Source organism: Lactuca serriola, chromosome 5 (genome assembly GCF_051521515.1).
Source record: "Lactuca serriola cultivar US96UC23 chromosome 5, Lser_US96UC23_V15, whole genome shotgun sequence".
Taxonomy (NCBI): domain Eukaryota; kingdom Viridiplantae; phylum Streptophyta; class Magnoliopsida; order Asterales; family Asteraceae; genus Lactuca; species Lactuca serriola.
In genome coordinates this window covers 226,471,542-226,543,630 of record NC_136412.1, presented here as the reverse complement: position 1 = coordinate 226,543,630, position 72,089 = coordinate 226,471,542, and positions in this window count along the sequence as shown.

Genomic DNA, 72,089 nt, shown 5'->3' with positions numbered 1-72,089 from the left:
TCATTCTGTTGAGCCATATTAAAAGATTAAGCTCGTATCCCTCAGATCTAAGCCCCATACTTCATCTACATACCAAAATTGTCCTTTTAAGAGTAAAGTTTCTAACTTTACCCATTAATAACCCTTCTTAATGGGTTTAGCTCAAACCCTAACTCTTTTAGACCTAAATCTTGACCAAAAAGCCATAATACTTGCCACTAAAGTATAAAAACTGAGATCTAGGCCCTAGACACAATTTGAATACGTAAAGTCCCTGACTTTCCCTCCATGCATCGCCTTTTGGAGCTTAAAAGGCCAAAATGACACCTTAAAGATTGCATGGGGCTTCCATGGCCATAAAGTTTGCACCTTATGCCATGAAACCCCTTCTAGAACCCAGATTTGAAAGACTAATCACTTGGGATGTCGAAGTCTCAAAAGCTAGCAATCTTGGACCAAAACATGGAGAAATCACTCCAAAACTAGATCTAAACATTGAATAGACAAGATAGGAGCTTTATGCCTCTAATCAACCAAAAATGGAACTCAACTTCAGGATCTACTCTTCTCCTTCACTTGCTCCTTCTTCAAGTCTCTTCTTCTTCAAAACCTCAAGAAAGCACCAAGAATGGCTAAAAATTCTCAAAAACATAGTAGGGTTTCATGGATAGGGTTTGGGATGATGGAGGCTGCAAATGAGGCCAGTATTTGGAGGTTAAGGTGCTTAAATTGGGTGCTAAACCTTGAAAATTAGGGTTTCATTATGGCCGCCCTACTCGTCGAGTTGAGTACGTCAACTCGTCGAGTAGACTTTAAGTTCCGCATCCAACATCCATTCCTACTCGATGAGTTTGGGGGCTCCAACTCATCGAGTTCCTGTACAAAAATGAATAAATCTTATTTAAAATACATACCAAGAACCGAGCGTTACATAAGGAGCTTCATATGTTTTATGAATACGCCTTGACAAATGTAGTCGGATCAAGAACATCATTTGAAGTTTTAATCGAACGGTAGTAGTTCTCACTAGGTAACACGATGGGTTATAAATCTCTCTCACCAACTTATGCTTATATACTTTATAATCCTATGAATGTATACGTATGCATGTTTAGGTATAAATGGTATTGTGTTAAATACCCATACTATAACAGATAAAGATAGAGTATAAATGCAATATTATATGTAAAGAAGATTATGTTAAATACCCATAAGATATTAGATGAAGATAGAATGTGACTATATGAGCTATCATATTGTAAATGATTATGTACGTATGATTAGGTGTAAATGGTATTAAATTAAATACTTCTAAGTTATTAGATGAAGATAGGGTATGATTATAAGAATTATAATCTTATGAATATGTATGCACGTGTGGTTAGATGTTCTTAATATTATGTAACATATGGATCCCGACGTAAATCATTATCCAAAAATCTTTCTGCCTGATAGGTTTGGCACGACATGGGATAGGTTCCACGACATGGCGCTTCAAGAGATTGTGGGTTCATTTAAATTTCATCACAATGTGGCAGTAAATGGCCATGTTGTGGCCGCTGGAAAATGGCAAGACCTTATTTCCTAGTTTTCCTCCCTATTTAAAGGAATGAGGAGGCTAGGATTTGCTCACCCTCAGCCTCCATTAGCCCTTTTGAGATTTGAAAACACTAATCCGTTCCTCCATTGTTTGAACCTTGTTTTGGGTATTCCTTTGAAGCAGTTGAATAAGAAGAATAAGAAGTGAGCTAAGTTTCAGCAAGAAACTCTTTCCATCTACCTTAATCACATTCCTAGACTCCTGTAAGTCCTCAAAATAGAATCTGTATGCTTTATATACCTAGATCTAACTATTTTGTCCCTTCATCTTCATGTTCTTGATTATTGGCTGGTGAGATCCCATAAATTTTGTAACTTTATGAATCTATATGCCATTTAGGGCATGTAGTGTTTTGGATCTGAAGTATTTATGAGTTTTGATGCCATGCATGGATCTTTGGGCAAAAAACCCTTCTTTTAACCTAATAAGGGTCAAGAGATGCATTGGACATGCATGTTTAGAAAGTAAGGATTTTTATGTTGTTATAAGATGCTAGAAATGTTTACGGAAATGGGATCTGGTAGTCTTCAAGAGAATGTTCTAATTAGGTTAAGTCAAGTTATGTTTTTGCCTTAATTAGACCTCGAAGTGAGATATTTATCTCTTGGACCAGGTCTGAGCTATGGAGCCAATGGATCAAAGAAATATGACTTAATCTATTAAGCTGTCATGAGCTGAGTGCCCACACCGTGGCCTATGCTGCCATGACGTGGTGACTAGGCTAAGCCTTGTCTACCTTGTCATTTAGTGACCACGGCGTGGCCAAGGATGGCCAAGGCATGGCGACCAAATGAAGTTGACTTTGACGTTAAACATTGACCGTTCACTTTGAACAAGTTTGACTTCGGGTAATTTTGGGTATTCTGAGTAGTAGATTGAAGTTTGAGTCCCGGTTATTGTATAGGTGGTCAGTAGTGTCAGTATTCAGAGTATTGATTTGTTGGGCTATCAATTCAGACTGTGAGGTGAGTCTTCTTACTATACTCATGGGTTGAAGTCCCCAATGCCGGCCCATTGGATTGTGGTAATTATCTTTTTATTTGTATCAATGGGTTGAAATAGACCCCATGGTTGGGCCCATAAGTATATGATATGGTTGGAAGAAACCTAGGGCTAAGCCCATATTTGCATATTGGTTTGGAATATACCCTAGGGCTAGGCCTAGTTTTATGTTTGGTATGTGGTACTTTGGGGAACTTACTAAGCTTTATGTTTATAGTTTATTTTTATGATTTTAGGTACTTTCAGAATGAAAGGGAAGCGCCCAATGTGATGACACGACATCCTCTCTTCACGATTTCTGTACCTTTTTTGTTATTTTTAGTATGATATTGTGATATTACATTTGGTGCTTGACTTGGAGATATTTAGTGAATGAAACTATTGGTTTTAAAAAATGAAAAACATTTATCGTTGTTTTTGGGATGTTACAAGTTGGTATTAGAGCCTTGGTTTGAGGAATTCAGGCACACTTTTAGGATAGTCAAAACTATAACCGAGGAAATGATAATCATTTCAAAAGACAATTTAATTTCTAAAAAGATTTTCACCAATTAAAGGGGGTGTGATGTGTGTAATCACTCGAGCTCAAGTAAGTGGTTCGCAAAATAGCCATGGCCATATGTTATCATTAGTATGCCTGATATCCGAATTACGTACTAGAAAAGGGCTATGGATACCTTCAGGAATCATATGATAGAATTTCCTTATTTGTGTGATACCTTATAACATATGTGGATTGGGTGCTATGTGTTAGTTGGGATTGATGTCGACTAAGTTATTTGCTAAGTGTATTCTTAAAAAGTTGTATATAATTAGGTTTATATACCCCTAGGAAGATAGGTTTAGACTCATTTCTTATTCCCTTTTTAGTTGTGGATTTAGGGTAGAATCATTATCAGAAGTCTATGTGATCCTATTTTGTATACTACTTGCATGCATAAGGCAACCAACGGTGTTGATTGAGGTCATCGGTATTACAGGGTGGTTAGGTTGAGAATTCCTAGGAGAGTCTAGGACATGTCATAGTGGGATATGTATGTTTTTTTAGCAAAGGGTTGGTGCATATGGAATTTGTGTGGTGACTTAGAGGGTTCAGGATAGTTCTTGAGGAAAGTCCAGATAAATGTGGATGGTAATATTGGGTCCGTACTACTAAAAGCACATAATGTGTACTTGAGACAAGAACGGTCTTGGAACTTCTAAGGGTCTTGTAGAGTGGATGTTTCCTTGATTTTTCAGATCATTTGTATGTTCTATTTCAGTTAGCATTGATCATGGTTTCCACTTGAGGAGGAGCTTCTAGATCTGGTTCGGGCACTAGGACCGAATCCATTAATGAGTTGTTATGCGACTTTATCACTTATGACATTACTCACGGAATCAGGGAGGCCACTGCAATGATTTTTGATACCATTAAGGAGGTGATTATCGAGCTTCTAGATGAGAAAATTAGGTCCCTTAAGGAATAGATCGCTTCAAGGTAGTTAGGTTCTCGAACTCCCTCGTTCCGGGAGTTGATGGCATGTATAGCACCAGAGTTCTTTTGGGCCAAGGACCCCATTGCCAGCCACCGATGGATCACTAAGTTAGAAAATGTACAATCAACAAGCATGTGTACCGAGGGGTGATGGTGGGATTTTCCTCCTGCCTTCTAAGACACCATGCTTATGACTGGTAGAAGGAGGTCGGTAATGATGTGGGGGCTGAGGCGGTGGCAACCATGTATTGGGGGAGTTGGAGTCGAGATTTCATGAAAAGTTTACACCAACAATTGAGGGGCATTAGCTACTGATGGAGGCTCAAGTCCTTCATCATACTATTGAGACCGTGGAGGAGATCATCACCAAATTCTGTGGAAGGTCCTTATTGGTTCCATAGTACATTGTGGATGAGGAGATGAAGAAGACTAGATATCATGACATGCTTAAGCATGAGATCAGAGATTTTGTGATCTATTTTGGGTGCAAGACCCTGAAGGATATGATTATCAGGGCCCGAGAATGAGAGATCGAGCTGGAGCTTCAGAAGAAGCACAAGTCGAAGTAGGTGCAAACAAAAATGGGTTACGCTAAGAAGCCCAAGACTTCTGATTCACATACCAGAGGCCAGTGAGGCCGGAACCATTTCAGCAAGTGCGACAACCTGCATGGTGGGGCATGTTGATCAGTGGGTTCATTTTGTTTCAGATGTGGCCAGACGGGTCATATGAGTAAGGATTTCCCCCTGGGTGGACTGATTTGCTTTCATTTCCATCATATCGACCATAAAAGGCTGATTGTCCGAGATTGAAAGGAAGGGAAGTGGCGGCTTCTGCACCTGTCACCTTAAGGATTACGGATGGCTGCCAAGGGAAGGCAGAGACACCTATGGTGAAGTGAAAAACATTCCATCTGACTAACTATGAGTTTTATGCGGCACCGAATGTGGGTACTGGGACTTTCTTAGTCAAAGGTATGACTGCTCATGTTTTGATTAATTTGGGTGCTACCCGATCCTTTGTATCTATTGCGTTTAACAAGAAGTTTAGTGATGCTCCCCAGATTCTAGATTATCCATTAGAAGTAGAGGTTGCTGATGATTGTTCTATGAATGCCTCGAGGGATTATTATGGGTGCGTTGTGAATCTGTTCAACGAGATATATTCTAATGACTTGGTACCAATTCCTCTGCGAGGATCGAAGGTTATCACCAGGATGGATTAGTTGGATCCCAATGGAGCCATGATTGACTATGAACACTACCTAATGAGAGTTCAAACCCAAAGTGGGGAAGGACTAGTTATTCCCGATGAGGTTACTTTGCATGGGCTGAATCTTTGTTCAGCTGCGAGGGCCAGGAAATATATTCAGCAGGATTGTTCTGGGTATTTGGCCTATGTGGTGGATTCTCGGGTTGGGAGAAAGGTGACGCTGAGTGAGGTGCCAATTGTTTAGGATTTATACAATGTGTTTCCTGAGGATTTGCCAAGAGTGCCTCCCAAGAGGCTGGTTGAGTATTGGATTGATTTAGCATCTGATGTGACCCAATAGCCAAGGCACCATATTGCTTGGCACCATGGGAGATGCAGGAGTTGTATACACAACTTTAGAAGTTGTTATACAAAGGATTTATTTGACCGAGTAGTTCACCTTGGGGAGCACCGATCCTATTTGTCAAAAAGTAGGATGGCTCACACAAGATGTGCATTGACTATTGGGAGTTGACTAAGCTAACACGAAAGAATCGTTACCCATTTGTATGAATTACCGGCTTATTTTACCAGCTTCAAGGTGCATCTTGTTTTTCCAAGATTGATTTGCGATTGGGCTACCATTAATGACGGTCACGGACGATGATGCATAAAAGACAAACTTTAGGACTCGTTATGGTCATTATTAGTTCGTGGTGATGTCATTCGGGATCACTAATGCACCCAAAACATTAATGGATCTCATGAACTGGGTTTGCATACCGATGCTGGATCGCTCGATGACAGTGTTTATAGATGATATTCTGGTCTACTCCATGACCAATGAGCATCACAAGGAAAATTTGCGAGAGGAATTGGAGACCATGAGGAAAGAGAGAGGATGTATGCGAAATTTTCCAAATGTGAATTTTGGTTGCACGAGGTGCAGTTCTTGTGGCACATCATCAACCAAAAGGGTATATTGGTTGATTCAGTCAAGATTGAGGTCTTGATGCAATGGGAGATTCTGATAACCCCATTTGAGATTCGAAGGTTCCTAGGTCTCGCATGGTATTATCGGAGATTTATCCATAATTTCTCCAAGGTTGTTGTGCAATTGACCTAATTGACAAAGAAGAATGTTAATCTTTAGTGGGGGGCAGGTCATCAGTTGGCTTCTGAAACTATGAGAGCGAGGTTATGTGAGGCCCCAATTCTCACATCTCTCGAGGGCATGGATGATTTTATGGTTTATTGTGATTGCTTTTGCTTCGAGGACATGTGATTGGCTTTTGGGAGTTGTCCTCATGTAGAGAGGACATATGCTTGCTTTTGCTTCGAGGCAGCTGAATCCTGATGAGGTAAATTATCTTACATACAATTTGATTTTGGGGGCCATAGTTTTATCCCTCAAGATATGGAGGTATTACCTGTATGGGGTTAAGTGTACTATATACACTGACCATAAGAGCTTGAGCTATCTGACGGATCAGCCAAACTTCAATATGAAGCAGCGGAGGTTGTTGGATGTGGTAAAGGATTGTGATTATGAAGATTTGTACCACCCTAGAAAGGCCAATATTGTGGCAGAAGCCTTGAGCCGTAAGATAGTGAGTGCTCCTATCGGGGATTTATGTCTGAGGATGGTTATTATTTCTCCTCTGTTGGATATAATCAAGAAGGCTTAATTAGAAGGTTTGAAAAAGGTAAGTTAAAAGGCAGAGTGGATCATGGGACATATTCCTTTATTTGTTAGAGATGGTCGGGGCTTGTTGACATAGTCTGGCAGAGTTTGGTTTACGATTACCGGTGGGGTGAGGCAAACAGTGTTAGATAAGGCTCATAAGTTAAAGTTTTCGATCCACCTAGGGGCCATGAAGGTGTATAAGGATCTGACGTTATGTTATTGGTGTCCCTTTATGAAAATGGAGATATCATGGTTTGTAGAGCGGTGTCATGTGGAAATTGTTGGATTAGTGTCTAAGACTGTAACTATATTTGGTATGTACTTCACCCGGTTGTGCATGGTCCTTTAAGGAGAGAGAGAGGGAATATTATGGCTTATTAATATATTATAAGAATAATATATTAAAGGAGAGATCATATTTATTTAATTAGTATTGGTCATAAATTAATTAGGAATTAATTTGGTGACTAAAAGAGATTAATTAAATAAAGGGGCATAAACTGTCAAATGTATGATAGTTGAGTTTTGGGCTGCGAAACCTATTGTACTAAAGGGGGAACGAAATTATGATGGGGATCCATCATATTTTCGTCAAAGGCCATATTCCAGAAGGTTCCTTGGGCTGCTTGGTGGCTAAGTTGTCCATTAGGTTTTAGATTGAAACCCTAGTAGCCTATAATATAAATACGACCCTTAGGCTATGAAAATCGGCTACACTTGATTCCAAGAGAACCCTAGGGCCGATTTTAGAATCTCTCACCCTCTCTCATATTGCCTTCTGTCTTGTGGGGTTTGTGAACCATTAGAGGAGTTACAATTGTGACTCTAAGCTAAAGATCAAGAAGATTCCAAGGCTTTCAACAAATTTGAAAGAGGTAAACACTTAGATCTGTTCTTATGATGCTGATTTTGAATTACATATGTTAGATCTAGGGTTGCAAGTCTTGGATTCAAAGCATGTACAATAGAGAAACCTAGATCCAAGCATTAGGGTTTGTATGAGCACATAGGATTGTTCTTATTCATAAAACCCATCAGAAATAGGGGGAGCTCGTTGTGGATTTTATCACTAAACTACCAAAGACGGTGCGTGGAGATGATTCGATCTGGGTCATTGTTGATAGATTTACCAAGAATGCACACTTCATACTGACTTCCAGGAATATATCTATTGACAATATACATGAGATTTACATTCGGGTGGTGGCGGTTCAGTATGTGGTTCCAATTTTAGTGGTTTCAGACCAAGATGTTCGCTTCACCTCCAGGGTTGGGAGAAAGTTTCATGAGGAGTTGTGTACTTAGTTGCATTTTAGTAAACCATACCACCCTAGACAGATGGACAAAGTGAGTGGATGATTCAGACGCTTGAAGATATGCTCTAGGCATGTGTGTTAGATTTTGCAAGGAGTTGCGATACTTATCTTCCAGTGGTCGAGTTCTCCTACATCAACATTTATCATGCTAGTATTGATTGACCACCCTTCGATATGTTGTATGTAAGGAGGTGTAGGACCCCGGTTTGTTAGGGAGAGGTCGAGCATCGGGTCATGGAGAGTACTGAGGTGGTGCTCATGACCACTGAGTTGATTCAACAAGTCCACGACAGGTTGTGAGTTGCACAGACCCAACAAAAGAGTTATGCAGACCATCGACGTTCAGAACAAAAGTTTCAGGTGGGGTACTCTATACTTCTGGAGGTGTCACCTTGGAAAGGTGACATCCGGTTTCTGAAGTAGGGAAAGCTGCCCCCTAGTTTATTGGTCCTTTCAGGATTACCGCCCGGGTGGGCAATGTTGCATACCAACTGGATTAGCATGATGAGCTTAGTCAAATCCACAACACCCCGAAGTGCTTGGCCAAGAGTGGATTGATTTGATTTGTTCAATTAGTCGGTCGTCATAAATCGGAAATCGGGAAATAAAAAATGGACAGATAGAATGATTATAATTCATGTCTCAGACCATATGATATCTAGAATGGAGGAATATATGATCCCTTATCTAATGGACGCGTCATTGATTTGTTCCGAGTACGACAGTGACTTTCAGAGCTAAAATTGCCAGTAGGATTTTGGAGTCATACACAATGATAGTTTTAGACTTATCCAAGTGTGAGACTGTTGGATTAGATGTCTAAGCCTTTAACTATTATTGGTATGTATTCGACCCGACTTGGCATGGTCCATTTGAGTTGCACTTCACCGGAACAATTGGATAGACAAAATGAGAAAAATGATACTAGTGATTTATATTAATATATTATAAGTCCTAATATATTAATATGAAATCATATTATTTAACTAGTATTGATCAAGAATTAATTTAGAGATATCTAGTGATAAAAAAGGAACTAATTAAATATGGACTATTATATATATATATATATATATATATATATATATATATATATATATATATATATATATATATATGTGGTGGACCAAGTTCATTTTGGTTGGGCTAAGCTTTCATGGATAGTCTATGGAGTGTTTAACCCATGGATCCTATGGAAATGAAAGGTCGTGGGTATTAGGGTTTACATGAATGTAACCGTAATCCTCCACACTATATAAAGAGGTCCTTGGTTCATGAAATTGGCACTAGTGCATAGAAATGAGAGCAAGGCCGATTTCATAAGAGGAACCTAAGTATCCTTATTCTCTAGTTATTCCAAGTTGGTTTTGGCGATTTGTGATTCCACTTGAGGCTTCCACACTATTGGGGATAAGCTCTTAAAGTTGAAGATTTCAAGCTTCATCAAAAGGTATGTTATCTAACTGGTTTCTTGTAGTATAGTTGCTTCACAGTATGCCAGTTTGGGTGAAACCTTGGAATATCAATTATTTGCATATATAATAGAGAAAACATAGATCCAAGGTTCATAGGGTTGCATGTACACCATAGGACTATTAGAATGCTCAAAACCCTTCAACTAGAACTAAAATCCCATGACCAAACAGTGTAGGGTACCCATACCCCAAACCAGATCGAAAACTATGACACCCTTGACAAAGATTGTCGCATCCAAAGCACATTCCCTTTACAAATAAACCAATTATCGAAATACATAGATGTGTAATATATCGATCCACTCGCTACTGGGACCAGCTCATGCGAACATATATCAACCACACCCAGAAGTTGATAGATCAAACCAACGCTTACACTACTAGTGATATCAATAAATCCAATTAGCTAATGAACACAACATCTGACATTCACCTTAAGAAAGAAAAAACTCCTTCAATTCGTCTTTGTTGTCGCCAAGGGAACAATTGGCTACAACGAGATCCTTCCCTAGAGCCTCTCGATATGAGAACCACATGTGTATCCCTTGAAGAATGAATCTGACAACTCACCCTACAATCATGATCTGACCAATCTGTTATACCCCTCAACCATAAAAGATCTCAACTATCTTGAACTCCAAAACCCCCAAGAACTTACACTAAAACTTCCTTCGACCCATTGCGATGAATCCATCAAAATCACTCTGGCTGCTGATTCTCCAAGTACAAACTCAGCTCACTCCCACTTAGGGCTAACGCTATCACTGACCGACGCCTCTCGAACCGACACCTATAACCGGATCATCCATATACTCTTCCACACGATTCCTGGTATGAAGAATGACATATGAAAAACCCTTCAATAAAAATAATAACTAAGCAACCACAAAGAAACTACGATCCTTAGGCGAGGACTTAACCAAACCGAACATAGCGTCTCATACACACATGGATATGATCCTGGGCATAAATAATAAGAGCATTAAGGAAATGAATATCATAAATACCCACAACGACCTATGGCGGAGGTCGGGCCTCCTCGGCCTGCAATTGAAACGCTCGGCTCCCCACCACTGGAGCCTCCATTCTGCCAACACGACCATTAATAATTCTTAGTGCAACTGGAACAGGTGGCCATGTCGCTCCACATCTCAATCTCAGACAGTCTACCTTCTTATGGTCCACCTAGTTGAAGTGAAAACAAATCAACTTTAATCCCTTTGGACACTCCCAACCAAAGTCATCAATCTAGTGGCAACTGAAGCAACTCATTCCCTTCTCATGATAGTTCCCTTTATCGGAACTCCTACACCCATCACAATGGCCCCGACCCTGCTAGCCAGTAGCTTGTGAATCGAAGTTCTTGGGCTTCTTAGCAGAGTTCTTTGTTGACATGTATGACAAAACCAACGAAGATCTCTATCTGAAATGGGTGATGAAATCATCCAATGACATAGCCTCCAACTTGGAAATCATACTAGATTACATAATCAAATCCCAACAAATCTTTTATGCATGACGTAAAAGGTCTAAATCAAACTGAAACTTGATTTTTATGGGATAGGGCATGGTCTGAAAGATACCCTCCATCTCCTTAATCCAACATTGACTAAGAACCATGCATTCCTCTCACAAACCATAGAAAGCTGATATATAGCTAAACTCATACATACCGTCATCTAACAGCTCAACACCGAAGCCTAAACATGAACCATAACCAAAACCTCCTCCACGCGTGTTGATCACGATACTAAGAAACAACCATACCAGAATCAGAAAATTCCCAATTAATCCTCATTTTCAGGCTTCCAAGATTCTTCGTGACTTCCATTGATTTGAGGACGAATCCTATGTTTTCAATAGTACGTGCACAATACTACCTTCCACACCTATCCATACTTTCCTAAAGAATTATCCTGAATCCTCTAAGTCATACTTTCAAACTGGTATTCTAAGTACCAGCTATACAACACATCCATACCCACTAAAATACTTTGTAGGCGCTCATAGATTCCTCACCTCACCCTGCTATCAGCCACTAAAGAACTCCCACTTATGTTAGTTAACTACTTCATGAATATAATTACATGCAACAAAGCTTAGATATATAATCCTTTGACTAAAAGACTTAACTGTATAACAGTGAAACACAGTCGAGAGCTGCAAAATAGCGCCAAATCAATTACTCTGAGGTTATTTAACCTTTGCAACATGTAACTTAACGTCTTCACTAAATGGTTAACTCACATCACCAATAGTCCTACAAAGCACAAAACAAGAAGCATTCGTGCAGTAACACTTAAAAGACAAAAAACATAAAAAGGCATCCACTAAATCACTTGCTACTATAATGCTAGGAACTTCCACTCTCACTATAGGTTGCCTTATGCATGAAAATTATACACAATATTGTATGAAATATACTATCTAATAAATGATTCTACCCTATGACTACAACTAGACATGGAACATGAAATGAGGCTAAATCAATCATTTTAGGGCTATATGATCGTAACCGTATATGATTTTTTAAAGCATACACTAAGAAATCACTTCTAAATCTAACATAGCATCAAATTCCTCCTAGACTACAAGGCATCATAAATCAGGCTATTTATAATGCAATTCCTTAAGGTATCCTTAGCCTTATCCTAGCATGGAAACATTCCATATCATTTAACGTATTAACATGTATGGGTATTTTGGGAATGAGTTACTTGAGCTTGTCTGCTTGCAAGCGTCACACCCCCTTTCTTTAAGAAAAGATTTTACAAAACTTATTCTCTTTTAAAAAAGATTACCAATTCCTCAGTTTATGTTGAGACACACCCGAGAGTGTGCCCGAATCCATCAAACCAAGGTTCTGATACCAACTTGTAACATCCCAAAAGTTCATAGTAAAATTTTCATTTTTAAAAGTAATAACCATATAAACGAATTATTCCAAAACCAGTCCACGGGAATATATCATTAAAACATTAGAATAAAACTTACCAATAACCAATGCAGAACACGAACCATAAGCACAAAGCTTAGTGAGTCCCCAAAAAATGACATAACCATATGGGCCTCACCCAAACATAACAAGTCTCACCCAACAAGCCTCACCCTCACATATAATGTGTCTTACCCAACTGGCCTCACCCTCACACAAAATGGGTCTCACCCAACGAATCTTGACCATAATACAAGTAGGCCACGCCCAACACACAATGCAAGCGTCAAAAAGAAAGCTATCATCCTAAATAGTATAGTGAGAAGACTCACTTGACTAAGAAAGTCAAATAAAGCTCAGGTTAATGTTGCGCTGACTACAACTAATAACTCTCACTACCAAATTGTAACATAAGTTGTCTTGGTTGAATCGAATTAGGATTTGGTAGGCTCAAAGGTTGGATTTTGGAAGAAAAAGGTTTCCTCACGATGTGAGGCATGGAGGATCACGACGTCAGGAGGGCCGCATGAAGATTCTATCTGGGATTGAGCTCATGAAGTGAGGCTCGTTGCATCCTAAGCCATGAATTTTTAGGGTTTCCTACGTATTTAGGTCCCTTTATCTCGGTTTTAGGGTTCATTTATAAGCCTCCACCTTCACCTGACTCGGAAAACCCTAACCCTAAATCATCTTGATGATATTGAATCCAGTTTAGTGTTTTGGTATCTAGAAGATGAAGAGAAGAAGAAGAAGAAGAAGAAGAAGAAGAAGAAGAAGAAGAAGAGGTTCTAGAGTGTTGGTTCAACAAGGAGGCTTCATCATTATCATCTTGTGCACATTTTGGACCATTGTAAGTCTCTAAGATTCAATCTTTATGAGCTAAAATTGATAGATCTAAATTCTAATCTCCTCTTTGCATGTTTATATGGGACTGCATGGAAGGGATCCATAAATTTGACAACTTTATAGATCAATGAGTCGTTTCTTATGACTTAGTCTTATGAATCTGAAGTGTGGTTAAATTTATGAATATTTTTTGAGTATAGGGCCATTTATTGTCATTTTGACCTAAGATGGGTTTAGGACAAGGTTGGGGCATGCATAGCCATCAACTAATCATTTTTATTGGCCTTTGGATTCCTTGTTAGATCCTGGAAGCAATAGGATTGAAGGCTTAATGGATTAAGGACTTAAAAATTGTGTTTGTAGCCTCAGACTGTTCTCACGACATGATACGGAAGGTCTCACGATGTGAGAAGCGTTTGGTCCCATTTTTGGTCATTTTCTTCGGGATCACGACGTGAGAAAGGCTTCTCATGACGTTAGGGCAGCCCTGTTGACTTTCCCTTAGCTGATTTTTCTATGTTGAGTCATGATGATTAGGGATCTGATTGAGTGAGCTCTCATGACATGAATAACACTTGTTACAATGTGAGATTTGGTTTTTGGGTTTTGGGCCTATTTGGGCCCAAGTTTTAGTTTGTACGCCTTTTTGGTGCTTGGTCCCATTTGAAAGTTTGGGTATCTTTTAGGAACTTCGGCTATAATGGGCTTTTGATGCTATTGGTGGGCCTCAAATTTTGGACCAAGTGAGGGAAAGGAAAAATGGACTTTTACCCCGAGTGTTGAACAATCGGACTTGGATCCTAGATATGGGTTGTGGACAAATTATTAATTTTGTATTATTTGTTGGTGCTAACGCATATGGATTTTCCAAATCGGCAATCTGAGCTTTTATCTAAGATATTCGACATCTTGATGTAATTTTCCGCACTGTGCTTTAGCGGGTTTGAAGGCACCAATGCCGGCTCATGGTTTACTATGTTAGGATGCTTGATGTATGCGTGACTCTTGCATGTGATATGTGCTTGTATGCTTACCGGGGAAGCCCCGATATTGGGCGGGGCCCAATGACCATACTATATGCTATGTATCATTGTGATTATTACGCGTGTTATGCATTATGTGTTTATTTGTTTTATCTATATTGGGCGGGTCCCAATGAAGGGCAGGGCCCACTATATGTTTGATGTGTATGGTAATGCGAGAGGGTGAAATAGACATGGTATTTGATTGAAATAGACCGTAGGAGATTGCAAGCACCCAGATATGCTTGGTTATATTTATGGCATTTGGTATTTTGGGGAACTCACTAAGCATTGTGGTTATGGTTTTTATGGTTATGTTTTCAGGTACTTCGTTACAAAAGGGAAGGCCCCGACTTGATCGCAATGCATCCACCAATGTTTCCGCTTTACGACGATTCTGGGATTGTACTCCAATAACATTTTTCTTAGAAAGTACTTTTAAAATATTAAAAAAAGGGTATTGAATGTTGACTTAAAGATAATTAATGTTTTGATTGAATTAAAAATGAAATTTTTACCTCATAAATTTTGGTTCATTAAAACTTGGTATCAGAGCCTTTGTTTGAGTGATTTGGACATACTCTCAGTTGTGTCTGAACTCAAACTGAAGGTTTGGTGAAATTTTCATAAAATAAATATTTTATCAAAGGATTCTCTAACATAAGAAAGGGGTGGTGTGCGTGTAATCGTTTGAGCTCAAATAAGTGATTCCTAGAATACCCATACATGTTGATATGTTATATGGTTTGAATGTTTGCATGCTAGGATAAAGCTATGGATACTTATAGGAGTTGAATGATAGATTGGCCTGTTATTTGATGCCTTGTATCCTAGGAAGCATGGGATGCTAGATTAGGAATATGTATTGGTATAAGGGATTGCTAAGTGTATGCTTTAAAAATTGTATACGGTTAGGATAATATAGCCCCAAAATGATTGTTTTGGCCTTATTTCCTGTTCGTCGTTGGGCTGTGGTCCTAGGGTAGAGTCTTTTATTCGAAAGTCTATTTTATCATGTATTGTCTATAATTTGCATGCATAAGGCAACCGACAGTGAGACTGAAAGTTCCTAGCATTGTTGCAGTATGTGAGTGTTAATGTCCTTTGGTTATTATATTGATTGGAGTGATACAACACAATTGTTTCTTGCTTTGTGCTTTTTGGAACTCTTAAGTGATGTGAGTTAGCTATTAAGTGAATACATCAAGTCACATGTGATAAAGATTGGATAATATTAAAGTGATGGGTTTGACCCTATTGCACAACTCTCGTTTGAGTCTAATTATTGCAGGGAAGAGTATTATACTCGAAGGATTATCTAAGATTTGTTGCATGTGATTATATTCATGAGGTGGGTAACTGAAATTATGGGGAGTTCTTCAGTAGCTGATGGCAGGGTGAGGTCAGAAACCTAGGCAAGCCTAGGAAATGCTTCAGTGGTTCTGGTAACGCTATTTAGCGAGTACTTGGTGTATCAGTATGAGAAAGTGACTTAGAGGTTTCAGGATGATTCATAAGGAAAATATGGATATGTATGGAAGGTAGTATTGGGCCCGTACTACTTAACGCACATGATCCATACTCGAATCGAGGAGAGTTTCCAGGAATCTAGGAAGTATATGGGATGAGGATTCTTGGATATGTTCTAATCATTCGAATGTTGTTTTTCAGTATGGTGATGAGCACTCAGGAAGGAGGTTCGGGTTCAGGTTCAGGCTCAGGTGCAGGTACTAAGCCAATTGATAAGCAGATACGGGAGTTCATCTCATCAGAGATTACCTACGATATCTTGGAGCAGACTCATCTGATCTTTAGTACAGTCAAGGAGGGGAATTTGGATGAGCGTCTGGGCGCATTCCGTACTGAGGTTAGTGGATATGGCTAACGCTTTCCAGATGAGTTTCTACCCTGAGGGGTCAAAGGTTAGATTTACCTCCAGTCCTCTGAATGACAGAGCCCAAGATTGGTGGGAGGAGGTAGACTTTACATTGGGAGGCGAAGCCCTAAAGACGATGACATGGGACGAGTTTGTGACCCGGTTTAGAATCGAGTTTGCACCAGCTATCGAGGTGCAACAATTGGTGAGAGAGTTTCAAGACCTTTTCCAGACGGCTGAGACTATGACAGAGATCACTGCCAAGTTCCAGGAGAGAGCTTTGTTGGTTCCACATTATGTTGCGGACGAGGAGATGAAGAAAGTGAGATATAATGATATGTGGAGAGATAACATCAGCAAGTTTGTGAGTTTATCAGGGTGTGAGACCCTGAATGATATGATTGCTAGAGCCTGAGAGCATGGGATTGATTTGGAGCATCTCAGGAAGAGGAAGCTAGAGCAGACTCAGTTTTCAGTGGGCCAGGCAAAGAGGTCCAGGACTCAGGATTAACATTCAGGAGGCCATTAGGGTCAGGGTCGTTATGCTAAGTGCGGGAGGAGCCATGAGGGAGGATGTTGGGAGATAGGTCAAGGATGTTTCAGTTGTGATATGATGGGTCATTTTACTAGGGAATTCCCTAATGCGTAAACTCCAATGTGTTTTCACCACAACTAGGTGGGCCACAAGAAGGCAACCTGTCAGATATTGAGGGGTGGAGTAGTGAGTGCACCTACTCTAGTTACTTTGAGGATCATCGATGGTCAAAAGAATAGGGGAAGAGCCCCAACAGTGAGGAGGCAAGAATTACAGTGACAGTTGGGGGATGCCAGGGTTTCATCAGATGCTATTACGGGTATGTTATCTTTTTCTTTTTCTTTATTATTATTAGTATTTATATTGCTTTGGAATATTGTTTGGGTATGGGTAACCATTGTATTTAATCTAGATCTTTGTTAATGCCTGGTTTATACCATCAAGAATTGTTATATGCCATTTTTGCATGCCGAGAGTCATTAGTGTATCATATCTTGCTGAACGGAATTCCTTTTGTTCAATTGTTGTTCCGGTTCTTTGATGGGGTCAAGTGAGGGGTATCGTTTTGAAGGTCTATGGTCGACTCAATTGAATAGTTCTGCAACGATGTCAAAGTTCTGTTATGAAAGCATTTATTCAGGAAGGATCAACAGTCATCTATGGCAGGACGTTTGGGTCCGATCACTACCGGTGCTAGGGAAGAAGCGGTAGCGTGGAGATCATTTTGGGAACCGCATGATTTTGTTCAGTCATTGGAGGTGTCAGGGGAATTTTATTATCACAAGGGTTGAAGATGGTTGGAATTGAGAGATCAGTCTGAGGATGGGAAGTTGGAGTGAAGATTTGGAAATTCATAGCATGGGTTATGGTATTTGTCACCAACAAAAAAGACCAAAGTATTTGGTGTTGTATCATGGGAATCTATCAGGGTTATCGGGCTTGTTGAGATTTCAAGGAGTGCTCATTTGTATTTTAAGAGTTGGGCGATCACTAAGATGTTCTAGTTATTTAATGCTAGTATTTTTAAGTGCAACTTGTCAGCGGTTCTAGTTATTAGAAGGTAATATGGGCTGGAAATCCATCAAAATTTTATGGGTTCGAAGAGCTTCGACAAATCCAAGTGGCCAAGAATCATTCAGAATTTCGGGAATTGAATCAGGTGTGGAACTAGGGTAAGTTTCAAATCCCAGTCAGGAAGGAAGAGGGATCAAGTGGCCATCTAGATTGAAGTTGTGTATGTTGGGAGTGTTGTATTAGGTGTCTAAGCCCATAACTACTTTGGTATGTACTTGACCCGATTATGAGCATGGTCCTTTTGGGTTGCATTCACTCATGCAACTTGACAGGATGAAAATAGGAGAGAGAATAGGATTTATTATATGAATAATAAATTAGTACTCAAAATGGTTTTATTAATATATTAAAAGATTAATATATTATTTGGAAACCATATTATGTAATTACTTTTGATTAGAAATTTATTTGGAATTAATTTTGTGATCCAAAGAGACTGATTAAATAATTGGGGGACTGTTATGCAAATATTTGATAGTTGCATAATTGGGCTGATGGACTCCATAGAGTGGAGTGGACGAAATGTATGGGGAAGCCCATAAGATTTTGTTCATGGGCTCTAAGGAAGGAGTTTATGGGTTGCTTAATGCTTATGCAGTCCTATTAGGGTTTCCACCTAAAACCCTAGCAGCCACAGGTATAAATAAACCCCTATACTAAGGATTTTCGGCCACCAAGTCTTCTAAGAGAACCCTAGATGAAATACTTCCCTCTCCAAGTATTCTTCTTGCATTGGGTGTTTGTGACTCCATTAGAGGTGCAACACTAGGGGCACTAGGCTTTCAGAAGTCAAGATCAAGAAAGATTTTGATTGTTATTGCTACCTAACAATCTAGGTAATGTTTCTAACCTTAATCAAAGGTCAATTTCAAATTATATGCTAGTTCATTGGGTTTATTGCTTTGGTATTAAATGTTGTATGTTTAATTAGAAAAACCTAGATTAAAGCAATAAGCGTTACATGAACACCATATGAATGATGTTATGGTCATAACCCAACAATAGTATCAAGGCCTAAGTCATTTTTCTAGTTGAATAGATGCAAAAGTGAACTACCAAAGGATCAAAAAGTCGAATTTTTGCTATCTGCGATGCCGACTTGGCGAGTCCAGGGTGCAGTTGCCGGGATTTTTTATTTTTTGAGCAGATTTTGTTAAGAATAATTTAAAAACTCGTTTTTATTGCCTAAAATTGATTTTTTTATGTTTGGAATGATTATCCTTATCAAAATTAATGAATTTGGTTAAATATGGATAATATAGGATTATTATGAGTCAAATATTTATCCTAGTAAGTTTCAAAAGTTTCAATTTACACCCTTTAGGTTTTATACTTTAAATTTGAACTTAAAAGTTTTAGTTTTTGAAATTTAAATAGTTAAACCCTAATGTTTTGAAAGGTTTCAAAAATTTTCCCCAAGTTTTGGAATTTAAAATTTAATTAAAAATTTTTAATTTTGAAAAATTAAACTCTAAAACCCTATTAGTTTGAAAAGTTCAAATTACACCCTTATGGTTTAGTTAAATTAATTAAGTGATTAATTAAAAGAGATGATTAATAAATCCATAATTATATGGTTTAAGTTAATCAAATTAAAAGTCTAATTTATTAATAGATTAAATCACATAGTAATTTAAAAGTGTAAAATATATCCTTATACTATATATAAAATTAAAAGTCTAATATTATATGTGTATGAGTAAAGAGTCAGTATTATCGATAGTAGGCCTCATTCATGAAGCTGGTCTATAAGGGGTGTTTAAGGAAATTGCCTATAAAATGGCGATTGAATGGGTATCAACTCTTACCCACCAAACCCTTGACTAGTGGAGGGTAGTTACTCGAATGGGCAGGATATGAAAAAACCTTCCATTATAAGTATAATGAAATACGAAGTAACTACACACTTTTATAAATTCCCAAATCTTAGTTACTTTAAGAAAAATGTGGAGTTGGTGCTAATCCATGAAATTGCACATTGCTCCTTGTTGGTCGTTAGTGGAGCGTGTGTGGTTAACCGACACACTAATATAGGACCAATGAAGGATGGCAATGGGTACCTTGTATATTATCATAGATCAATGGAGCGTCTGTGGTCAACCGACACATTGACTAGGTGATATACATCTTCGAGAGTACCAAGCTAACTTGCATGGTTATCCACACCTTGGTTGTGATCCTTGACATCCCAGTCGCAAACATGATGGGAAAAATCGAGATTTAAACATGCCATTCAAAAAGTTCAATGAATCTCAAAGGATTTAGGAGTTTCAATACATTTAAAACCTAATTTTCAATTTTCGTTTTTCATGGTGGAAATTGGTAAATTGTCATTTACCTACCTTCAAATATTCTGCAACCGGATTTCGTCATCCCTCTTCCGAGTTGTAGAATATTGTGTTGGATCCTAGCCTTGATATATCATTTGGGTGTTATGTTAAGGATTTTTATAAACTAACTTGAATTTCTCCCGTTTTGTAGATGTCAAAATCTAACAACTATGGTCTTCCTGAATCCTTTGGAAATGGTTTTCCACATGAAGATGATGTTTCACGATTGGATTGTGGAAATGGAACCATGCATCACTACCTCAACATCCTCCAATAATTCTCCCTGACCCACATGTTCAAATACTTGAGAAGTTCAAAGTCACTCAAGCCCTATTGGAAAAAAGACACGAATATGGAAAGTCTGTGTGTGCACACGTCTTAGTGATGAAGTCACACATTGGCAGGTTGATGATGTTGGGTGTCAATGTCTCAAGGAAGTTGGTTGTTGACTGGGTTCTTCAATCACTTGCTGACTCATATAGTTAGTTCATTAGAGTGTACTATATGATGGACAAACACATGACCCTCATTGATCTTACCTATTTGTTTATTGCTGCTGAATCAGCAATGATTTGGCGGATTGGTCAAGCAAATTTGTCTGGTAAATCAACGTCCCAACGTTCTATGGACAATGGCAACATTGGAAGTCTAGAAAGGTTTTCTCTAAGCAAGAGAAAGGCTAAGTCTGAGATTGTTCGGTGTACCATTCCAAAAGAGTCCATTTTTTCAATTGCCAAGAGAAGGGGCATTGAATGTGAAGTTGCTAGATTTACCTATGAGACCGCGAAGATATGATAGTGAAGATGTATGGCTTTGCTTCAGGTAAAATCGACTATCTAACTCTATTAAGTTTTCTATTTTAGATTCTTAATACATGATGTGTTAAGATTTCATTTTGATGTGTTGTAGGAGCGAAGAAAAGAAAGGAATCTTAAAGGAAGAAGTGAGCTGAGTCTGATCGCGAAGAAATGGATTTCGATCGCATGATTCCATGATTGAATTTTTTGAGCTACTACTTGGTGTTATGATAGATTGCTTAGGAATATGTAATAGCATAGTTTTCATTTGAATTTCATTGTAAGGAATAGTCTTTTCAGCGTTTTTATAAATAAAATAAATTTTTATTTTTGTCTTATTTATAATTCCTTGCAATGACATTTGTGAAAATTGATGTTTGTTTCTATGCAATATTGAAATGAATGTGATTCTTAGTTATGTTGTTTGTGGTAGTGTCAGAAATTTACCAATAAGGAATATTCTCATCACCCAAGTTTCAATTGGACAGAAACTTTGGAATCATACAACTTCTATTGTGTGATGAATGAGAACCTTCATATTTAGGAAACTAAGACTAATTCCTTGTTCACATAAGTATTTGAGTCAAGTGAAGGAATAAAGGATCTAGTATCCATTGTTGTGCACTAGGTCAAGTCCGTCACAAAGAATGATAAGAGTATTCGTGATGATTTGTTAAAAGTTTAGTAAGTATGGTTATACTTACAAGATTAAGTGTAGATCTGAATCATTGAAAAGTTTCAATGAATAGTAGAATGAATAATAAAAGTCAATTAGGCAGAAAGATAAAAGTTTCTTCAAATCTAAAAAGAAGGGAGAGTACTTTTGTATCATGTTTTATGATCATCTTAGTGATTATGAAACCATGTCACAATTGATCCTCTAAGGACAATTTAGTGCACTAGTATGGCTAAGAAGAGGAATCATGAATTGTTGAAGTGGTTAAATCAAAAGGTGAATCATACTTCGTTCCAAAATCAAGTTTTAGAATCGTACTCCAAGATTGTGATATTGAGTGACACGTCTTTAGTAAGTTTAAAACACTCATCAAGTGTGGAGTAGGAAAGGTTTTCTTATTCCTGCACATTTGAAATTGGTAAGTTGTGATGTCTTGGATAAGACAAAGACCGACTAAGACCAATTGTATGAAGCGTTGTATTGATAAGAATCCACACTCTTGAGTATTTTTTTGTCAAGAAATGTTTCTTGATAAGGGAATCTTATATGTCAAGAGGTTAGTGGGAGTCTTAATTATCTTGAAAAGCTTCAAGATTTGATTAATTACTAGTTGACATATTCTTATTTTCTGTGCCATTCCAGTTAAGTTAGCTATTCATGTGAGTTCTATGAGTTCTCATTTGAATGCATAGAGGTGAAGCACCTTGATTAATGAAAGATCATTGATATGTATAGGTGAATTGCTTAAGAACTTGGAAGCAATGGTGGGAGCTCGTGTGTGACAACCCGAAGTTTGCTCCATCGCCGTAACCCGTTTCCGTCCATAAAATTCATCTTTTTCGAATTGTTTCCGTTTAAAATTTTAAATTAAGTCATTATTTTTGAGACTTCCGTTATGACTTAATTGGTATCCAAACACGTTAGAAACCCAAGAAAACATTCCAAGTTATTATTTAGAAAAATTTTAGTTTCGACCATATCGGGTTACGACAACTTAATCGGGTGCAACCAAAAGCCTCGTCTATCGTCAGTATCGGGTAGAATTCCACCGTGTCCCAAACTCGAACCATAAATAAAGCTCAAATGACTTCATTTTAAAGCTTTTGCTCCCTCTCTCATTACTCTCTCTCTACAATTCAATCGTTGGTCCAAAATCATCCAATTCAAGCTCCAAATCATCAAGGTAACTATCCTAACTCATTGTATAACCTCTTCAACCTTCAAATTCGTGTTTAAATTATGAATTAGGACCATTAGCATGAGTTTACGGCCCTAGAATAGTCCTAGGCCGTAAACTCACATATAAGGGGTTTTTGAGCCCCAAAACCCCCTTCAAAACACTCTTGGAGCTTGGAATCGCCTTAAGGACTTATAGGAATGGACTTAGAACACCTTGAACTCAAAATTTAGGGAGCAAACATGAGTTTATGGCCCAAGAACATGCTTGGGCCGTAAACACCATTTTTTGTGCAGTAAACTCATTTTAGGGTGTTAAGATGCCACTTAAACACCTCATAAGACTTGGAATAAAGTCTAGAAGCAACCACAAACGAGTTAGGGACCTTAAAATTGATAGAAACCACTCCATAAGGAGTTCACGGCCATAAACCCCCCAAGAATAGGTTCCTGGGCCGTAAACTCCTATATCTTTGTCATAGTGTGCCCTAAATTCAGCCCATGACTTGTAAAATGAGTTTAAATCACATGTGATTAATCTAGGACCACCAAAACACATTAAGACACGACACATAAGAGTTTACGACCGTAAACTCATAGTTTACTACCGTAAACTCCTCAAATGGTCCCTATCATGTTCAAATCTCATTCCAATGCCTCAAAACCAAGCCTAGCATCACCCCTCATGAGTTATAAGACCATTAGGCAACCAAAAACACCCCCACCATGAGTTTACGGCTGTAAACTCATGGGAGTTGGTCATTCGTCCTAAAAATCCATTGGGGGTTTACTCTTGAAGAGTAAACTCCATATCCAAGCCATACACACCCTTAGATGCTACCAGGGTCACTCCAAACACTTGAATTGAAGTGTTTTCGCGTCTAGAAGTGTTTATCCTTATATAATAATTAGATCAAGGTCAATTAGATACAATTTATGTATCTCTCATATTACATAGGAACCTCGCGTGTTTTCAATCCCCGAACTGACAATTAGCATTCAACCGACACACTTCTCGACTGGTGAGTTCATACCCCTACCCTTTTTCCGTGTTTTTCAATGTTTTCAGGGGGGAATACAAGCAAAAGTACATGGATATCTTGTACTCAAACTTATTATTTCATTTGAAATGTTTCATATTCGACATGCTTTTAACAATCGAAACCGTATTAACCAACAGTTTGACTTGCAGAGTTAGTTTCCAAATCTTATTATATATTGTTATATTATATATTTCTCAGATGATTTTCCACTTTATTACTGTTAAAAGCATTAGATTAGTACATTTGTTTTGTCATCGGTAACACTCCACAGAGATACGCGAGTGGAGGACCGCCCTTTGTAATTAGAATTTAAAACATGATTTTCCGCATTATTACTTGTAAATTCGTTAATCTTAATAATTGCAGGCACATCTTCTGTAACACTCCACAGAGATACGCGAGTGGAGGACTGCCCCCGTAACCAGAATCTTCTGGAGGGAGATCGTGACTTGAGTGTATAGATCTATACGGGGCTGACTACCCCGCACCTGGCTGCTAGCTACAACCGAACCGAAAGGTTCAAGGGTGACGAAAGTCATAAATTGATGATGGACTACTTATTGCCATTTTTAGTCTGTCGTATGGTTATGGAACTCACAATTTAGATAACGGAGATTTACTTGTTGGTAATAATGAATTTTAGTAAGCTGATAACCTTAAGAATTAGTTTACTTGCCACACAATAGTTTTATATACGTGTTAAAACTAACATACATTTCAAGGATAACCAGGCTTTCATGAAACTTCACACAAACATTTTAAGTATGGTAGATACTTGTACATTACATTTGGATTCGCTAACCAAACACTAACTTTTAGGAAAATAAGGGTTTTTCCTGGGATAACTGAATTGTTCTTAACTAGACCGTGTAACTAATGGATAACTAAACTTTACTTTTAAGAAAATATGGGATTTTCTTGGATTCATAACTTTTACAGAAAACCAAAGGAAACTTGTTCATTTTTTAGAAAAACAAACCGCTTATGAACTCGCCAGCTTTATGTTGATTTTTAAAACTGCTTGTACTCTCAGGTTTTCCTTAGACAGGTATCCCGAGTTCTTTTGCAAAAGACGAAACATATGGAAGTCACGTCTTACTTTTGTTTAGACTAATGTATCTATAAAATTTGTATTACTTTACTTTCAAACAAATGTAATAATTCTATGTAATGTAATGTTTTGTGTTTACTAGGCTTACTATGTACATTGGTTACGATACTTCATGACGTCCTCTGCCCCGGAACGTTTCCGTCTTCGGTTTCGGGGTGCAACATCGTGCTGCCATGAGGAAAAAAATTAAGATTGAACAAGTTCAGTCCATATGAGTTTGGATTTGTCACACACCATGTCTTATGATTATGGTTATGAAAAAATTCACATGGATCGGAACACATACGAATAAAATCTAAGTGATAAGGTTTCTCTCCACTTCAGGAAAATGATTGTGAGGAAATGCTTTCAATAATAAAGATTTTAAGGAGATAGCAATTGTAATATTTGCATTCTCAAATTTGATTATGATTACGGCATACCTCTTCATAGTTCAAATTGTAAGATTTGGCAATTAGTCTAAACATTTACGACTTATTGCTATAAGTTCTGAATTAGTTTAGACATACATATGAGCAATCTAAGGAAAGTTGTATGAGTTTAAGAAGCTTAGATAAAGGCTTATTGAAGCATATCGTATTAAAAATATGAACTTTAGAAGTCAATAAGTATTGATTTCTAGAAGTCCAAATGATTTCAAAATACATGTCAATGCTAGTGGGAGCATGATTATTATATGTTGCAAGTTAGCAATATTAATTACAGAAAACAAAAGGTTCAATTCGCAAAGTTGTAGAAGTTGAAAAGTTGTTTTGCTGTAATTAAGGGAGAGGAACTTATACTTCATTCCAAATCTAAAATCTTATATCGAGAAATTTTAATAAAATTTAGTCAAAAGACATATATGAATGATATGTTGAAAAGATTCAACATAAAGAAATTCTGTATATGACAATATTATAGTGAGAGACTGGCAAAGTACCATGTTTTTATGTAAGACCTTATGTATCATATCCCATACACTTCGGGTATAGGATCGATCGCATTTGCTATAATATTCGTCCATTCTGGATTTTCCAAATACCTAGGGCATTAAGAGGGAAAAAGGACTAGAACTAGATATGACTGAAATGAATTAAACAAATGTCAAGGACAATTTAAGGTTCACTAAGGGTTGGTCCTTGTGGGCAGTTGGAAGTATAGTAATGGATGGACCCTATCGACATTATTATGAATAGATAGGATTATATTTAGAATGAGTTGTCATATGGAAAATATGGAAATGTTTCCATAAATAGGAGTTGGATATAAAGAATCTATGTCTAGATTAGAAACTTTTATGCAAGAAGAATGTTCAAAGGAATGTACTTTGAATGTAAGACTTCATAGAGTACTTTGTAATTTCATTAGCAATGTCTTGGTGACTTTGGTGCTTTGACATTACAAAAGGATCGTTGCATAAAATGTTTGAATCTAACATGTTCTAATAGTGGCAAGAATTTGATATTCTTACACTTGTGATAAGGATTGGGAATTGTGAAATGAGCATCATTGGAAATGTGTTCTTTTGATCTATTTCACAAAGTAAGGACCATAGGTAAACATTGTGTGCATGCTTGGAGCATGGGAAAATTGTTGTTATAGTTCAAGTAATAAGTTGATTATCCGAAACATTATACAATGAATAATGAGTAATCAATATGGTGATTAAATAAAGGTGTTTTATTTATACTCAAAAGTTTTGGGCCATATAGGATTAATATTATTATTGTGTTTCACTTGGCATGTTTTGACCTCCCAAATAATAAGATTATTCAAACCATCCAAAGTCGATAAATACTTTGGAAGTAGGTATTAAAGCTAGACTGTCATGAATCTGACTGTGGATTGTCTAAAGTGTCCTAGACATAGAAAAAGTTTGTTGTAGTGTTCATGAGTGCTCCTGAAATAAGATTTGAGTATTAGATTAAACCCACACTCACTTGAATCACTTCATGGATTTTATCACAAGTGATTGGTGAGACGATAATATCTTATATTCTTGCAACCGAGACATGTGAGTTGTAATTTTTAAGTCAGTTGCACATTGATAATATGTAAAGGCACCAGTAACTTGGTGTTATAAAATATATTGTTGTGTGTGATTTGATGAGTAGGTACAAACGAGAACTTAAGTCGATGTTTATCCATTCCTTTTACCCTAAGATGGATAAAAGCGATATTTGTGAGCCCCTCGATGATTTAGTGTTGACACCCCTAAGCGCTTGGCCAAGCCTAGACTAAGTTGATGTGTTCAATTGTAGTCTATTTTTAGTCGGCATAAATCGGAAATCTGGAAACAACACATCAACAGATAGAATGATTATAATCCATGTCTCAGTTCATACAATATCTAGAATGGAGGAATATATGATCCCTTATCTAAAGGACGCGTTACTGATAAGATCATAGTTGACAACAACTTTTGAAAGCTACGATTGTTGATCAGGTTCCAAAGTCGTACTTGCAAAATAGTTATTAGACTTATCCAAGTGGAGACTGTTGGATTAGGTGTCTACGCCTATAAGTATTTTGGTATGTACTTGACCCGATTATGAGCATGGTCCTTTTCGGTTTCGTTGACTCATGCAACTTGACAGGATGACAAGAGGAGAGAAAGTAGGATTTATTATATGAATATTAAATTGGTACACAAAATGGTTTTATTAATACATTAAAAGATTAATATATTATTTGGAAACCATATTAATTAATTAGTATTGATCAGAAATTAATTTGGAATTAATTTGTTGATCAAAAGAGACTGATTAAATAATTGGGGGACTGTTATGCAAATCATTGATAGTTGCATAATTGAGCTGATGGACTCCATAGAGTGGAGTGGACGAAATTTATGGGGAAGCCCATAAGATTTTGTCCCTGGGCTCTAAGGAAGGAGTTCATGGGCTTCTTAAGGCATAAGCAATCCTATTAGGGTTTCCACCTAAAACCTTAGCAGTCACAAGTATAAATAGACCCCTATACAAAGGATTTTCGGCCACCGAGTCTTTTATGAGAACCCTAGCTGAAATCCTTCCCTCTCCAAGTCTTCCTCTTGTATTGGGTGTTTGTGACTCCATTAGAGGTGCAAAACTTGGGGCACTAGGCTTTCAGAAGTCAAGATCAAGAAGGATTGTGATTGTTATTGCTACCTAACACTCAAGGTAATGTTTCTAACCCTAATCATATGTCAATTTCGAATTATATGTCAGTTCATAGGGTTTATTGCTTTGGTATTCAATGTTGTATATTTAATTAGAAAAACCTAGATCAAAGCAATTAGGGTTGCATGAGCACCATAGGAATGATGTTATGCTCATAACCCAACAGGGAGTTACAAAAACATCCAACTGCTTGTTGGCGTCTTCTTTGTATTATAAAGCAGGCAGGTGGATAGGTCCATGTTGAGGGTTGGGTAAGAGCCTCGCTGGTTGTTCTTGTTTGATGAAGGCTTTGGGGGTTTAAACCATGACCCAAACACCTTATTGGGATTTAATTAGACGTGGGGTTGAATCAGGATGTTTAGGGTTTATATGGTAGAGGTATGGTAAGACCTTGGGCGGTAACAATAGCATGTTAGATGTATTGTAAGACTGCAATGGGATCACGGCATTCACCGGGTTGGGGTGAAATCCATGGGAATGGCCTAATTGTTAGTATAGACTAGGTGTGACATGTGGGTGAGGCAGGTGTGATTATGGCAATGCAACTGAGACCTGGTAGAGACCGTTTGGGTCAAATAATTGGGTTATGGTTTTTTTAGGATAATTATGTAGCCAGGGAGTGGCATAGTGTGGTGTGTAGACTGCGGTAGCCTCATTAGTTGGACTCTTATGAACCTAGTGGCTGAACCAGGTGTCAGACTAGTAGTCTCAGTGGTGGATTAGGTATTTTTAGATCCTAGTTTAGTGAATGGATGCAGTGAATCATAAGATTTCGGTAGAATGCAAGTGTAATCATTGGATCTGGGTTTTGAGTTAGGTACCGAGTTGGCTTCTGGTCGAGACTCGCATTGGGAATCGTTAATGTAGTTATGCAAGATCTTTATTGCAGAAATATAGTAATTCAAGAATCTTTATGCCAATGGCATCAACTGGAGGGTTCAGGGTCAAAAAGGGATGTTTTTAGTTCAGATGGTAGAAAAGGCCCTTGTTATTGTGATTTGGAATGGTTTTGACTGTGTGTAGGTCTGGCAAGTTATGGGGTTTTAGAATTATAGTGGTATCGTATCATTTCACCAGTAAGGATCAGTCAATGATTCTGTTTTCAGTGGAAACAACAAGAATCATGGAATGTAAGTGTTATGATAAGTCAGAATACGAAGTGGAATTGTAATGTCAGTGTTTCACCATGGGCTGTGCTTCAGGGAGAAAGACAGGGTTTAAAATTTCATATTTTAGGAAGAATAGTAATGGTTATTTTCATGGGTAATGGAAGATATTTTCTTGTTGTTCAGTGTCGCTAGGAGGTAGTAAGGAGTGATTTCGAGGACGAAGTCTAATTTAAGTGGAGGAGAGTTGTAACGTCCGTTATCGTGGATGAACCAAATTAGGGTTTCGAAGGGTTAAAGGTTGGATTTTGGAAGAAAGTCCTCACGACATGAGGCGTGGAGGCTCACGAAGTGAGGAGGGCCGGATGAAGATTCTATCCGGGACTGTGCTCAGAACGTGAGCAATAAGATCTCACGATGTGAGGATTGCTGCAGCCGAAGCCAACGGAGTTAAAACGTATCCCACGTATTCAAGCACCCTTATCCCAGTTTTAGGGTTCATTTCTCAGCCTCCAGCTTCCCCTAACTCATAAAACCCTAACATTAATCCATCTTGGTGTTTGGATCCATTTTTGTGTTTTGGTGGCTAGAAGAAGAAGAAGAACATGTTCTAGAGTGTTGGTTCAGCAAGGAGGCTTCATCATCAACATCGTGTGCACATTTTGAACCATTGTAAGTGTCCAAGATCCAATCTTTATGAGGTCAAAGTGAGAGATCTAACTTCACTGCTCCTCTCTGCATGATTATGTGGGATTTCATGTGTGGTATCCATAAAGTTGGCAACTTTATGGATCAATGAGTCATTCTCTATGATTGAGTCTTACAGATCTAAAGTTGACAAATTTATGAATCTTTTTTGAGTTTGGGTTCATTTATTGTCATTTTGACCAAGGATGGGTTTAGGACATGCTTCGGGTACACATGTACATCAAGTATTCGTTTTTATTGGCCTTTGGAGTCCTTGATAGCTCCTGAAAAAAGTAGGATTGAAGGGTTAATGGATTAAGGACTTAAAAGTTAGGTTTTTAGCCTTATACTGATCTCACGACGTGAGACATAAGGTCTCATGATGTGAGAAGCATTTTGTCCCGTTTCTGGTAATTCGCTTGGGGCTCACAATGTGAGAAAGGCTTCTCACGACGTGTGGGCAACCTCGTTTACTTTCCCTTGACTGAGTTGACGATGTTGAGTCGTGATGATTTGGGATCTGATTGAGTGAGCTCTCACGACGTGACCACGGCTGGTCATGACATGAGATGTGTTTTTTTGTGTTTTTGCGTCTTGTTGGGCCCTAGTTTCTGTTTTTGGGCCTTTTGTGCTTTGGCCCATTTGGAGCTTGAAGTATCTTTTAGGAAGTTGGGTTGTAATGCGATTTTGAAGGTAATTGGGGGCCTCATATTTTAGGTCAAGTGAGGGAAGGGTAAAATGGAATTTTACCCAGAGCTTTGAGCAATTGGACTTGGATCCTAGATATGGGTTGTGGAGTAATTATGAATTTGGTATTATTTGTAGGTGCTAGTGTCCGGGGATTATACGGATCAGCAGTCTGAACTTTTATCTGAGATATTCGGTAGCTTGAGGTGAGTTTCCATACTATGCTTTTGCAGGTTGAAGGCACCAATGTCGACCCATTGTTTATTATGTTAGAATGCTTAATGTACGTGTGACTCTTGCATGCGATATGTGCTTGTATGCTTACCGGGCAAGGCCCGGTGCCGGGCGGGGCTCGATGATCAGTATGTATGTGATGTCTCCTTGTGATTATTGCATATGTTATGTGCTACGTGTTTATATCTTTTATGTAAACCGGGAAGGGCCCGATGCCGACCAGGGGCTGATGATCTATATACTGAGAGGGGCTCGATGTCAGGCGGGGCTTGATGACGAGCGGGAACACTACATGTTTGATATGTATGGTGGTGGTAAGGGTCAAATAGACCCAATATCCGATTGAAATACATTGAAGGGGATTACAAGCACACATATATGCTTGGCTATATGTATGGTATGTTGTATTTTGGAGAACTTACTAAGCTTTGTGCTTACGTTTTTATGGTTATCTTTTAAGGTACTTCTGGTTCAAAAGGGAATGGCCCAGCTTGATCGCAGTGCCTCCACCCATGTTTCTGCATTACGATAATTTTGGGATTGTACTTTGATAACCATTTTCTTATACAGTACTTTTGAAATATTTAGAAAAGGGTATTGAATGTTGAATTAAAGATAATTAACGTTTTGGTTGACTTAAAAGTGAAACTTTTACCTCATAAATTTGGGTCATTAAACAAATGATGGGTGATAAGCGCCTCCTAGCAATCCACAAAAGGTAAATCCTAAGCTACCATCTGAAAATAGAAATTTAATCAAAAGTCAACCCATGCCAAAAGTCAAAGGTTAAAGTAAAATCAATAGCCATAATTTCAACCAATGACTCTCACTTCATGACCAGATCTATGTCACATCGTGAGAGCTCACTCGACCCAATTCTAACTTGAATCACTCCAAATCAACCAAATCAGACATGGATAAGTGACTGAGTTGACCTCCCGTGGTGAACATCACTCCCTCGTGCCATGATCCCCAAACGGTTCCATAGAAACGAGATCTGTCATTCACACGACGTTGCACCTTATGTCTCACGTCGTGACTACAGTCTGAATCCAAAATCCAAAGATTTAAGCCCTTAATCCATTATGACTTTCAATATAATTCTTCCAGAAGCAAAAAGGGGCTCCGAAGGTCCATAAAAATGATTAATTGATGGACATGCATGCCTCATGCATGTTCTCCATCCATTCTAGTTCAAAATAAAGAGATTAAACCAAAAATCTTCATTCATGGGACCAATTATCAACCAACTTCTAGATCTAAACATAATCATGCTTTAAGGACCCTTAGAATGCATAACTTTGCCAAGTTTATGTATTCCTTGCAATCCAACTTGCTTAAACATGAAAGAAAAAGGACAATAACTTAGATCTAACCACTTTAAGTAATGAAGTTTGAGTCTTTTCCTCTTACAAAGGTCTAGAAACAAAATGACTTGATGACGATGATGTTTCCTTGCAATCTCCAGTAACAGAATACCTTGTTCTCTTTCTTCTCTTTTTCTTCAAGCCAAGAAATGTTCATAAATGACAAGAATCTACCAAGGAGTTAGGGTTAGGTCTTTTCAGAGGTAAAAGGGTGTTGGAGGTTGATAATGAACCCTAAAAATGACTTAGGAAGGCTTAAATATGAAGGAAACCCTAGAAGATCATGTGTTTGGGTTGTAGTAGTTCACACATCGTGAGACCTTATGTATCATGTTGTTAGATTGGTCTCAAAATGTTTTTCACGTATTTCACTTTTCATGTCGTGACCACCCAATCATCATGTGGTGACACTCGATTTTCTTAAAAAATCAGGCTTTTGAGTCCTAAGAACCCTAAATCGACCAATCCTGGAAAATAGGTGTTACAAAAACATCACACATTTAACAACATGCAAAATCTCACCACTAGCGTAACTCTACTACATCTCTAATGAAATGTATGATCAAATCAAGAGTTCAAGGATACTAAGGGTTTCCTAAATCTTTTATTTCTACATATACTTCATATTATCCGATTCAATGTATCTCATACTTTCCAAGTTATAGGAACATACAAACCAAATAATTATAACATGAGGACATTAGCATGCTAAGTTTCCAACACAAGTTCGTAAGCCACCACAAGAAATGACTCAATTTTAGTCTAAATTATGTGGAGCTATGGATAGAGGAAAATCACCTTCAAACATGTACTCTAACACCCTTAAAATACTACACAAATAACTGATTAGAAATAGAATATAAATTAAAAATGGTTTTGTCTAGATAGGTTTCTTGTCATGCCTAAAAGGGTGCCACATCGTTGGCTAAGCATTCATCGTGATCTCATCTGAACAAAACAGGACACATGGGAGCTCATCTCGTGGGATGAAATAAAGGATATGAATTCCTACAACCACCACCACAACACTAGGAACAAAGCTTCCTCATACTTCTCTTTCTTCCTTTAGGATGATCACCAAAACCCTAGAAGCTCTCATCCTCTCATACACTCTATAGAAATTGTTGGCTGCAAATAGATGGTAATTCCTAGATTTAGGGTTTTGGGGTAGCTTAAACACTTCATAATTCTTGATTTAGGCCCCTCAAGTGTGAGCAAATGACCCCATAACCCTGATATAAGATTAAGAATCATTTTCTTTCAATTTAACCACTCAAGTTATCTTTAATCATGATAAAAGTAACTTAACAACCATACTAACGAAACACTAACCTCGCTGACAAAGTAGGAAAATTTGGGTCGTTATACCACGAGGTATCAAAGTAAAGGTACTAAGTCCGGATGATTATACATTGGTAAATCAGAACTGTGTTTCCTCCCTATAAGATAAGGCTAAAGAATCATCTATGATTAGATCGTTTGGGTCTAAATGATAATAGAATGTCAAAATGTGAGTAATTAATAATAGTGAGGTAGAATGAAAAATATGACGAGAAAAGAGAAGGGATTAAAATAGAGGAGAAGAAGAGTATAAGATGAGTATGAGATGATATTAGAATAGAGGATGGGATGAGATTAAAGGAGATGATAATGTATGTGAAGGTAAAAATATCGTATTAGAAGATAGGAAGACAAAGTGTGAGGTGAGATGAGAAGAGGCGCAGAAAAGATAAAGTAACAGTATGAAAAGAGGCGAGGATAAAGTATGAAATGAATATGAGAAGATAAGATTAAAGTTATAGAGGATGAAAAAAAACACAGGTAGAGTATGAGTAGAAGAGAAAAGAGTATCAGAGTATGAATACACGAGAACTAATTAAAGTATTACTAACTAGACATGTGATTTGACGTTGTAGATTTTCATCTGTTGGAAGTTCATGTAGTAACCATTGTAAGGGAGGAGACAAAAGCACCAATGGGAGGTTAGAAATTTTATACCATCACAGATAGCAACAGAAGAGTTTCATAATTTAAATAACATAAAAAAAGTTTATACCTACTAAATAATCATCTTGCAGGCTAAAGATATATTAATACAAAAATAAATGAGTAAATATTAACAACCTTTCAAGTGTTAGATCCTCAAGGGAAGGTTAGAAAGTTGATAAAGAATGTAGAGTGCAAGAAGAACTCCTCCTAAGTTGTACACCAACAATTACCAACTTGATTATGATGCTAGGATTTTACCCTTACGCTTTAAGTCAAAAATAAGTTGTAACTTAAAGAGAGTATGAAAGTATCTAGTCTTTCTAGCCTCTATCAAGTACAGAGAATAAGATGAAAATACGCTAGTATACAGTTTTTTGCAAGGAAGAAAAGAAGATAATCCAAGCTTTCATAAAGTCGTTTCATTACCCATTAGGTCTTAGAACTTTAACACCTCCATACCTCTAAATCATATTTTTAAATATTATATGAAGATATGCTTATAAAGCATGACTCTCTTAATAATAAAAGTAAAAGAAATACTTCTTTTTTCCCTTCAAATCCATGACATTTTAAGAGATCAAAAAAGACAAAAAGTATAAAATTTCTCTTAACATTTTATAAGATTCAAAACTTATCCCTATAGACAAATTCCAAAAGTATTTGTAGCCCAAAAAGATGCATGTGACTTAAGATATCATACATTATGATATATTTTATAATTGACATTGAAAATTATTATTTTTCATAAAATAAATAAATTCCAATTAATTATAAGATTTATGAATATTTATCAAAAATCAACTTCTTATAAATAATCTTTTTAAATTAAGTTGTTATTAATGTGACCGTTTAGGATAATGTGTTATTAATATATCATTCAAATATGATTCTTTAGTATAAAGATCTTTCATCGAATTAACCAGTTAACAAAGAGAATCATAAGTTTGTAAAAGTCGTTATCACTATTTATTAGGCACATACATTATCAAACTAACTATGCTAATGAAAGATCTTTATGTCCAAGATATATTATAGAATGATGTTGCAAGATAATAATGATCTTAAAAGGATCATAATAACGACTTTATGACAATATATTATTTATATGAATTTTATTCTTTATAATATATATATATATATATATATATATATATATATATATATATATATTAGGATTTGGTTCTTTAAAAAAACATTTCTTGTAATTATTAGAAAATAATTATTTTATAAAAATAAATTTTTTATATAAGTATTAAATAAAATCATAATGAATGATGTATATATGGGTGGCGGGAGATTTGATGTGTAGCTTGAAATGTCTGCCAAGGCTACATGCTATATAACCTATTTAGTTGTGACATAAGTAGGTATGGTCTTAAGTCCTTAGTTTAATACATAATCATGTATAAAGAGACGCTTTTAATCTAAATTTTGCATGGTCATTTTTGAGCTCCCAAAACTATAAATGCACCTCCCTCTCTCTATGCTGTTAATTAGTTATGGAGCTTGAAGAAATACTTTATACTTATTTACTCTCTTTAAGTTAGTTACTTGGGTGTTTAACTTAAAGTTAAAAGTATTATTCTTGTTACGAGATTCAAAATTAGCATCTTATGAAATTGAAGTATTGTTGGTGTCTCTAGATAAGAGGAGTTATACTCTACATTCTTGACCAACTTCCTAATTCACAAAAGGAATCAAATTATTCAAAGGTTGTAAACTATTTCCTTCTATATGTGTTTTAATATTTCTAAGCTTTGCAAAATGATTTGTGGCGGCTATAATAGTTTAAATAAAGCCCAACAATTGGTATCAGACCAATCTCGAAAGTTTAGTTAGATTATTAGTTATATGTTATAATATTTTTTTTTCTTTTCGGAAAACATGGATGGTTTTCCTTTTGAAATAAAATTCATACAAATTTTCTATGAAAACTTTATAATTGTTATTCTTTAGTGATAAAAGTTTACGTGCGTTTTAACAGAGTTGTCTTCGAAAAACAAAGTGTTCTCTTATATAATTTTGATTATGTGTGTGTGTGTGTGTGTGTGTATATATATATATATATATATATATATATATATATATAAAGAGAGAGAGAGAGAGAGAGATAGAGAGAGAGAGAAAGACAGAGAGAGAATTATGTTTTATGAAAAACAAAAAACCTTAGAATCCCTAAAAATAAATAAAAAATACTTTGAGATCATAAATTTTTTTCTTTTGACTTTATATACCTAAATTCGCAATATTTTTTAGAAAATATGGAGAATTTTTAAAAAAAAAATCCAAAAAAACAATTTTTTCGTTTATTTTTATTAGTGAATTTCATAAAAAAAAGTTGCGAATTTTACTTAATATATATATATATATATATATATATATATATATATATATATATATATATATATATATATATATATATATATATATATATATATATATATATATATATTAGTTTTCATTTTGTTTATTTATAATATAGTAATTTTAGAAATAGTTTATCTTTTTTAAAAATATAATGAGATAAAGTTGAAGACCACCTTTGATCATCAGTAGTTCACCCCATGATTTAATAAAGTTTTCATAACTCTTATAAAAATTATGTAGTTTTTGGAACATGGAGTTGTCAAAGCAAGTGAGAGGACAAAGTGCAAGAAGTTGAAGATTTTTTGGTCCCGTTATGTCTCTTAGTAAGGACTTGACATTTTGTGATGACTCACACAATATCACTAGATGGTTGGTTTATGCACATATGTTTTAAAATGTATGCATTGTTTACTTTTGTGTTAATATTATATTTTATTTGTTAAATTAGATTTCACAAGAATAATAATATTTTAAACATAAATAATATCATATTGCGGTTAGATTTAATAAAATTTATCTTTTACATATGATGTAACAAATTGTGGTTTTAAAATAAAAATAGTTTTTTAAAAAAACCTTAGTAACAACAAATTTTGACTATTAAAATTTATAAGTTTAAAATTGAGATGTTAGAGACTTATCAAACTCCAAACCTTGTTTTATGAAAAGAAGTTTTATTAAAAGGCTTATAAACGTTATTTAGCGCTCAAACGTCCAAACTTAATACTACCTATTAAATTTAAAATTTGATCACGTCAATTATATAACATTTGGATTTCATAGACGAACATTGTTAAATTGTGATTTTAAATAAAAGTATACCATTGGTTATTGGATGCATGCATAACCATCATATAGTATGTTTTTTAAATTAGAATTATAAAAACATTAAATGACCCCTTATTAAACAAAAGTCCATGTCGTCCACTTTGGAAACACTCGCACGTCTCTTATATATGCTAGTGGGATAAAGGTCAACTAACTGATATGTGTTATCTTTTGATAACTGAGGTGTATTCGTGATTTCTATAACCAGGTTATAGGCCGACTACACAAGTTCTTCTAACTGGATGATTTGGTAAGAAATCTGTTATGATAAAGGTCATTTAAGAAATAGAGATTTGATGCATAGATTGGATCAAACGTGTCTAATAAATTTTGGTATTAGCGATCCCATAATGATAGTAGTTATATAGTAGAATATAATTGATACTTGATATCTACCTAGTTGATTTTAAATGAATGTGATAAAGATACCTAACAATTTACTTATTTTATAGCTTGGATCCTTGAATTTGATAATTAATGTTTTTAGAAATTTAAAGGTATTACTTATTGAATATTTAAATATTGAAAATACTAAAAAAAATTTGTAATCTTATTTTAGATGAGAAGTAAATCCAATCTCATTACCATGCATCATCTTAATCTTTTTTTATTTACGTGAAAGAATAACCTTCGATGGGCACAATATTATCGACTGGATTTGTGTCTTGAGAGACACTATCAAGAGAGATAATAAACGGTACATTTTTGAAGGTCGTATTCCTAAGAAAACTACAACTACCAGTAAAACTGAACATTGTCATTGGTGGAAACATGTTTTTGATGCAAATGATGTTTCTGAAGCAGTACTTCGCACAATTATTCTTGACCTATAGGAGAAGTGGAAGGAGTAGAGGCATTTTATATATTTCCTCATGTATAGCAAATATTCCGAAAATATAGTGATTTTTGGTGTGAGACAGTTTATATTGTGGAATAATGCAACGCTGAAGAGAGTCACCATGTGTGGTCTAAGAGCCCCCTAGTTAGTGGAAGGGACACGTTTAGGCCCAAGAAATCTAAGAAGGCCTACACAAATGGATTATATTTCTTTTATGGAGAAACAAGACATTAAGCACAAGGAAGTTGAAGCAAAACTCTCAACGTTTAATTCATTATTTTTGTTTAGAAACTAAAGTACTTATATTGTAAAACATTTTTTTGGAACAACCTATGTTTTAAGTTTTAGTCTTGCTAAATGTATGTCCCAATTAATTTATTAAATGATTGATTATTTACTTAAATCATTTATCATAATGATCACCAACTCTGTAATTAATGAGTAAAATTATGTCTCATTTAATTACATAAACTTGTTTTAAAGTAAATATGAATTTTAAGTAATAACAAGTTCTATATGCAAATAATTTTTGACTAAAACTTGTTTTAACTCAAACTTATCTAAGATATTGATATATTTATCATATAAATGATATTCACATATTTCAAGTTCAAGAAATTGATTTTTGAAGGAAAAAAGTGTAGTTTATTTTGACATATGTGAATCTCTTTTATATACAAATATTCTTAAATATATTTTCACTAAAATTTAGAAAAAATAATTATTAAGGAATCATATATTGTGATGTATGACTTTCTTTCTAATGAATGTCCATATTTAGTACCAGTTACCAAAGCAACTTTTTAAAACCTATAGTCATTGTAACTATATTTTACATGCTAAAATATAATTAAGAAATTTTTCTTGAATATTTCAAATATAATGTTCAGATACAGATACGTATCACTAGGACCATCTAAAGCCTTTAATATTATAAAGGATGAATTAAGCCTTATTAGATATGGTTTACATTCCAACTGGTGGAAATTATTTTCCTTTATTCTTTTTGGGTTTACACCTTAATAACCGATACTTGTATCTTGAATACAAACGCCTACCAATTACTAGATAAAACACTTTATAAGATATAGTATGAAAGGGCTTCATCCTTATTTTGCTTAATGTTTTGTAGATTTGAAGCCTATGTAAGACTTGATCTTTTAAACCTAAAATATACTAATTACATATATGTGGAATACTCTAAAAGGTTGCTTAGATTATTTATACAAAACCACCAAGAATAATTTTTCTTATTCATTTAAAAGTCGACTTAATAGAAAGCAAGGTTCTATTGACAAATCAAAAGAGTGTCACATGGAACTTTAAGCAGCTCAAGAGTTATAGCTTGATGTAGCAGCAACTGACACTAGTTTCGATAAGGAATTGTTGACCATGAATGACAAATATTCATAAACACAATTTTTTCATAGCTATGGAAGAAATCATCGATAACATGAAAAATATTGAACCCCTTAGTGATGAGTTTTTTTGATAGTTTTTTGGTAAATTTATTAACTACCAAAATGTTATATCAGATCTTGTATCTGATAAATGACTTAGAGTCATGAAAAATAAGATGTAATCCATGTCTAATTATCAAGTATATGCTTGATTATTTTTCCTCCTTATAGCAAGGGTAGAAGGAGTAAGTAAATCTTTAAGAAAGATTACACACATGAAGATCTATACACATTTAGCAAGAGTTGTTGTTATAGACTTTAATCATATTCAAGTCAATGAATATGATCAAACCATTTCTCAAGTAGCTATGATTAGATCAACAAGGATAATATTTACCATAACAACATATTTTGATTATGAGATATGGCAAATATATTTACATAAAAACCAGTTTTTTAATATACAACTACAAGAAGATGTGTTTATAGCTTATTATTATGGTTTTCTTAATCCAATTTATCCTAAAAAATGTGTAAACCTTTAGATCTATTTATGGATATAAAACAAAATATTAAGTTGAGAATCGTTATTTTAATACGAAATCACATAGAATGCTTTTATATCAAAAATGAAGATAGCATATGTGATTAGAAAGAACTAGTTAGAGCGTAGTGATATTCCTAATCTTGTATAAACAAGACATACTTAATCATAAGAGATTACAATTCGACTATGCAAGGCCCGTTTGTCCTTGACTCGGAAAGTGTTTCTAAGATGAAAGACTTAGGAACGATAATATACATTCTTGATATGTAAAATCTACATAGATAGATAAGAATGAATGTTAAAGTCTTAAATCTTTTTCTTATATTGACATTATCTTGAAAGAGCTCAAGATAAAAGACTCCTTTGGAGGGTTTTAGGCATTGCCACATGGCAGTAATTTTGATTTTCTCTCAGTAATTTTGATTTTCTCTCAAAAGGTGTAAGATCCATTTTTGAGAATCTTCCTATTTCGGGAATTATAGACATTAATGGATCAAGTGATGGCCATATACTTCAAGGGCTTAGGATTTAGACCCATTTGGATGTGGATTATATTGTTCGTGTGACCTAAGCTCTCAGTTGGTGCTTGGAGTCAAAGAGTATATTGGTGAAAATGATGTTTCCGACCTTTTCTTGAATTTAGGATTCAAGGTCAGAAGGTTTTAAGTCGAATGCGATTATGTGTGATCGTAGGGTTTTTCATTACCTTTCCAAGCATGTAAAGAACATCGAAAACCAATTTGGGATGTGGGATTTACAACTATCAGAAGTTAGAAAGGATATTGGTTTATGCATGTACGTTGGGCGTACATGGTATGTATGTCGGCGTACTAGGATTAAATGATTTTAGAGGTTTACTCTCATACATTGGGCATACCTGGAGTACAGTAGGAATACGTGGAGCGAAGGCAAATCCTAATTAATGGGTCTTGGACCCTATTTAAAGGCCTTAACCTTTTGTAACCCTTCTTATCTTCAGCTTCCACCTTCTAAAGGAGTTCCCTCAAAACCCTAGCCCTATTTGATAGATTCTTGAGCCTTTAAGTGATTTTCGTGTGTTTTTGGTGCGTTTTGAAGAAAAAGCACTCATTGGAGGAGTGTTTGTTAGCTTGGAGCTTGACGATCTGGAACTTTCTTCACATTTGCATTCTTCTAGAGGTAGAATGCTTCAATCTTCATGGTTCATTTATATATATCAAGTTTTGGGTTATGACTTGACATATTTTGGTCCCATGGTTTTGGTTCGTATGAGTAAAACTATTCTAGAGCTTAAGGGTGTCATTTTTTGCTAGATCTGAGGTTCATGTAGCACAAAAATTAAATCTTGATGGTTGTGGTACAACCATACATGAGTTATTAGTAAGTGCTAATAAGAAGCTAGGGTTTGGTTTTCGGCTTCGATAAGCCATGCAAAATGTTAAACTTTACTGCTTTACCATTTAAGGCCTTCCCAAGATTTAGATATGAGTATTGGACATTATATCTTAAAGGATTAACTGCTTAAAATGAACTTTGAGGTCCCTATAATTAAACCCTACGTAATTTGGAGTATACGTTCTTTTCGATATACATAAAATCTACACAATGTGGAATCAAATTGGGGCGCCAATACCTTAGCTGTCTATACCATATATTAAATTTCTTCCAGTATGTAGTATTTTGTTGGCTAACATCTAAAGAACCCAATTGGTTTGATTTTCTCTTTGTTTTAATCTTCCCACCTCTTCCGGTTGAAGTTTGTTAGATTTATGCCTCCTTGCCCTTACACACGTTTCCCTATTTATTAATTATAAATTTGACCCAGTTATATATTTCCTCCCCATTCATAAGTTCTGGAGAGGGTGAGAACTCTTGTTGTCCATTGAACGCCTTCTTTCGTCTTTTGAATGGGTGATCATACTGTAGAAATCGTCTATGGCCAACATAAATTTGCTTATTCGATTCAGGGTGTCTAATATAGTGTGTTTGTTTGCCACACACAACACAACCTTGAAATCCGCTATAAGGACAACCACTTAATGTACTTATAGCAGGATAATCATGAATAGTCCATAACACAATTGCATGTAGATTAAACTACTCTTGTGCATATGCATGATATGTTTCAACTCCAATATCAAATAATATTTGTAGATCATCAACTAAAGGTTCCAAGAACACATAAATATCGTTTCCTGGTGTTCCCAATATCAACAACGAAAGCATGATGAACTTTCTCTTCATGCACAACCATGGTGGAAGATTGTAAATGACAATTAAAATAGGCCACACACTATGATATATATTTCCTTTATTCACATCGACCCCATCAGCCAAAATGCCTAGCCGCAAATTCCTTGGTTCGCTAGGCAAGCCAGGATATTTATCATCTATGGCAGCCAATGCTGGTGAATGAGTTGGGTGACATAAAACGCCAATATCCACTTTTTTATCTGTTGCATACCATGTTAAATCTTTTGTAGTATTCTTGACTGAAAAACTGTTTCATGCATGGAATAATTGGAAAGCACCACAAGACTATTGCAGGAATATTCTCATAATTTTTTTTGTTCATCGAGCTTCCATCTTGATTTACCACAAGTGGGACATATTGCCATGTATTCGTATTCTTTTCTATACACTATATAGTTGTTAAACCCATTGCTTTGAATGCTTTTTGGCCTCGTATGTACTAGTGTACATTTTGTTTCCTTTTGGTAACATATTTTAGATCAAAACTAATAATTATGTAAAGAACTTATCTGATACTTCGTACTTACTCTTCAAGTTGAGAAGTTGTATGATTACAGATAACTTTGTGTAGTTAGGACACCCTTTATATAGGGGCTTCTCGGCATCTTCTATCATTTCTCTAAACTTGTCAGGGTTCCCCATGAAATTTTCTTCTATAGCCTCAACCATCTCTACTGTTTCTACAACATAGGTTGGCATTTCTCTATTCATGTTCGTGGTATCAACAATGTATGACGTGTTCATGTCAAAGTTCTCTTCATATACAAAATTTATGGGTGCTTCCTCTGTTTCTCCATGCTTATTCCAATTCGTGTATGTTTTATCAATTCCACTCCTGAATAGGTGAGCATCTACTATATCCACCGAATTATATATATGGTTTACACACTTGATACATGGACATGGAATTTTTTATCTTTTTATTGGTATCGAAAGGATCCATATTCTTAGAAATCTTGTAATTGCATATTGCATATTTCAAAAATTCTACAACACCGTTTGTATACATTTCTGAGGTTCTTTAGGCTCCCATCCAAGGCTTATCCATCTTCACGTTACAACAACATCAACAAGTAATAAATGTTCCCTGTTCAATGATGTATTTTAAAAAACAGTTGGTGTGCATAAAGGAAAAGATCACATTACTAATAAATCCAATACATGGAAACCAAATACTTGTTAATTCTAGAATATAACATATATGTATAATGATTGACTCCATTACCAAAATAAATAGCAAAGATTCATATTATGAGGATAATTGTTTTTTTATGTCACTTAAAAATTAATGTTGTATGTGTACCTGTATCAAATTCTGGTTGAGGTATAAACGTATTTGCAATGCATTTGTAGTAAGTAGACAATGATTCAATGGAAATTCATAATGTCTCAAAAGTCATATTTACGCAATAGGTGTGGATGATCAAGGAGATATCGAGAAAAAAATAGAAATTGTTTAGTGACTGTTTTCAGGTTTGACAAATTTAAAATGTTACGTACATTATAAAAAGATAAGAAAGTGTTATTAGTGGGGTTCGAACCCATGCTCTTTCGGAATATGCCTTAACTATATGTACGCTGACCAACTACGATAGCTGCTATTTTATAACTAATTTGGTTACGAAAAAAGAAAACAAGATACAAAAACAACTTACCAAAATAGCCTTACTTAATTCTTCATTATGCTCATTGTGTTTAATTATGTTATTGGATTTGAAAAGAGAAACATTTGACCAAAATACCCCTGCTTCCTCATTTACTAATCTAGCACAACCACAAACTTAAATCTGACGTGGAACATAGCCTTAGAACTCAATTTATACATAATATTCAAAGTACATTTTTTTTATAACTTCAAATGTGAGAAACTCTCAAGATTACAATGGAAAATTCATATATTTTTTCATTAATTGGCATTTTGCCCCTTGCACAGTAAGAATCATTTTTACTTTCCTCCTTTGATAAAAGAAATGTACATGTGCGTGCACATTCTATTTAATTAGTTTTTAGAATTGGAAATAAAAACAAATGAAAAATGTACCCGTGATTCCTCTCACACTCATTTTGTTTAATTTAATTTACGAACAACATATATGTACCTAAGATTAAATTTTTATTTTGTCATTACTCTGTGTTTGATGATGGATGCACTTAGGTGTTGTTTCATTTTTCTTTTTCTTTTATATTAAGTCATGTATGTGTAAAGTGGGTGAATGGGTAATGATGTCTGTCATAAAAGTTGTTTCTTTTCTAGACTGAATGACCATTTTACCCTTAAATCTCAAACACAGTTTTATCAATCTTCATTAATTTTTAACAGGAGTTTAAAGGGGTAAAATATGTATAAGAATTAGTGTCTTAATATATTAAGCATTGTAGAAGGGTAATTTAGATATTTCACTAACATTCAAACATTTCCATTAAGCTAAGTCTAGACACTTTATTGACCTTTTGGGTATAAATCATATCAGAAGGGTATGGAATATATCCATCCTCAGGCCAATCAGAAGAACAAAGAGTGAGATTATCTCTCAAAAGTTGCATGATCAAGGTGTTTTCTTTGTATGATTCCTCACTCAAAGTGTCCAACTCAGAAATCGCCTCATCCAAAGCTTGTTCATCCAAATGGCATGCCCTATAATTTCATCATATATAAAACACTTCAATTACATACACCATATGCACATTTTAAATATAGAAAAGAAAATATATGATTATACTTTAAAGGAGAACACTAAGAAATTTAGAGCAAGGCCAAGATGAATTGGGTGGGTTGAAGGAATCTCTTTATTTGCATACTCAGAAGCAGCCTAAAACGGAAAATTATAACATTTCTTTGTTTTCTAATAATAATGAACAATTGACTTATATACCCATGCTTTATCATAATCTCCTTATGTTTAATTACAATTTTTAAAAAAATTTCATATACAACATACATGGAACAAATTTACTGATCTAACACAACCACAAACATAAATCTTGTTGGGGTTTGAGCATTCTAACACTCCTATGTGTACATGCAACCCTAAATACCTTGGATCTATGTTTTCTCTATTATACATGCAAATATCAATTTCCAAGGTATTTATCCTAACTAGCATGTTATGAAGTACAAATAATAAAAAATCTAGTAGAATGACATAGCTCTTTGTTGGTGCTTGATTCCATGTAGCTTGAGAGCCTAGTGGCCCAACTATGACACCACAAATGGTTCACACAACATCAAATGCATTTGGAATGACTTAGAGAGAAAATAGAACACTTCACAAATCGGTTTGCCCTCACTTGTTTCACTTAGTAGCCGATTTCTTCAATCATAAGATGCTTATATAGTTCTTACAATTACGTTAAACCCTAATTGTCAAGAATTTCCATTTCCTTGGATCCATGGGTTCAAATACACCATGGAGCATCCACGAAGTATCCTATGGGTTTTAGCCCAACTTGATAAACCATGGAGTCTTAGCCCACTATACAAGTATGGATGATTGACACAATCAACCCATATATTTAATTAGTCTTCTTTTGATCACTTAATTAATTCTAGATTAATTCTTGATCAATACTAATTAGATAATCTTATTAATATATTAGAACTTATAATATATTAATAAACCTTAAGTGTTATTTCTCTCATTTTAGTCTATTCAAATGCATGATGCCATGCAACCCAAATGGACCATGTCGGGTCGGGTCAAGTATATACCAATTATAGTAATGGACTTAGACATTAATCCAACAGTCTCCCACTTGAATAAGTCTAAAACTATTATTGCAAGTACGACTTCATAACCAGAGTAGCAATCGTAGCTCTCAAAAGCCGCTGTCGAACTCTGAACAAATCAATGACGCGTCCATTAGATAAGTGATCATATATTCCTCCATTCAAGATATCATATGGACTGAGACATGGATTATAATCATTCTCTCTGTCCATTCATTGTTTCCCGATTTCCGATTTATGACGAATAACTAATTGAACAAATCAAATCAGTCCAGGCCCGGCCGAGCACAGATATCGCTTTTATCCCATTAAGGGTAAAAGGAATGGATAAACTTCGACTCATATGCTTGTACTGACTACTTGTTGAATCATACACAAAGGCACGTTTTATAACATCCACTTACCAATGCGTTTTCGTGCAATCAATGTATAACTAACTCATAGTCAACAACTCATATCTCTAGGTTTGAAGAATAGAAGATATTATCGTCTAATGATTCACTCGTGATAAAATCCATGAAGTGATTCAAATGAGCGTGGGTTGAATCCAATACTCAGAACTTATGAGCACTCATGAATGTTGTAGCAACTCATTCTATGTCTAATGCACATTAGAAAAATCATACAAGCTTAATTCATGACAGTCTGGATTCATATCTACTTCCAACATATAACTGACTGTGGATGGTTTGAATAACTTAATCATTCGGGAAGAATGATCTAATTGTTCTGGAAGTCAAAACATGCAAAGTGAAACAAAGAAATAATACTAATCTTGTATGGCCTCAACACTTTGAGTGTAAATAAAAACCATTTTATCTAAGCATCATATTGATTACTCATTATTCATTGTTTCGATTTATCAACTTAATAATTGAATTGAAACAACAGCCATGCCATGCACCAAGCATGCATACTTTTTTTTACCTATGGTTCTTTCTTTGTGAAATAGATCAATTGAACACGACTCCAAGGATGCTCATTTCATAATCCAAATCCCTTTTGTAAATGTAAGAATACCAAACTCTTGCCATTTACTGTAATTTGTTATATTCTAAACTTATATGCAATGATTCTCTTGTAATGAATATGCACACAAGTCACAAAGGCTTGGCAACAAACATTACAAAGTATTCCAATGGAAAGCTATTCCATGGAAATGAAGTCTCAAATTCAAAGTACATTCCTTTGAACATCCTCCTTTGCATTAAGTTCTTTTAATATTCCACGTATGGAAACAATTCCATATTCCCATTTTGACCATCACCTTTTTAACAAGAGTTGCCTCTTTTCAAAATATGTCTATATGGTCCTTACTCTATACTTGTAATTGTCCAAAAGCAACCAATCTTTGGTAAACCTCAGATTGTCATCGACAATTTGCTTAATCATTTTAGTCATTTCCAGTTCTATTCTTTTTTCCATCTTAATGCCCGAGGCATTTGGAAAATTTAGAACGGATTATAGTACATCTAATTGAACCTATACCCGAAGCATATAGGACGCGATTCATGCTATAAATTTTTTATTTGCCATATTCTCACAATTCGAATTATGAAGAGGTATGTCGTAATCATAATAGAATTTTGAGAACGCAACATATATAGAATTTCCTTATGTTGAACCATTCCAACATAACATTCTTATATATCCTTGACAAAATTAGATGAAAATCTCAATCTAAGCTTGTAGAATTGGAATGAAGTATAAAATCCTCTCCCTTAATTATAGAAAAACAAGTTTTTCAAGGCGAATTGAAACTTTTGTTTTCTAAAATTAATATTGCTAACTTGCAACACTTAACATAATAATCATGCTCCCACTAGATAATGATTATTATCTTACTAGCATAACACTTATCCTCCCACTAGAATTGACATGTATCCAGAAATCAACTGGATCTCTAGAAGTCAATGCTTTATTGACTTTCTTACCAAAGTTCGGATTTCTGATATGCAATTGCTTTGTAAGACTTTATCAAAAACATACCCCTTTACTTAAAATCTACTGAGTGAAAGAGTTTCCTCACCATCATTTTATTGACACTTAGATTTTATGGTGTAAGTGTTCCTATCCATGTGAATTTATCACAAACATAATCACATGACACGGTTAGTGGCAAATCCAAACACATATGGACTAAACTTGTTCAATCTTAATTTCTTGCCACCTGACAGCACAAGGGCCTACCATTTCTTCCAGGTTGTTATGCAAACAATTGAGAACTCATAGAACTCATAAGCATAGTCAACTTTTAACTGGAATAGACACGGAAATAAGAATATGTCAACATGATAGGTTACAGACCTCAAGTCGTGGGCTAGTGATTAAGAAACTCTTGATTAGTTCTTGAAACTATCTCAATACTCCCACTATCCTCTTGACATATAAGATTCTCTTTGTCAAGAACTATTCCTTGACAAAACAAGTATTCAAGAGTTAGTGCGGATTCCTATCAAGTTAAACACTTCTCACAATTAGTCTTAGTTGGTCTTTGTCTTATCCAAAACATCACAACTTACCAATCTCAAATGTACAAGAATAGGAAACATCTTACTCTACATTTGATAAGTGTTAAAAACTTTCTAAAATCCATGTCACTCAAGTTACAATCTTGGAGTATAACTCCAGAATTTGTTTTTAGAAGGAAGTATGATTTATCTTTTGATTTACCCATTTCAACAATTCACGATTCCTCTCCTTAGGAAAACAAATGCACTAAGGTGTCCTTAGAGGATCAATTGTGATATGGTTCCATAATCACTAAAATAATCATAAAACAAGATACACAAGTACTCTCCCATCTCTTCATTGGAGAAACTTTTATCTTTCTACCTTATTTGATTTTTCTTATTCATTCTGCCATACATTGAAACTTTTCCAATGTTTCAGAATTACACTTAAACTTGTAACCATAATCATATTTACTAACCTTTAGTAAATCATAACAAATAATCTTATCAACCTTTTTGGTGGACCAGACAAGTGCCCAACCTAATGTACCCGATCCTTTAGTCCTTCGCTTGACTCACATGCGAATGTGAACAAGGGATTAGTCATAATTTACCAAAGATGGAAATTCTCATTCATCACACAATACGATTTGCATGATTCCAAGTTTCTATCCAACTGAAACTTGGATGATGAGAATCTTTACTTATTTAATAAATTATGACACTACCACAAACGAAAGAATCAAATTCATTTTCCAATATTGCAATAAATGGAATCATATAAACAACAATTTTTCACAAATGCCATTGTAAGGATACTTAAAATAAATAAAAGAAATTTTTTTCTTGTATTTCAAAACTTGCGGAAAAACTTATCCTTACAATGTAAATACATATGAAACTTTGTTGTTATCTATTCCTAAGCAATATCTCATAACTCCTATCCAGTGGCTCAAAATTTTGGTCATCGAACCATGCGATCAGAATCAACACACCTTTTCTTTAAGCTTCCTTTGATTCTTCAAAAACATCAAAATGTAATTACATTACAACAGGTATTAAGAATCTCCAAAAGAGACTTAATAGAGTCAGATAACGGACTTTGCCTGAAGTAGAGTCAAACTTTTGACTTTACCATCCTAATGAGGTTTCAGGTAAATTCGGAAACTTCGCAACCAATGCCCCTTCTTTTGGCAAAAGAAACATATGGAGTCTTTGGAAATGGTACATGAGACTATCTCAGAATTAGCCTTTCTCTTTACCATTAGGTCCAATGACTTGACCATGGCCGATCCCTTTCCATTGGGAAGAGAAAGTTTTTCTGGATTTCTAGTGTCACCACTGTCAATGTCCATGAAGCTTTGGGAAGTTGATCTTCTAATCAAATTTGTACCAGTGTCCCAAATCATTGTTGATTCAGTAGAACCAAGCAGATAGATAAGATCATTAATGGGTCATGCTGTGATCTGTCACCAGGGAGTGACTAAAGAACCAGGTTAACAGCCAGCTACCTCGAGACTTCGACACCCGACTCTCCTGGCTTGTCAATATGTGACTTAATCTCTAATACCTAAGCACATATAGATTTTGTTTTCCAATAGGGATTGAGTGAGTTAGAACTTATCAAGTCTTGAAACTTGTGGGATATGGAGATTTATTGGAGGAGGTGTAGGAAGTGAATTATGATTTCTGGTCCCACTAATGCACAAAAAAGGGATTGATCTTTCACCTTGATTGCCATTTGGGATATTATCTTCATTAGGATAGCTTGTTCCTAAAGATTTGGGAAGACCATAGTTGTCTGGAGGAGACATCCATAAGGGAGAAATTCAAGTTAGTTGATTTAAAGTCCTTAATATAACACCCAATATGAAATATTAAGGCTGGGATCCAACAACCTATTTATAACTGGAAGAGGGATACCGTAATCTGAGTTATAAAATAGTTGAAGGTAGGTAAATGACAATTTACCAATTTCCACCATGAAAAAATGAAATATAATTAAGTTTTAATTGGATTTGAAACTCCTAGATCTTTTGAGATACATTGAACTTTCAATGGCATGTTTGAATCTCGATTGTGCCCTCTCAAGTTTGTGACTGGGATACCGAGGATTACAAACAAGGTGTGAATAACAATGCACATTGACTTGGTACCCTTAACTTTATCACCTATCCGATGTGCCGGTTAACCACACACGCTCCACCGATCTATAATAAAGTCAAGTTACCCTTTGCCACTCTTACTAGTCCTTATTAGTGTTCCGGTTAACCACACACGCTCCACTAAAGACTTGGTAAGGTACAAAGTGTAATTTCATGGGTTAGCACCTATTTCACATTTTCCTAAGTAACTAAGATTAGGAATTTATAAGTGCTTAGATACTTAGTATTTATCATTATACTTTTATTGAAGGGAGAATTATAGTCTTACTAACCTGTTCGGCTAACGACCATCCACCAGTCAAGGAAGCGGTGGGTGAGAGTGGACACCCATTAAACTACCATTTTATAGGCAGCAAACTTATACCCCCTTATAGACCAACTTCGTGAATGAGGCCTACTAATGGTAAGACTGACTTTATCTTATACTTTTTTGTATAATTAAAATTATAATAATAGTATAAGAGTATATTTTAAACACTTAAAATACTTGGGTGTTTAATCTATTAATTGAACTATACTATTAATTTAATTAAACTTAAACCATGTATTTATGGAATTATTAACTCTTTTAATTAAACACATTAACTAATTTAATGAAGTCCATAAAGTTTGAATTTTAACCTTTTAAAATCCAAAGGTTTAATTTGGAATTAAAGTATTAGAGAGTAAGACTTTATAAATTCCAAAACTTGAGGGAAAGTTTTGAAATTCTTCAAAACCTTTCATTTCATAACTTATGAGTTTAATGGTTCATTAAAATGAAGACTCTTCATTTTTATGTAACTCCTTATCCTTTAATAACAATTATAAGGAAGTGACTTTTCAACATCCATAACTTGAGGACAAGTTATGGAATCATAAAACCATTTAATGAAAAAGACTCTTCATTTTTATGTAACATATGACACTTTTATGAGTTTTAAGATTCACAAGTATGACCTTTCAGGTAACTTGAGGAAAAGTTACACAAACACATTTTATGAACTTCTTTTAGATTAATATGGAACTAACAAATAATATTTTTCATCAATCTAAATTACTCATAAAACAATGCAACAAATTTTTTTTTGGGAATTCATAACTTGAGGACAAGTTATGGACTCCATACAATTTCATTGAGATCAAGAATTATACTAACAAACAAATTGCACATAATTCCTATGATCTACCGAAACTCATAAGCATGAGCATTCATAATCAACAATTTTTTAGAATTACATTAACACATACAAAACTTGAAACTTTGATTATATCAATGAAATTGGTTTAGCATAATCATTACCACTTAAAAAATAGGTTTTATAAGTCCAAAATTGTCAAAGGTAATGATTCTAGACCAATTCCAGCACCGAAACTCGAAGATATGTTGTTTGGGGTTCCATCTCGTCGAGTGCACGAACAAACTCGGTGTGTTGGATGAGTTTACACTTGGACTCGTCGAGTCCCATCATGGACTCGGTGAGTCTACTTTGTAGACAGCACCAAAATGCGATTTGTAACTAATTTGCATCATGTATAAGTGAAAACAAGCCTAGGCTCTTATACCATTGTTGTTTTTGGGCATTCTAACACTCCTAAGTGTACACGCAACCCTAAATACCTTGGATCTGTGTTTTCTCTATTATAAATCCAAATATAAATTTCCAAGGTATTTATCCTAACTAGCATATTATGAAGTACAAATAATATAAAATGTAGTAGAATGACATACCTCTTTGTTGGTGTTTGATTCCATGTATCTTGAGAGCCTAGTGCCCCAAGTGTGACTCCTCAAATGGTTCACACAACATCAAATGCATTTGGAATAACTTAGAGAGAAAATAGAACAATTCACAAATCGGTATGCCCTCACTTGTTTCACTTAGTAGCCGATTTCTTCAAACATAAGATGCTTATATAGTTGTTACAATTAGGGTAAACCCTAATTGTCATGACTTTCCATTTCCTTGGATCCATGGGTTCAAATACACCATGGAGCATCCATGGAGTATCTTATGGTTTTAGCCCAACTTAATAATCAATGGAGTCTTAGCCCACTATACAAGTATGAATGATTGACACAATCAACCCATATATTTAATTAGCCTTCTTTTGACCACTTAATTAATTCTAGATTAATTCTTGATCAATACTAATTAAATAATCGTATTAATATATTAGGACTTATAATATATTAATAAACCTTATGTGTTATTTCTCTCATTTTAGTCTATCCAAATGCATGATGCCATGCAACCCAAATGGACCATGCTGGGTCGGGTCAAGTATATGCCAATTATAGTTATGGACTTAGACATTAATGCAACAAATCTGACTTGGAACTTAGCCTCATAACCTAATTTATACATAATATTCAAAGCAGATTACTTTTTTATAACTTTAAACAAAAAAGATTTTCAAAGTATCTACACTAAAAATGGCATGTATGATAATAATTTTCTGATAATTATGAAAAACACTCAAGATTACAATGGAAAACTCATATTTTTTTCATTAATTTCGATTTTGCCCTACATAGTTAGAATCAACACAACCATTAACATAAAGCGTATATACACATCATATATAAGATTAAACAAAAAAATAATTTCAAAATCCTTACAAAATAGGATGTTCTATTCCATCCAATATACACAACATATATACTATGTCTTAACCACAAAATAGCTTACTTTATCAAAAAAGAGATAAAAGCTGCCTTGCTAACATTCGTCATGCAATCACATTCTCCTTGGACATGTCCATTACATCTTCCATCTTTCCTCTGGGAATCGTAATGTTAAGCATATGCTTGATGTATGTTATTCCCTCATCAACTGTTTCCATTGGGTGTTCTGTCACAAACAAGTGAATAAGCTTCTCAATCCTCTTGGATGGTGAGTTCATTATGAAGTGTGGGAAATTGATTGGCACATATATCGGATTGTGTTTTGGATATAGTTCTTCAATCTCACGAAATTGGTGATCCCTAACCATCATTTTGAAAGTTCGCAAAGCATCATCGTCAATAATTGGAGTCATAGACAAACCACAATGTTTTTCAGTAGGCATATGATACCAGTAACCCATAGTATCATAACCCAAACTTTTAGAAAATTGACCAAGCAATTCAATGCTAAGCAAATCGATGTTGAGAAAGTTAATATAGTGAACTTTTGTTTTTTCATTAGATTTACCTAGATAATCAGTAAAATATCTGCCATGAACAACTCTAATCGTGAATCTCTTATCATTTCCTTTCCCATACTCTACGATTGGTGGGTTTCTTGGTTATTCACTGCTTATACTCCATAGTTGTAACCTTAGCTTGGCCCATGGATCGAAATTTGCCATTGATTGACGAATTTTTTTTCAGAGGAGGAGAAATTCGAACTTATCGTCGGTCGGTGATGAAAATGTAAGAATGACCATTTTCAGATTACGGAACGGTTTTAATGGATGATGAATCAGAGCAGAAGAGACATCTACGTAGGCCATACTCACATGAGTTCCGACTCCTGGTTATAAAGATTAATCATATTAGTATTATATATTAATATAATATTAATTAAGGATAATATTGATCAATACTTGCTTTGTTTTTATTAGTATTATATATTAATATAATATTAATTAATTATATAAATTCATATTTTTAATTAATACTTCTTCTATTAAAAATTACATGGATGAGTTGTGAATGAAGTTGGGGTGGTGGTAAGTGTTTAGGACCAAAATGGGTGTATAATAGGTGTATAGGTTACAGGTGGTCGGTTGATGGTACAGGTTGATCATTACTATGTGAGGTACAGGTGTTGGTAGGGGTTTAGGACCAAAATGGGTGTATAATATGTGTATGGGTTATAAGTGGTGATTTAGTGGTATGGGTTGAGCATTACTATGTCAGGTAGGGTGTTGGTAGGAGTTTAGGAACAAAATAGGTGTGTAATAGGTATATGCGTCACAGGTGGTCATTTGGTGGTACGGGCTGTTCATTACTATGCTAGGTGGGGGTGTTGGTAGGGGTTTTGGACCAAAATGGGTATATAATAGGTGTATGGTTTACAGGTGGTCGGTTGGTGGTACATTTTGATCATTACTTTGTCAGGAAGGGGTATTGGTAGGGGTTTAGGACCAAAATGGGTGTATAATAGGTGTATGGGTTATAGGTGGTCGTTTGTTAAGTTTTGAGCATTCTAACACTCGTAAGGTGTACATACAACCCTAAATACCTTGGATATATGTTTTCTCTCTTATACATGCAAATATGGAGCTTCCAAGGTATTACCCTATGCTAGCATACAAATATCATATACTACAAAAGAATCTAGTTAGGATAACATACCTTATGGAGGAGCTTGAAGTCTTGATGTATCTAGCCTTAAGAGCTTAGCCCCAATAGTGTGGAAGCCTCAAGTGGAATCACAACACATCATGGACAAAGAATGAACTTGAGAGAGAATCTCCATGCACCAAAACTCCATGAACTCTAATACTAGAGTAGTTCACGATTTTTGGGCTAGAAGCATTTATTTATATGTGTGAGGAATCCAAGAGTCATGGGTATAACGCATAATCCAAATCCATACTCATGGGTTTAATTGTCCATGGTTCATGTGGCACAACTCTTTATGTAACCATACATAAACTTGGTCCAACATGGATCATAAGCCCAACACATATAAATATAACTAATTAACAAGATTAGTCCCCATAGATTTAATTCGTCTTTTTTTTTATCACTAAATTAATTCCAAATTTATTCTTGATCAATACTAATTAAAACATATGATTTCATATTAATATATTAATAAATCATATCCAACATCTTCTCTCAAAAGTCCATCCTAACTAATTGCCATGATGATATGCAACCCAAATGGAACATGCTACTCTCGGGTTAAGTACATACCAATAATAGTTATGGGCTTAACATCTAATCCAACAGTCCCCCACCTGGATAAGTCTAAAACTATTATTGCAAGTATGACTTCATAACCTGACTAGCAATCGTAGCTTTTAAAGTCGTTGTCGAACTCAAAACAAATCAAATGACACGTCCATTAGATAAATGATCATATATTCCTCCATTCTAGATATCATTTGGACTGAGACATGGATTACAATCATTCTCTCAGTCCATTTTTTGTTTCCTGATTTTCAATTTATGACAACTGGCTAATTGAACAAATCAAATTAGTCCAGGCTCGACCAAGCACTTAGGGGTGTCATCACTAAATCATCGAGGGGCCACAAATATCGCTTTTATGCTTATGAGGTAAAAGGAATGGATAAACTTTGACTCATATGTGTCTACTAACTAGTTGTTCAATCATACACAAAGGCACATTTTATAACATCAATTTACTAATGCCTTTTTGTACAATCAATTTATAACCAACTCATAGTTCACAACTCATATCTTTAGGTTTGAAGAATATAAGATATTATTGTCTCAAGATTCACTCGTGATAAAATCCATGAAGTGATTCAAATGAGCATGGGTTTAATCCAATACTCATAACTTATGAGCACTCATGAATGTTGTAGCAACCATTGCTATCTATAATGCACATTAGACAAATATTACAAGCTAGATTCATGACAGTCTTAATTCAATACCTACTTCCAACATATGACCGACTGTGGAGAGTTTGAATAAAATAATTATTCTGGAAGTCAAAACATGCAAAGTGAAACACAAGAATAATACCAATCCTATATGGCCCCAACACTTTTAGAGTAAATAAAAAACACCTTTTATCTAAGCACCATATTGATTACTCATTATTCATGTAATGTTTCGAATTATCAACTTAATACTTGAATTAAAAAAATAGTCATGCCATGCTCCAAGCATGCACACTATGTTTACCTATGGTCTTTTCTTTTGTGAAATAGATCAATTGAACACGACTCCAATGATGCTCATTTCACAATCCTAGTCCCTTTCTGTAAATGTAAGAGTACCAAACTCTTGCTATTTACTGTAATCTTTTAGATTCTAAACTTATATGAAATGATTCTCATGTAATGACTATGCACAAAAGTCACAAAGACTTGGCAACAAACATTACAAAGTATTCCAACGGAGACCAATTCCATGGAAACAGAGTCTCATATTCAAAGTACATTCCTTTGAACGTCCTTCTTTGCATTAAGTTTTCTAATCTTACACAGATTCAGAGAATAACTTCCACCTATGGAAACAATTCCATATTACCATTGTGACTATCACTTCTAAACAAGAGTTGCCTCTTTTCAGAATATGTCAATATGGTCCTTTACAAAGTTTACACTATACTTCCAATTGTCCACGAGCAACCAATCTTTAGTAAACCTTAGATTGTCCTCCACAACTGCTTAATCATTTTAGTCATGTCCGGTTCTATTTCTTTCTCCCTCTTAATGCCCTAAGCATTTGGAAAATTTAGAATGGATGGAATCGATCCTATACCCGAAGCATATGGGACACGATTCATGCTATAAGAATTTTATTTACCATGTACTCATAATTCGAACTATGAAGAGAGATGTCGTAATCATAATCGATTTGAGAACGCAACATATATAGAATTTCCTTATGTTGGGCCATTCCAACATAACATTCATATATATCCTTGAATAAAGTTGATTAAAATCTCAATCTAAGCTTGTAGAATTGGAATGAAGTATAAAACCATCTCCCTTAATTATAGCAAACCAACTTTTCAAACCCAAATTGAAACTTTTGTTTTCTATAATTAACTTTACTAACTTGCAACACTTAACAAAATAATCATGCTCCTGCTAACATGATAATTATAATTTAACTAGCATAACACATTATGCTCCCACTAGCTTTGACATGTACCCAGAAATCAGTTGGACTTCTAGAAATCAATACTTTATTGACTTTCTTACCAAAGTTCAGTTTTCTGATAAGAGATGCTTTGATAAGACTTTATCAAAATCATACACCTTTCCTTAGATAGCTCACATGTGTGTCTAAACAATTTCAGAACTATGAAAAGAGATGTCGTAATCATAGTCTCAATTGTTTAGACCTTCGCCATTTCTCACAAGTCTATTTTAGTGTGTCGGTTAACCATACACGCTCCACTAGTGACTTTGAGAATGCAAATATCATTATTGCTATCTACTGAAAATCTACATAGTGAAAGAGTTTCCTCACCATCATTTTCATGAGTCGGAGAGAAACCTTATGAAACTTAGATTTTCTATGGCATAAGTGTTCATATCCATGTGAATTTATCATAACCATAATCATAAGACAATGTTAGTGATAAAACCAAACACACATGGACTGAACTTGTTTTAATCTTAATTTCTTGCCACCTGGCAGCACAGGGTCTACCATTGCTTCCAGGTTGTTATGCAAACAATTCAGAACTCATAGAACTCCCAAGCATAGTCAACTTTTAACTGGAATAGACAGATAAATAAGAATACGTCAACACGATAGGTTACAAACCTCAAGTCGTGGGCTAGTGATTAACAATACTCTTGATCAGTTCTTGAAACTGTCTCAAGATCTTTTAAGATTCCCACTGACCTCTTGACTTATAAGACTCTCTGTGAAGAACCATTCCTTGACAAAACAAATTATTCAAGAGTTAGAACGGATTCTTATCAAGATAAACACTTCTTCCAATTGGTCTTAGTTGGTTTTTGTCTTTTCGTAAACATCACGACTTACCAATCTCAGATGTACAAGAGTAAGAAACATGTTACTCTACATTTGATAAGTGTTGTAAACCTTTCTTAAAATTATGTCACTCAAGTTACAATCTTAGAGTATGACTCTAAGACTTGTTTTGGAATTAAGTATGATTTGTCCTTTGATTTGACCATTTCCACACTTCACGATTCCTCCCTTTAGCCAAACAAATGTACTAAGGATTTCTTAGAAGATCAATTGTGATATGGTTCTATGATCACTAAGATAATCATAACACAAGATACTCAAGTACTCTCCCATTTCTTCAGATTGGAAAAAGTTTTATCTTTCTGCCTAATTTGAATCTTCTTATTCATTCTGCCAATCATTGAAACATTTCCAATGTTTCAGAATTACACTTAAACTTGTAAGCATAACCATATTTACTAAACTTTAGTAAATCATAATAAATAACCCTTTGTAGTGGACCTGACCAGCGCACAACCCAATGTACCCGATCCTTTAGTCCTTCACTTGAGGCACATGTAGATATGAACAAGGAATTAATTTTAATTTACAAAAGATGAAAATTCTCATTCATCATACAATACAAGTTGCATGATTCCAAGTTTCTATCCAACTAAAATTTGGGTGATGAGAATCTTTCCTTATTTGGTAAATTATGACACTACCACAAATGAAAGAATCAAATCTATTTTCCAATATTGCTATCAACGAAATCATATAAACGACATTTTTTCACAAATGCCATTGTAATGATATTTAAAATATATAAAATCAGAACTTTTCTTTTATTTTAAAACTTGCGGGAAAAAATTATCCTTACAATGCAAATACATATGAAAACATGTTGTTATCTATTCTGTAGCAAAATATCATAACTCATAAGCAGCAACTCAAAATTCTGATCATCGAACCATATGATTGAAATCCATCTATTAGCGATCAGAATCAGCTTACTCTTTCTTTAAGCTTCCTTACTTTTCTTTGATTCTACAAAACATCAAAGTGTAATTACATTATATCATGTATTAAGAAACTCCAAATAAGAACTTAATAGAGTTAGATAGTGGACTTTACCTGAAGTAAAGTCAAACCTTTTTGACTTACCATCCTTATGATCTTTCAGGTAAAATGGCCAGCTTCGCAACCAATGTCCCTTCTCTTGGCAATAGAAACATATGGACTCTTTGGTAATGGTACTATCTTAGACTTAGCCTTTCTCTTCACTATTTGGTCAACCAGTTGACTACGGACGAACCCTGTCCATTGGGAAGAAAAAACTTTTCTGGATATCCAGTGTTACCATTGTTAATGTCCATGGAAGTTTGGGAAGTTGATCTTCTAATCAAATTTGCTTTACCAGTGCTCCAAATCATTGCTGATTCAGCAGCATCAAGCAAATAGGTAAGATCATTAAGGGTCATGTCATTGTCCGTTACGTAGTAGTCCTTAAAGAACCCACTATGTGACTTAGAAAGTGATTGAAGAACCCAGTCAATAGTCAACTTCCTTAAGACATTGACACCCACTCTCCCGGCTTGCCAATATGTGACTTAATCTCCATGATGTAAGAACATATAGACTTTGCTTGCCAAATAGGGATTGAGTGACCTTGAACTTGTGGGTCAGGGAGAATTATTGGAGGAGGCGGAGGAAGTGAATTATGATGCCTAGTCCTATTAATGCACAATAAAGGGATTGATCTTTCACCTTGATTGCGATTTGGGATATCATCTTCTTTAGGAAAGCTCTATCCAATGGGATGAGGAAGTCCATAGTTGTCTGAACATAGACATCTATGAGGGAGAAATTCAAGTTTCAGTTGATTTAAGTCCTTAACTTAACACCCAATATTAAATATTAATGCTAGGACCCAACAAACTATTTTATAACTTGGAAGAGGGATGCCGTAATCCAAGCTACAAAATATTTGAAGGTAGGTAAATCGCGATTTACCAATTTGCACCATGAAAAGCAAAATAAATTATTAAGTTTTAATTGGATTTGAAACTCCTAGATCTTTTGATATTCATTGAACTTTCAATAGCATGTTTAAATCTTGATTGTGCCCTCTCAAGTTTGTGACTGGGATGTCGTGGATCACAAACAAGGTGTGAATAACCACGCAAATTGACTTGGTAACCTTAATTAATTTTATCACCCAATCGATGTGGCAGTTAACCACACACGCTCCACCGATCTATGATAAAACTTAAGTCACCCTTTGCCACACATTGTCAGTCCCATGTTAGTGTGTCGGTTAACCATACATGCTCTACTAACGACTTAACAAGGTGAAAACTGTATTTTCATGGGTTAGCACCATTTCACATTTTCCTAAGTAACTAAGATTGGGAATTTATAAATGTTTACTAACTTAGTATTTATCATTATACTTTTAATGATGGCAGCATTATAGTCATTTCCTACCTGTTCAGATAACGACCCTCCACCAGTCAAGGAAGTCATGGGTGAGAGTGGACACCCATTAAACTGCCATTTTATAGACAGTAACCTTATACCCCCTTTATAGACTCATTCGTGAATGAGGCCTACTAATGGTAAGATTGACTTTATTATATATATATATATATATATATATATATATATATATATATATATATATATATATATATATATATATAACCATTAGCTTTTAATATTATAATAGTATAAGGTTGAATTTTAAACTTTTTAAATTCTAAGGTTAATTTAGAATTAAAGTATACATGGGGAGATAACTTTGCAAATTCCAAAACTTGAGGGGAAGTTTTGAAACTTTTCAAAAATCTTAGATTTTCATAATTTATGAGTTTAATATAGGTTTTTAAAACTTTTAATGAAGAGACTCTTGAACATCCATAACTTGAGGACAAGTTATGGAGTTCATAAAACTATTTATGACAAAAAGACTCTTCATGTTTCTTAACCTATGGTTTTAATAACTTTTTAATGAGACTTTTCATATAACTTGAGGACAAGTTACAAAAACACATATTATGAATAACTTTTAGATTAATTTGGATTGAAAACAACTATCACAAACATGTCTAGCAATAATCATAATCTTGATTAAACTCATACGAACAAGACAATTAAAATCAAACAATTTTCATGTAATTAGCCTAATCATTAAACTAATACAAAACATGAAACTTTTGAAAATTATCTTTTGAATTTGATTAGAATGATCTTTACCACATCAAAAACAGGTTTTATAAGTCCAAAACAGTTTTAGGTAATGATTCTAGCCCAATTCCAGCCTTAAAACTCGAAGACATGCTATCTGGGGGTCCAACTCATCGAGTGCAGGAACCAACTCGACGAGTTGGATGAATTTAGGCATGGACTCGGCGTGTCCATCAGTGGAATCGGCGAGTCCACTGTCCAGAACAGCAGAAAATCGATTTTTTCAGCATTTTTCAGCAATTTGCATAAAGTATAAATTGAAAACAAGCCTAGGCTCTGATACCATTGTTGGGTTTTGAGCTTTCTAACACTCCTAAGGTGTACATGCAATCCTAAATACCTTGGATCTATGTTTTCTCTCTTATACATGCAAATATGGAGCATCCAATGTATTACCCTATACTAGCATAAAAATATCATCTACTACACTAGAATATAGTTAGGACAACATACCTTATGGAGGAGGTTGAAGTCTTGATGTATCTAGCCTTAAGATCTTAGCACCAATAGTGTGGAAGCCTCAAGTGGAATCACAACACATCATGGAAAAAGAATGAACATGAGAGATAATCTCCATCCACCAAAAGCTCCATCAACTCTAAGGCTAGAATAGTTCACGATTTTTGGGCTAGAAGCATCTATTTATATGTGTAAGGAATCCAAGAGTCATGGGTATAACCCATAACCCAAATCCATACCCATGGGTTTAATGATACATGGTTCATGTGGCCCAACTCTTTATGTATCCATACATAAACTTGGTCCAACATGGATCATAAGCCTAACACATATAAATATAACTAATTAACATGATTAGTCCCCATAGATTTAACTAGTCTCTTTTGATCACTAAATTAATTTCAAATTAATTCTTGATCACTAATTAAAACACATGATTTCATATTAATATATTATACCTTATTATATATTAATAAATCATATCCATCATCTTCTCTCAAAAGTCCATCCTAACGAATTGCCCTAATCATATGCAACCCAAATGGACCATGCTACTCTCGGGTCAAGTACATACCAATAATAGTTATGGGCTTAGACATCTAATCCAACAGTTTGGTGGTACAGGTTGGTCATTACTATGTCAGGTAAGGGTTTTGGTTGGGTTTTAGGACCAAAATGAGTGTATAATAGGTGTATAGGTTACATGTGGTCGTTTGATGGTACATGTTGATCATTACTATGCCAGGTAGGGGTGTTGGTAGGGTTTAGGACCAAAATGGGTTTATAATAGGTGTATGGGTTATATGTGGTCGGATGGTGGTACGGGTTGATCATTACTATGTCAGGTAGGGGTGTTGGTAGAGGTTTAGGACCAAAATGGGTGTATAATAGGTGTATAGGTTATAGGTGGTCGGTTGGTGGTACGAGTTGATAATTACTATGTTAGGTAGGTGTTTTGATAGGGGTTTAGGACCAAAATGGGTGTATAATAGGTGTATGGGTTACATGTGGTCGTTTAGTGGTACGGTTTGATCATTACTATGTCAAGTATAGGAGTTGGTAGGGGTTTAGGACCAAAATGGGTGTACATAGCCGTATGGGTTATAGGTGCTCGGTTGGTTGTACGGGTTGATCATTACTATGTTAGGTAGGGGTTTAGGACAAAAATGGGTGTATAAAATAGGTGTATGGGTTACAGGTGGTCAGTTGGTCGTACGGGTTGTTCATTATTATGTCAGGTAGGGGTGTTGGTAGGGGTTTAGGACCAAAATGGGAGTATAATAGGTGTATAGGTTACAAGAAGTCATTTGGTTGTACAGGTTGATCATTAATATATCAGGTAGAGGTGGTGTTAGGGTTTGAAGACCGAAATGGGTGTACAATAGATGTATGGGTTACAAGTGGTCGTTTGGTGGTACGGGTTGATCATTACTATGTCAGGTAGGGTGTTGGTAGGGGTTTAGGACCAAAATGCGTGTATAAGAGGTGTATGCTTTATAGGTGGTGGATTGGTGGTACGTGTTGATCGTTACTATGTCAAGTAGGGGTGTTGGTAGGGGTTTAGGGTCAAAATGGGTGTATAATAGGTGTGTGGGTTACAGCTGGTCGGTTGGTGGTACGGGTTTATCATAACTATGTCAGGTAGGCTGTTGGTAAGGGTTTAGGACCAAAATGGGTGTATAATAGGTGTATGGGTTATAGGTGGTCGTTCAGTGATACGAGTTCATCATTACTATGTCAGGTGGGGGTGTTGGTAGGTGTTTAGAACTAAAATGGGTGTATAATAGGTGGATGGGTTACATGTGGTCGTTTATTGGTACGAGTTGATCATTACTATGTCAGGTAGGTGTGTTGGTAGGGTTTTAGGACCAAAATTTTTGTATAGCTAATTACTAGCTATACAACTTTTTCATTACTGTCATATTTATTTCGTAAAGTTTTTGAGCCATTAGTTTGTGTAGTTGGTGCTTTTGGTGCCCCACTCTACTCACAGTTTTGCCATAAAACTTTTACATTTTGGTGTATTAAGTTCCTGCAACAAAGGTTATACATTTTCACAAATTTACTCATTAAAACAAAGCATTTTCATTTTGGCAGATTTAGTCCTTGTATTTTTAATGTTTTTTGTATTTATGCAATTTTGACCTCATTGCGTAGCATGGGTTTTTTTCTAATATAATATAAAATAAAATAAAAATTCTTAACAAAGTGTTTACACGGAAGAATAAAAGTTGTCACACCCCGAAAACCATAGGCAGAAACATTTCCGAGGTTGACTCCACGTTGAGTATCAAATCCAATGTACATAGTAATCACAGTAAACAACCATTACATTACATATATTTGAAAGTTTACATTTGTTTCAAAAGTAAATTATACAAGTGTTATACATATATCATATGAACAAAAGTTGAGACGAATCTTCTGAACACTCCGTCTTCACCAAAAAATATCGTCGGGTACCTGTCTAATGTGGACTTGAGAATACAAGCAGTTTGAAAATCAGCATAAAGCTGGTGAGTTCATAAGCGGTTTTGTTTTATGAAAATGTATCGGTTTCCTTTAGTTTTCCGAAAAGGTTTGTTATCCAAGAAAATCCCATATTTTCTTATGTAAAGTTAGTTTGGTTATCTTTCGTTACAGTTCAGTTACGCGTTATATGTTAACCCCAGGAAAATCCCATATTTTCCTAAATGCAAGATTTATTGAATAACACAGAGTATAGTTTAATACACAAAACTATATATTGAGGATCATGGGATTACTATCCAGAATTAGATATGAAATACTTTGATATACACGAATTGTAGATAGAAAGTAGTTTGAAAACCTTGGGACTATCATCCCGAACTAGTTACAAAATAGTTTGATATAATTGAAATTATAGACTGAAAACCACAGGACTACTATCCCGAACTAGATATAAGATTGTTTGATAAAACCATGGGATCACTATCCCGAACTAGGTATAAGATAGATGGATAAAGCCATGGGATTATTATCCCGTACTAGATATAGTTTCAAAACCATAGGATTATCATCCCGTACAAGATATAGATTGAATTCATGGGACTATCATCCCGCACAAGATACAAGTTCGATAGACTGAAGACCATGGGACTACCATCCCGGACTAGATATAAATTCTAAAATCGAAGCTGTGAATAAATTTATGTTAATACATATTGTGAGTCGGGTAACCATGCTGATACGACAACGAGACCTCCTTGACGTTTGTCAGACGTCGGACGATATCCAGAATTTGTCACCCCAGGCGTGCCCGCCTAACTGTAGCTAGCAGTTAAGGTGTGGGATTGTCAGTCCCGAATAGATCTATTCACAAATTCCTCGCTCTCCCTCCAGGAGACTCTAGTTACACTTCCGGGGAGGATTTACTGATCATCCATAAAGGGTAGTGACAAACTCACAAGCTAGTACTAAACTATTCATAGGGTTCTCATACAATATCAAACATACAAAGATTATGAAACATAAGACAGTGAAATTAGATACATACAATGAAACTATCTGGCAATGCATTCAAATGATACGGAGATAAACTGAATCAGACATAGTTTATCTAATCATTTTATATAGATATCAGTGCATGATAAAACGAACACTAAAGAATTCCCAAATTATTCCCATAATAATTTGATTAGTTTGGTTATTTTCTTAAATAAAATCCATTTAGTTGTAGTTGATAAATCATCCCTTATGCTCAGCATAATACATAAGGGGTAAAAGTATTTATAAATTTTCCAAATATTATTTGAATCACATCAATGTTATGTTTTGAAAACAGTTATAGTTTGCTTGTATTCCCCCCCTGAAAACATTGAAAAACACGGAAAAACGTAGGGGTATGAACTCACCGAACGAGAAACGTGACGATTTCGGATGCTAAACGTTGGTCCGGGGCTTGCAAATGCACGAGGTTCCTAAGTATAATGTAATGATACACATTTGTATCTAATTAGGACTTAGACTGATTATTTGTTAGGGACAATTACTTCTAATCACGAAAACACCCCGATACTAGTGTTTGGAGGGACCCGGGTGGCATTTGGGGACACATTTAGCTAGGATAATAACTTGGGACCTCAAGAGTAAACTCCTTAGGGAGTTTACGTCCCTAATGACCCTCTCCCCATGAGTTTACGGCCGTAAACTCATGGTGGGGTAGTTTATGGTGCAATTTGGCTTCAAACACTTAGGGAATAATTTCTAGGTTTGATTTAAGGGCTTGGAATAATTTTTAAACACCAAATGACATACTTAAGGGAGTTTACGGCCTAGCATAGGACTCATGGCCGTAAACTCTCAAATCCCCATGAATAATTGTTCTTAAGGTCTCAAAGTTAATCACATGTGATTCTAAAAATTCCTACAAGCCTTATAATGATTTTTGGACACAAAATGACATACTTTTAGGAGTTTACGGCCATGGAGCACCTTCTATGGCCGTAAACTCTCAAATGAAGAGTTTTGATGTGTTTAAGGTCCTTAAACTATTTTTGGTTGGTTCTATGATTTATTCCAAGGCTTTTGGTGGTGTTGGATGGCTTTCTAACACCTTGAAAATGAATTTACACCCAATGTTGAGGAGTTTACGGCCCAAGCACATGCCTTGGCCTTAAACTCATATAAATCTCCCAAAAATTATGTTTAAAGTGTTCGAAGGCTATAGCAATTATTCTAGAAGTCATAACCATGTCTTGTTGAGGTTTAGGAAGGGTTTAAGGGCTTAAAAACCCTATTATTATGAGTTTACGGCCTAAACACTATCCTTGGCCGTAAACTCATATACAAGTCCTCAAATTATAGTTTAAGGCATTCTAGGTCCATTCCATAAAGCCATCTAGCCATATCTAAGGTCCAATTGTGTTTTGGAAGGGTTTTATTGCTCCAAAAACCCATTTCATATGAGTTTACAGCCTAGGAATATTCCAGGGCCGTAAACTCATGAATGTTGTCCTATTCCATCTTTTGAACTCGAATTTGAAGGCTAGGGAGGTTACATATCAAGTTAGGGAAGGTACCTCAAAGATTTGGAGCCTAAAATTGATGATTTGGACCCTTAAACTTGGATTTTAGGAGAGAGGTTAGAGAGAGAGTAGAGAGAGGAAGAAAAAGCTTCAAATGAATGTTTAAACACGTTTATATATGTCCTAAAACTTGGACACAGAGGAATTCTACCTGATACCGGCCTTAAACGAGGCTTTAGGTCGCACCCGATTAAGTTTCCGTCACCCGACGGGGACGTTTCTAACTTTTTGAAATAAACATTTTTGGGCTAGAGTCATGAGTTCCCAAAGGATTTGGACACTCATTGGATTTATAATAACAAATAAATTTAAATTATTCAACCCAGAACGAAAACGGAAAGATTGACAAGCGGCGAATCTTTATGGGTAGAACGGGTTATCGGTGATGAACAACTTCGGGTTGTTACATTATCCCCCCGTAGAGGAAATTTTGTCCCGAAATTCAAAGAATAAAATACAGATCATGAATTTGGAAATAGAAACGAATGGATTTGTTGCCTCGGATCTTCACTTTCTCAAGTGGAATCAGGTCTCTACTGGGTGTTCTAGCGAATTCTCATTATCGGGACGTGTCTTTGTTTTGCACATTGACTCTCTCTCAATCTACGATTTCAATCGGTTCTCTCATGGAAGCTCCAATCCTGGACGACTTCGGTTTCCTCAAAGGAAATCACTAGAGTTTTGATGGGTAGGTACTTCTAAGGATTCGAGACATGATGTACTGGATAGATGTTACCAAGCTCTAAGGGCATCCGAAATCTGAAGATTGCAGAATCGATTTCTACGAAGATCTCGAAAAGTCTGATGTGGAACTAAACTAGACGTTCGAAAGAAATTACCAGGAATCCTTCGGGAAAGACGTTTAGAGGAAAGAGTTGCTAACTTCCCGTTTCTCAATGATCACAGAAACGAGGGATGCGTGGTAATTCATATCGGAAAAACTTTTGAGTCTTAAGGCATGGAATGATACGAAGGTTTGATGCCAAAGATCACGAGAACCGGGTCGAGGAAAAGATCTAGACGAGCGACCTTTTCGAAACCGAGGATAACAACATGAATGAGACTCGGTCATTTCATGTTAAACATAGCATCAAAGTATTTTCGTGGAAAGTTTTCCCCCTTTTAAATCGAATGGAACAGAATAGTCCTCCGAACTGAGGATTCAATCTATAGGTACGAAGTTGGTGTCCTCTATCTCACTAGTTATTCATCTCGATGGTAAACATTTCGATTACATACAAAGGATTGGGTTTAGAAAATGTTCGAATAGATAGATAACATGTTTCCCTTTTTGTACTAAAATTGAAAAGAGTTGCAGGTATAGGAATTATCAAAGAGAAGTATACCTGCGGCGACAGAGGGATCAGCGGTTGTAGCTGCTTTGGGGCAATTCCTTTTGAAGTACCCTGCTTCGCCACAATTGTAGCAGGGCGGACTGATTCCTGCTCCGGATGATTGGTTCGTTGATTTAGCTGGTTTTCTGCAGGTTCGAGCAAGGTGGCCCTTATTGCCATAGTTGTCGCAGATCCTTTCGCGACATGGACTAGGAATGCGGTGGTGGTAGTTGCACTTACCACACCAAGGAAGGGTACCAGTGTATCCACTGGTTGGAGTTTGGGCCGTGGAACCGACAGCCGAAACAACAATAAGGGCAGTAGCAGCATGGACTGCTACCGTTTGCTGTTTCTTAGAAGACCCTTGCGTACTCGGGGCCTTCCGCTTGTTCCAAGATTTCTTTTTGCTTCCGCCTCCACTGGTGACTGGCTCGGGAGTGGTAGCCTCCTCATCAGAGTTGTCTTCGTGATCGATCAGAATTTTCGCAAGACATTTAGCACTGTCATATGTGTCTGGCTTTGCAGCTAAGACATTACCTTTGGTTGGCTGGGTCAACCCCCAGATGAACCTCTCAATCTTTTTACTCTCCGGGGTAACCATTCCCGGACAGAGCAATGCCAGATCATCGAATCTTGAAGTATAAGCGGCTATGTCGGAACCCTTCATCTTAAGCTTCCAGAGTTCGTGCTCTAGCTTCTGGAGTTCGCCCTGAGGGCAAGATTCTGCGAGTAGAAGCTCCTTCATAGCTTCCCAACCCATAACATTCGCTACAGGTAATGCCAGGGATTTGACTCGGCCGTTCCACCAAGTCAGGGCTTTGTCTAGGAAGGTGCAGGCGGCAAACTTTACTCTATCAGACTCCGAACAGGCGCATATTTCAAAGATTGATTCGATTTTCTCGAACCATCGGGTAAGGTAAATGACACCTCCAGTGCCATCAAAGGATGTGGGCTTCGCGTTCATGAAGTCTTTATAAGAACCCCCTTTTTGGTGTCCCTGACTATCTTCTGGGTTTTGGGGCTGGGGACCACCTCCTAAATTACCAGGGTTCATTTGCGACATGGCTGCTACCATTGCAGCAGTCAGAACTGTCTGAAGTGATGTAAGATCAAGTTGAGGAGGAGGTGGTGGCGGAGGAGGATTGCTGTTGTTCTTTGAGCTGGGTCTCTTTCTTGGAGGCATCGTGATCTAAAAAGATCAGGAAAGAGAGGATCATAAGTCCTCTGAATTGAATCAAGAGATATGGAACAGGGGATATCTCATCAAGACAGATATAACATCATACTAAGCGATAAAGCAGGAAGGAGTTATCAAGACATAACATTTTATCGCCAGAGAAAGGATCAAAGAACAACGCGTATACGAGGATTTTCTACAAAGAATCGGCTCGAGAAATACTCCCATAGTATTTCATGGTTCGCTGCAGCGACGATTCATTGTTTGGGATATTAGGCAAGTTTTAGGTATGCTGCATACCACAGTCACTCCCAAGCACATGTTGGCCGTGTCTCGAATGAATATAGTTGGCCATGCTATATTGATGCTAGACACGACTACATAACTGCCCAGGTTTAACCGCAGTGTACAACACCCATTTACTTATGTTTTGTTCTACTTGTAGTTACGGATCTCGACGGCTCGGCATACTTAAATACTTTTGAAAATACTTATATTTTGTAGGATACTTTTAGTTCAGAGCACTTAGGCCCCTTTAATGTTTATAGTTTTATACCATGTAAGGTTTGGTATACTCCATTCACTATAAACAAGGGCTCTGATACCAATCTGTCACACCCCGAAAACCATAGGCGGAAACATTTCCGGGGTTGACTCCACGTTGAGTATCAAATCCAATGTACATAGTAATCACAGTAAACAACCATTACATTACATATATTTGAAAGTTTACATTTGTTTCAAAAGTAAATTATACAAGTGTTATACATATATCATATGAACAAAAGTTGAGACGAATCTTCTGAACACTCCGTCTTCACCAAAAGATATCGTCGGGTACCTGTCTAATGTGGACTTGAGAATACAAGCAGTTCGAAAATCAGCATAAAGCTGGTGAGTTCATAAGCGGTTTTGTTTTATGAAAATGTATCGGTTTCCTTTAGTTTTCCAAAAAGGTTTGTTATCCAAGAAAATCCCATATTTTCTTATGTAAAGTTATTTTGGTTATCTTTCGTTACAGTTCAGTTACGCGTAATATGTTAACCCCAGGAAAATCCCATATTTTCCTAAATGCAAGATTGATTGAATAACACAGTGTATAGTTTAATACACAAAACTATATATTGAGGATCATGGGATTACTATCCAGAATTAGATATGAAATACTTAGATATACACGAATTGTAGATAGAAATTAGTTTGAAAACCTTGGGACTATCATCCCGAACTAGTTACAAAATAGTTTGATATAATTGAAATTATAGACTGAAAACCATGGGACTACTATCCCGAACTAGATATAAGATTGTTTGATAAAACCATGGGATCACTATCCCGAACTAGGTATAAGATACGTGGATAAATCCATGGGATTATTATCCCGTACTAGATATAGATTCAAAACCATGGGATTATCATCCCGTACAAGATATAGATTGAATTCATGGGACTATCATCCCGCACAAGATACAAGTTCGATAGACTGAAGACCATGGGACTACCATCCCAGACTAGATATAAATTCTAAAATCCAAGCTGTGAATAAACTTATGTTAATACATATTGTGAGTCGGGTACAAGATATAGATTGAATTCATGGGACTGTCACCCCAGGCGTGCCCGCCTAACTATAGCTAGCAGTTAAGGTGTGGGATTGTCAGTCCCGAATAGATCTATTCACAAATTCCTCGCTCTCCCTCCAGGAGACTCTGGTTACACTTCCGGGGAGGATTTACTGATTATCCATAAAGGGTAGTGACAAACTCACAAGCTAGTACTAAACTATTCACAGGGTTCTCATACGATATCAAACATACAAAGATTATGAAACATAAGACAGTGAAATTAGATACATACAATGAAACTATCTGGCTATACATTCAAATGATACGGAGATAAACCGAATCAGACATAGTTTATCTAATAACTTTATATAGATATCAGTGCATGATAAAACGAACACTAAAGAATTCCCAAATTATTCCCATAATAATTTGATTAGTTTGGTTATTTTCTTAACTAAAATCCATTTAGTTGTAGTTGATAAATCATCCCTTATGCTCAGCATAATACATAAGGGGTAAAAGTATTTATAAATTTGCCAGATATTATTTGAAACACATCAATGTTATGTTTTGAAAACAGTTATAGTTTGCTTGTATTCCCCCCTGAAAACATTGAAAAACACGGAAAAGCGTAGGGGTATGAACTCACCGAACGAGAAACGTGACGATTTCGGATGCTAAACGTTGGTCCGGGGCTTGAAAACGCATGAGGTTCCTAAGTATAATGTAAAGATAC